The following is a 60,948-nucleotide window of genomic DNA, read 5'->3' on the forward strand; positions in this document are numbered from 1 at the left end:
AGTTTTGAAAATCACCTAAATATGATCCTACCAAAAACGCTTTTTTAGCCTTTTTTTTTTTACAATGTAAGTCTATGGGAGGACTGTTCAAACCATGCCCACTTTGAACTCTAACTACTCTTTCATACTTTAAGATAGAAACTCCATTCAAACTTTAAACGGGTCACTACTTTTAGTACTTTATTACTCTTATTCAGCTTTTTGATACCTTTTGTACTTTTTGAGAAATCGCAGTTTAAGTTTTATACTTTTTTCAACCTTTATAATGGGATCCTATGGAGCCAGCCTACAGTGTGTGATGTCATAACACACTCTAGCAGACTGTACAGGCTGTACTTTTTACTAGATTCACACATTTTAAAACTGTGACAGTTCACACCACCTTAATACTACATACACATATTACACATCAAACCCTTCTAATAATTCCACATTTCAGGGGTTTGTGGGGATGAGAAATCCAATTTTGAGCTTATTTTGTAATTAACCTTAATCCTACCGACTGGGGTACCCGCAGACCCCAGAGGTATACTTTTTGTCATATCTCACAAGTGTTTTTATTCTATCATTCCAATTTTTCATGCCTTTGTCAATCAATTTGTTCCTAATGACTTCATATCATTGTTTTCTGTTTCTGTTTTAATTAGTGCTTTTTAAAAAATACCAGTCAAAAGCACCCAATTCCGCCTATGCAGTTTTAATAGCCCTAACCCTAACCCTCGACTGACATAATAAATGAGCAGCACAAGTACATCTGTATCATTGCTTTTCACGATGATGTTTTGATATCTGTCAGAGAGGTGAATTACATGCAGCACCATTCTGGTGTCAGCTTCCTCTTGTGTGCTGTACAACTCAGGCAAGCAGTGGACACCTGTGTGGTCAACCGTCCAGTAAAAGTAGGGTTTTGCTTGGTGTCAAACGGGCGTAAATGCAGTTTGACACCTAGCAAAACCACTTTTGACACTGAACAAGCATTGTAGGTAGAGGATTCTAACAGCACTTAGGTCAGCTCAAAATGCAATACTGACAGTAAGTAATGCTAGCATGGCAGCATGATCACATCATTTTTAGTATCCTATTCATATCCTAAATAATATTCTAGGTCAATATTAGATTAATGTAAATATGTTAATATTAAAAACTTAGGCCTATAGATTCAAAATGTTATTTTAGAATGTTGTGAGTGTGAACTGGTCAAGATGAGCTCTGATAGTAAGACTGCTGGTAGCTGAAGTTCTCCCTCAGTGTTATGAAGAGTTACAGAGTTTTACTTTGAATGTGTCCTAGGACACATCAATAAGTGATGTGTCCTGGGACACATACAAAAATGTATTATACTAGCAAAAGAAAAAAAAAGTAGTAGTTTAGAATCAAAAGTAGTTTCTTGTGTCTATAGAGGTTTATTAAAAAGGATTATTAAAAGTTTTTAACAGAAAAAATGTATCGATCAATTTGATATGTTCCATGTAGTATTATTAGATTAGGATTAGGATTAGAAGTGAGTATTTCTCAGAAAAAATGTTTGATATTTCCGCCTATAATAAGGCCTTATATAAAAGGCTGCTGATTCACAATAGAACCATATTTTGACATTCTGGTTGCTTTGGAGTGTAGGGACACTACCTGTAGACCAGCAGTGTAAATGTGATGTAAATACAACCAGTAGGTAGAAAATGACATGGGATTAATTTGGCACTCCCTCTTTCAGGGCAGGTGTTTTTTTTGCACTTTTTTGCCTATGTGGTGAATCACTTCATTGATGAATTTAATTACTTTTGCAGTAAAAAGAAAAATTATGACCATCCATTTCATGAAGGGGACATGTCAAAGTTATGAAAAAACAAGGTCATGTTTTGTTCTACCCCGGGTAGGGGTAGAACAAAAACTAAGGCCCTTTTTGAGGGTTTGTTCCTGCGCTATATGTAGTGTTAAAGTTGTGTGAACTGTCACAGTTTTAAAATGTGTGAATCTAGTAAAAAGTACAGCCTGTACAGTCTGCTAGAGTGTGTTATGACATCACACACTGTAGGCTGGCTCCATAGGATCCCATTATAAAGGTTGAAAAAAGTATAAAACTTAAACTGCGATTTCTCAAAAAGTACAAAAGGTATCAAAAAGCTGAATAAGAGTAATAAAGTACTAAAAGTGGTGACCCGTTTAAAGTTTGAATGGAGTTTCTAGCTTAAAGTATGAAAGTGTAGTTAGAGTTCAAAGTGGGCATGGTTTGAACAGTCCTCCCATAGACTTACATTGTAAAAAAAAGGCTAAAAAGGCGTTTTTGTAGGATTATATTTAGGTGATTTTCAAAACTTTCCCTTCATGCAATTCCTTAGGACTTTTTTTCTCTCATTCAGAACATATTAAGGACACAAAATCCATTGAGTTTGTTTTTGTTGCAATTTGTGAGAGGTTGACCCACATTTTTGGCTAAAATGCCTGGACTATATGACTTTACTGAAGCATGACATTGGGGGTAAACTGTGTTTAGTTGGGTTCACCCTCGCTAAATCCAAGTGATATAGCCTGAATCCTATTGTATATTCTGACAATACATCACAGTAGTTCCAGCTCACTCTCGGACCTTACTTTTCCAAACCACCAGGAAAACCAAGATGGGGATGAGGCTCACAGGGATGAGGGTGAGGATGACCACCACCCCGTGCGGGGCGTCCGACAGTAGCAGCTCTTCCTCAGAACAGTTTTGGAAGTACTGGGAGTGGATGTGCAGGAAGAAGTCTTGAACGTTGGGGTTTGGGTAATAGCACCCTACAATAAGAGATAGTGTCTCCATGCATATTGTCATGTCGTTGTATGGTCTGCAATAGATAATAAAAAAAAACTGTTAACTGTGAACAGACTTGGGCAAAGTAACAGTGTAACAGTTGCTATATATGCTTCAAATATTTTTGAAATTCAAAGGAGCGCTTGATTTACTGAATCTTGCAGCCAATCCTAGGAGCAACCGACATAAGCATGGTTAAAACCAAGAACAGCTTAAAATAATAAAATATTTAAGCTATAGTAAACTGGAAATAGTACATGTAAATATGTGTGTGTGTGTGTGTGTGTGTGTGTGTGTGTGAAATTCCATAAGTATTTGCTTTTGTCTTAACATTTCCACCTCCTTCAGAATGCCACTGGGAAGTATCTATCATCAAGAGTCTGCCAAGTAGATTGAGTGTCTTCCTCTCCCGCTGCCAACTAAATGCAGATTTAAGTGTGACCAGTGTCCTCTTCCGTAGACCCACCCTTCCATAATTACTGCTCTGTTTATGTTCAAAAAGGAAATAGTTTAACCGCTGCAGTCTCAGTCTTAGTTGAAGGCAGATACACGTTCAGTTTCATTTCAAAACAAGGTGAAAAATTACATCCTCTTACAAAATGATTGCTGACACACATCATTAGGATATATAATTTAAGCTATTACCTTTTCTTTAAAATATAAGCTTATTAATATCAAGCATCAGTTTTCCCTCAAAATGGATAGGCCTTATGTAGCATTTTGCAATGAAATCCTTAATGTGTTGCCTAAGCTTTAAAAGGCAAACAGCTTTAACAACAATTTAGAAGGGAATGTGGGGGATGTGGACCTCTTAGACCACTGGTATGAAGAGACACAGAGGTTCTGGCACGTTGTTATCCTAACTAAAGCAATAAATCAATAATGTATCAATAATGGCACCGCATGCATCGGCACAAGCAATTTTCCTTTCTCATTATTCTTTTCAGCACAGCATGGAGGATGTATAACAGCAGCTCTGATCAATATGGAGCTGAGCAAATTCTAAGATCTAACTTGAGAATTATTGATTTTTCATTCAGAACTTGAGCGGTCCTCGAGATAGATAGATTCAGCATGTAGCGGGCCTGTGTCTGCATCACTTCTGTAGGCAAACCTATTCTATATCTTTCTATGTATATCTATATCTACCAATGCACTTTGCTTTATCAAATTAGACTTCTCTGCATTCGTTTTTCAAGTGACACTAAGAAGCTAAATACATACTTATACATATCATACATATTATACATACATATCATTATACATATTATTACATATTATTCATATCATGATGCATTTTAATATCTCTAATCGCACTGTGTAATTTCTACTGAATTCTGTACAGACACAGTATGGCTCACCGGATGACGTAGTCCAGGTCACACCAGTTTTCCACGCTGATCGTCAGCATATCCTCGTGAAACTGCGCACCACAAGTGTTGTGACTGTGCACCACCAGCTCCTCCTCTAGGCAGTGCATGTGTGGATAGTTATGCTCCTGGTCCTGAAAACTCTCTGCAATGCAAGAAAAGACAAGTCAAACACTTCCTACATACACAAGGTGCTGTTTGGGGACACACAAATATCAAACAAGTACCAAGGTGGTCTCAATTAAATGTTACATTATGTTATGTTAATATGCTTTCCATTTCTCCTGATTTTCCTCCCCTAAATGTCTTCTTTCCTCAATCTTCAGTGTACATTTCTATGATAATCGATGGCAATGAATGGTACAATTTTGTCTTCTGTACAGGTGTTTTGTTTTGACATAGTTCTAAGTTTACCCCTCTTAATTTCATATAAAGTTCAGACTTCATTTAATACCACAGCTGCAAGATCACCAGATCGTGGCAATGCTTCAGCTATAATGAGTGACTACTCAAGCACAGGACATTTTGACTTATAGACCAGTGATAGGGAACAGGGATTTCCATATAGTTACTCAATTCAAACATGCAGATTAACAAGATTAAAAAGCATCTCACCATCATCCTCTGTGATTACAGTCTGGTTGCTGGTTGCTGGTTTCATGGCAGCTGCAAACATAAATTTTATCTGTTTAATTTGTGCAGGATTTGCCATGACTGGTGGGTGAATTGATTATCTCAAATCCACACAGTGATGTATTGCATACTGACACTGCCATCATGTCAAAGCCTCATACAGTAACTCCCACAGTAGTTGTCATGTTTTTATTTGAAGGTTTACATGCCCCTTTATTGGGTAAGAAAGGCTGATGACCATAGGATAGGGCCCATTAAAACCTACTGAAAACCTAGAGACTATTGCCAGAATTGTTTTGGTTTTAATTACTGAAAGGTTACAAGAAGTTGTTTAGAAGTAGTTACAAGAAGACTTTTTAAAGATACAAGGTTTTTGTACAATAACAGTGTTTCACTAATATACTTATGCTAATATACTACAAGGATTGAAAAAAAAAAAGTCTTACTGTCATTCTTGGATATCCTGAATGTTTGGTTGCCCAGATGCCCCAGTTTCCCTCCAGGTTTGCTCAACTCTTCATCTGTCAGGTTGCCTGTTTGCGACTCCACAACACCTGCCAGTACAGATGCATTGAAACCATGTTGTATAATTTAACATCTCAGAAACACTCTAAACAACTTTAAGAGTCTTTCACACCGGCCTGTTTGTTTGCTGCTACCTAAACTAAAATGTCCCCGGCCATTGTCCTTCCATCGCACCACAGCGACATCCTCAAATGGAGAAGACAATAGACACTGAGGGAATCATGTAACAAACTCTACAAAACTTCCACAGGAAATGCCAACAGAACCCAACACTACTACAACTCCTATCCCCCCAAAAAAGAAGAAAGAGTGTGTGTGAAATGAAGTGGTGTACATACCTAAGAGTAGAGCTGGAAAGAGCAGGTACAACACCATGGTGGATAGTGATGAGGCGAGCAGTCGTAACCTTCGAGGCCAGTCAGTGACCTGAGGTGTCAATGTGAAACTCTGTCTTCACAAAGTCTGAGAGCTGAGTGGATCACGGAACTAGTCCACCCCTGTTTTTCTTGGCACGGCTGACTGTGTGTGTGTGTGTGTGTGTGTGTATGTGTGTGTGTGCGTGCGTGCGCGTGTATGTATGCTCGGGTGATGTTGAAATCATGCTTGATAAAGAGATTGAGCTGTAGAAGAAGAGCGGTAGATGATGAGGTAGGGATAACTGATGCTACTCATGAATTAGTGTGTGTCAGAGTGAGAGAGGGTGGGAGAGGAAGAGATAAAGAGAGAGATGGAGAGACAAAGGGAAGGAGAGAGAGAGAGAGAGGGAAAGAGAGAGAGAGAGAGAGAGAGAGAGAGAGAGAGAGAGAGAGTTTGAGGGTTGGAGTACAGCTTGGTCTCTGTCTGCTAATTTGTTTTTTTTGTTTGTTTGTTTGTTTGTTTGTTCACCCGTACATTTGTTTATCACACATGACATCTCAGACACCGCTGATCGGATTTTGATGAAACTTGGGAGAATGATGCATCTCACTGCTGTGGTCCGGCATTTTTTTTAAATTGCAGTGATTTGTTAATTTGTTTGCCCTGTGTCGCCCAATATCTGAGACACCACTGATCACATCACACAAAACTGGGGGTTAGTTACATGCATACGGTTAGAGTTGTTCTTGATGGTTCTGAGTTGTCAATCCATTTCCAATCCATTTCCTACAGTAGTTCTAACACATAACACATAGGCAATTTCATTTTGTTAGCTAAGACAAACTACAACTCTGTTGGTTTATCAGTGAAAGGGATAGATCCATCTTTATGTAGTAAATAAGGGAAGTGCTGGTATGTCCTCACACTCTCCTGTGCCCCACTAAGATAAACATACTCCTCCATAATATTACAGTGATATCATATCTTTCTCTGTAGTGCTTAATTGGAATGGGAGTTCTGTGCGTGTGTGTGTATGTAAGTGTAGATGTGAGTGTGTATGTGTGTGTGTGTGTGTGTGTGTGTGTGTGTGTGTGTGTGCGTGTGCCTGGGCAGTCCTGATGTTACTGGTAATGTGGGCGTAGGGACAACACGGACCAGTTTCCTGCTCTCCCTCAGATAGCCTGTAAGAAAGCTCTTGAAGGATTTCCCCCTCCAGTTAGTGGCTGTGAAGGCAGCTGCCCGAACGGAGACAAGGCTACTGCTGGAATCAGGAAGCTGGGGCAGCACGCAAGATAGGCAGGGCAGCTAAAAGACACATAAACAAAACCCGAATTGCCTCATAGTAGGCTCAGACATATTTGCAATGGTGTGTATGGGATCAAAAACAATACATACATACACTACCAGTCAAAAGTTTGGACAAACCTGATTGAATGTATTATGTTTTTCATTATCTTAAAGCCATTTTGATCTAAATGCTTATGCTTAAATGCTTGAAATTTATTTTTTTGTTGTATGTATGTATGAATTTCTTTCCATAGCCTTTGCCTTTCCATCAAGGCAAACTTTAAAGAATCTAAAATATAAGATAGTTTTGATTGTTTAACACTTTTTTGTCACTGTATAATTCCATTTGTGTTATTTTGTAGGTTTGATGTCTTTACTATTATTCTAAAATGTGGAAACAGTAAAAATGTGGTGTGTCCAAACTTTTGACTGGTATTGTACACACATGCATGCACAATCGGCACAGACATACAGGAGTCACCTAACCACACAATAACTTCCCTGTACTTTACTAAAAAAATCTACATTTCTTTATACTTCCTTTATTTTAACCATTCAGGAAACGATAGGAAATAAACATGCATTCAAATTCGACATCAGTATGCATTTGCCCACACACACACACAAAATACTATGTAAAAAAAAAGCAAGTGAACTTCCTGTGCTTTGTGGCTTTTAATGTGCAGGATGTCACAGCTTTTTGATGGCTGCTATCTACACTTTAGTCTGCGGAGACAGGAAATGGTATTCTGGCATTCAGGGGGTTGCTGAATGTTGAAAGACATTATTTAGGAACCTCCTTGGGAAAAAATGTGAGTACTGGAAAGCCAGTCAAGGATGCATAGCAGCTAAATGGCATCGTAGCACAATGCCGTCTGCTTCCTCGGCTGATAGGTGTTTTTGTATGATGGAGGTAGATTGTTGGAGATTGTTGTGTTGTTTGGTGGTTAAAGTGTTGAGCTGGTGGATTTTTTAAGAAACTACCAAAATGCTAGGGTAACAAATAGCTCTTCCAGTAACCTACTGTCTTACTCAGTTGGTTAGTCACTAACTGAATCTGTCAAAGAGACATATAATTCTGTTTTCCGTTTTTACATGAGTGATATCTTGACATCCCATTATCAAAAGATTGTAATTGGAATTTTTTGTTCACTTGTGAAGACTGTAAATATTGTGTATTTCAAGATGGTTTGCAGCACTGGAGCTGTTTAAAAAGTTCAACACAGATTTATATGGTTCTTTGTCAGAAAGCTTCAATTAATAGGCTTTATTGCTGCTACAAAATTATGCTCTATAATGCATCTTCAGTACTTTATCAGCGTGTTTTATATGTAGCATAACATGTTATCTTACCCCCCGGTTTTCTGCGATTCTGTGATTTTTCTTTTGCAGAAAATGGGACCCATCAGTGAAAATATAGGCTGCACCACAGAAAAATAGCAAAGTCAAGGAATCAAGGAGAAAATCATCTGAAATACCTATCGCGACCTCTACATTTCACTTAAGGATGACTGAGTTATTATCCTGCTGGCTTCCAGCTTGCATTCCCTGTTTCACCACCCATGGAGCCACCAAACCAAAATTGGAGAAATTTCTACAGTATAGCACCACCCTTACTCAATACCATTCATAACAGGTACATTCACTTTTAAATGAAGCCAGCAGCCAGGTTTGCAGTTTAAGTGCTGTTACAAGCAGTTTTATTTACTAATTAAAACTGAAGGATAGATGACAGACAGAATGAGGCAGCACACTACAAACCACTCCACTGCAAAAGGATATATATGCTACACCAAGGAAGAAACCTCCCCCAGTGTGCCCACTGGCTACCACAAAGACCCTACAGAGAGTAGAGGGACCAGTGTTAGATGGCAAATATTAAAATTGCAGCTCTAACTATTAAGCTGTAGTAGATACTAATCAGCACTTGAAACTGCAATAAAAATGAATAATAATTGTATTGAAATACAAAGCATGACAGTAGACAGAAATTGCACATAACCGCTGGCCTATTAAAGATATATTTATCACATATATTTAGGTCCACACAGTGTTAGCAGTTCCTTATCTTAAAACAACACTAAACACAAGAAACAACAAATAACCAACCAGTGTTTCAGACTTTCAAGAGTACAAACATTTTCATAAACATTTACAAAGGGAATTCACAAACAGATTCCAAACCAGGGCCACTGTCAGCTGCTCCTGTTTAGGCATTTGAAACTGACTGGGGTTCACTATAGTGCATCATAGCTCCCCTACAAATATCAACAGTTATATAATAATAATAATAATAATAATAATAATAATAATAATAATGATAATAATAATAATAATAATAATAATAATAATGATAATAACTTTATTTGTATAGCACTTTTCTAAAAACAATGTTTACAAAGTGCTTTACATACAATAAAATCCAAAAGCAGCAATAAAAGAAAATAGGCATAAAAGGTAATATATGAGGTAAACAGGTACAACTAAAAACACACAAACAAACAGAGATACAATTAAAAACAGATCGAACTTTACATAAAAGTGTGTGCTGAAAAGAACTTATAAAAAATAGGAATAAAAGGTAATACAAGAGATAAACAGGTGCAACTAAAAATAAACAAACAAACAAACAGAGATACAATTAAAAACAGATGGAACTTTAAATAAAAGTCTGTGCCAAAACACAAGAAAGCAATAAAATGGACATACAGGTACAAGTAGGCTACACTACCGTTCAAGAGTCCGGAGCCACCAAGAACCCTCCATGCCCCCGAAAGAGACCGATACCCCAATCCACCAGGGCAGCACCAAACCGATCAGAAATACAGCTGAGACACCGAACGACTGCTCCACTCCCCAAACCCCCCGCCCATCAAAGAACCCCCCATGCACAGCAGCGACAGCCCCGAAGACCCCAGGCACTCCAGCTGCCAGGCCCCCCGCAGGACCCACCACCGGCGCAAACGGCCCACAGGGCATCCCCCACGGACCACACGATCAAGCCGCCCCCACAAAAGCCCGACAGGACCCAGACCGGGCGACCGCACCGGCCAACCAACCAGAGACAGTACCCGTCTCCACAAACCCGCCAGCCGATCACCACCCTGAGAGATGAAAGCCACCCCAAGCACGACACCGCCAAGAAACCGAAGACCGCCACACAAAGGCGCACACCCCAGCATGAAATTCCCAGCCTCCCGGCAAACCCACGCATGGAAACAGCCCCCATCCCCCAAAACAACAACCAACCGCAGAGTCAAGAGAGACGAGCCCCACCTCCAACAGACCGACCAGCGAAACCGCCCGATCCAAACCCCATCGAGTCCTGCGGGAAACAGCCCGAACGCAAGGCCCGCGAGAAATGCCCATAAGTCAATCGCACCCATGGCAAGCACCACAGGAAGCGTGCGGCGAAACCCCAGCCGAGAATCCCGAAAGCCTGACAGCCAGAACGCCCAAGGCCAGCAAAGACGTCACCGCCGCAGACGGAGGACTCCCGATGAACAGAGAGTCCGAAGAACAGAAAACAGCCACCCGAAGACAGAGGCAGCAGTTATTATTATATCCCCAAAATAACTTTCAGGGATATTATGGATTCACCCCAACCGCCGCCACATCCGCCACCGCATCCGCCGCAGATCCTTCATGTGAACGCGTTAACTTGAACAGTTTTTATAAGAATCTTTTCAAATTTGGTATGGACATTGATGACCCCCAGAGAAAGAACTCTATATATTTTGATGTGTTTATGATTATTATAACTATTATTAATTAACTGATTAAATTCATGTCCATGCTATTTGGACCCATATCTCACCAATGGTGCATTATATTGTATTGCAATTTGTCAAGAGAATTGTTCAGGCAATTATAGAGATTTGTATGAAGTTTGCACTTTCTGTGATTATTATTAATAAAATAGTTAAATTTGTTATTGAGTGTTAAAAAAATACTTTTTTAATTATTGGGGAGACAATCCCTAGAGGATTATATTAATTAATTATGGCGTGTTTAGGAATAATAATAATATAAAATAATAATAATATAATTAACTGGTTAACATTATTAATTTGTGATCTAAAAATAGTTACAGCATGAAAGGTTTCATATTATGAAGATTAGCCCAGAAGGAAAATTATATTATTTGGCAAAATAAAAATAGCTGGGACATACAACCATTATAATTGGGAAGATTAACCCTGGAGTCTTATGGTGTGATTATTGAATGGATTTTTATTACATTTGACTTAATGGGGCCTTCGAGGATTGGGGAATTTAGGGGGTATACCCTTGCTGTCAGCCCGACAGCGTCCTTGTTATCACCTTAATTAGTCACCTTAATTAAGAGTCTAACTTTATAAAACCCAATGGTGTACCTAATGGTCTTACCATACGTATACTCAGGGTACTGAGTACTCACTGTAATTTCTCATCGGTAGACCTAGAATCTGCTGGATCTCTTGTCCCACAATCTACATACTGTTATTGGTTTTGCACTGTTTGGGAAAGCAAGAGTTTATTTTATATTTAGCAAAAGTTATTTGATTTTTAAGCTTCGTTTTTAGTCATTTGAAAATTAAATAAATCTGCAGTACAGTATATTGCTTCAATCGTAATACCCTGCAAAACCTACCCTTTTGCTCTGGCTTTTAACTAGGTGTGCAATGTTTGTAATGTTTTAGCTCAGCTTGTTTTTTATTATTTGTATTATTTTATATTGTGTCTTATTTTATTCTTTTGTTTTACCTCTAACTGTTCTGTACATTGGTCTCTATTGCTGTGACCTATCCATTTCCTGTCTTATCTACTACACTGGTACGTGAGAATGTCTGCGCTCTTTTAGTCAAGTCCAAACAAACAAAGAATGTCCCAGGTGCGTCAATTCAAAAACTCAAAGCATGGAAGATCAAAAAGAATTTGCACACTATAAAGGTCAAAGACCAATCTGATCTACTACACTGCAATACTACAATAATGCATACTACAAAGCAATTTGAATTGCATTCACTTGTATGAAAAATGTGCTATAAATAAATATGCCATACTTTATCTATAACAGTAGTTCTAACTGGTTAAAATTAATTAAATTACCATTTAATTAAAAGGCTATATATAGATGGCTTTAGCAATTTTAACAATAACAAATCGATCAATAAAGAAATATTACATTTCCCCATATTTACAATTGTATCCTACGCATTTTGTATGTATGGAGTTCTCTCTTTTACTTAAGTTTTTACCTTTTTTATTTTTTCACATGCAGTTTAACATTAATTAAATAATAATAATAATAATAATAATAATAATAATAACAATTTTTTATCACTTTTCAAAACATTTTATGAAATGCAAGAAAAGGCAGAAAATCGTAAAGAGCAAAGTACAATTGAATAAATAAAATCAAGGTAAATAAATATTCAAACAAGAAAATGAAATAGGAAAAATACAAAACATAGGTGCTAGAACATAAAACAGAATACAAGATAAAACAATAAAATCAAGGAGGCAATTATAAAATTTGTAATTATGAAAAGGCCTGTTCATAGAAATGTTTTTTATGAAGAGATTTAAAAGATAAAACTGACTGCAATAACCTGGTCACCTTTTGTCTTTAGCAATTTATCAATTCTAAAACAAATTGCCAACCAGTAGGGAGAATTCTGAGAGAGAGTTGAAAGTGAGAGTTGCAGTAATGTAGACCAGAAGCGATGAAGGCATGGATAACCTCAAGGTCAGCAAAGATAAAAAAATATCTAATTATGGAAATATTTTCAATTGGAGGAAACAAGACTGAACCACCCTCTTAACTTTGAAACAGAGGTCAGAATCTAGCAGATCAACAGAAGATAACCCTGTAGCAACTTGATGGAAACTAGGTGGACCAAATAGTACGATCTCAGGTTTGTTTTCAGTTAACTGGAGGAAGTTCTGGGACATCCAGCACTTGATATAAGTGAGGCAAGCCGCTGCTGGAGTCACTAGGTTTGATCAAAACATAGATTTGGGTGTCATCTCCATAGCAATGGAAAGCAATGTTATGGGGGGAAGCATATAAAGCGAGAACAGGAAGGTGCCAATATTTGACCCCTGGGGGACACCACACAAAACATGAGCTGGGAATGATGAGGTATGCCCTATGACAACCAAGAAAGTCCTACTAGCCAAGTAAGATTGGAACTGTTTAAGAGCATCATCAGTGATACCAACCCAGTTTCCGAGGTGTTCAAGTAGAATACCATGGTCAACAGTGTCAAAAGCTTTGCTAAGATCTAAAAGAATTAAAATACAGGAGGTTATCAGAAACATTGATTAGGGCTGTTTCTGTGCTGTGGAGAGCTCTAAAACCTGACTGACATTTCTCACATATGTTTTTATTGTGCATAAAAGATATCAGCTGTGGGGCCACCTCCATTTCTAAAACCTTAAAGATAAAAAGGGTAATTTGGAAATAGGTTGATAGTTGATAATAATAGATTCCATAGTCAATATATTCAATAGTTTCTTTAAAATGTCTAAATGAATTTGAACTTTGTAAACTCTCCATTTATGTTCTGCCTTTCTGCATTCTCTACAAGTGGAAAGAATATGTTCATTTAGCCACAGCTGGGCTTTAGATTTGGTCTTCATGTAGTTTTAAAAGGAGCAGCAGAGTCAAGAATGGCAAGGCAGTTATTGTTAAAGTTGTTTAACAGCTCCTCAGTCTGGAGGAATTGGCAAATGAAGTAAGAAAGCATTTGTAATTGCTTTTATGGATAATTCCATATTCAGAAAATTCTATGCTAGCCATAGTTAAAACTTAGCAAATAAAACATGTATTGGACAGGGATCTCACATTCAACAGACCAACCTTAATAGATGTGTTAGAGGCAACAGGAAGAGTTACAGGAAAACACTGAATATTGATTAGATTGTTAGACAAGCAGTGACTGATCTGGGCGATGAGCTAGTTCTTTCAATTCTACAAAAGGAAATGAGTGGTTTAGTTGCACAGCAGACGCATTATGTGGGGAGAAAACAGAGATAAGGCTATTAGTATGCAGTGGTTAAACACCAAGCTTCATTAAAGTTTCTCGCCCGATGTTTGATTTCCTTTGCGTTTACGATGCATGCCATCCCGTATGCATCCTTCTGCCAAAGTTATCTATGAAACATAAACCAGTACTCATGTGAACCCACAGCGAGGCAGATGAACCGCTCTGAGCTGAACAAAATGCACTTCTTTCCAAAGTATTATGTAATTTCTCGAATTTATTGTGTGGCAGCTTCTCATTAGTGGGGGGGAGGGGGCAAACAATCACACTATAAAGCAAAGAATCTCTGTCTGTCCTTCGCATATCTCGAGAACCGTTCGTCCGATCTACTTCGCACTTGGCGGGTGTATTGCTGGGGACCCAAGGACGTGTAGTGTCAGATTTGGTGCAATTTGGACACGTGACACGTTCAATATTAATAAACTTTGAATAACCAAGCGAACAGCGCTCTGTGCAGCAGCGGGGCTCAAAGCAAGCGGCTGATAGCCTATGCCTATTTTGAACAGGCACTGCCCTAGTTTTAGTAAAACAAGAGAAATAAAGAGCAATCATGTCAGTGATTAAACCTGATTATTGCTTTGCCAGGTTGAAATATAGGTCACCTGTTTCACATGAACTTGCAATAACCACAGATACAAACAACAAGGAGGGTAGAAATCATAGGCTTAAATGAGAAAACCACATTGTAGATCGAGACCTGTCAACACCTCAGTTCAACTGTCAGCACGAAAGTTTTCCCATCAGCAAAAACAATTGAGCCCATCATACATTTGTCTCATGGTCTGGTGCCAAAATCTAAAGCCTCTTGTGGTTGCTGCAGTGATCAGAGGGCATGGCTGCAGTATGACAGGGTTATTTAGCCATTTGAGTATATTCAAACCCACCCTCCCATCTATCCACACACACACACACACACACATACACAGTCCATGTATAGCTGTAAGCATCATATGCTATGGGATTTGACTGATGGGTGTAACCCATCACAAACAGCCATATAACCTCAAAAGAAGTCAGACAGAGGTTGTGAACTGGTCATGATTCCAGCCACCAGTCACACCCAGGTGAATACATCTGAAATTATTTTGATTTAACCTTTGTCTGCCCTTTGAACCCACAACTTGATGCAGTGGGCATGTACTGTGTGCATTTCACTGAATTTAGGCTCTACTCCTCAAGAAAAATCAATGTGAATTTAAATAATGCCAAAATTATATTACGGCAATCAAGTTTGGGTTAGTTGCATTTAAAACAACGTTGAAACACTGGCTTTGTAAAACAAATCTAACTTACAAAAAAATGTGAGAAATTGAATAAAACTGGAATAATCTTTGCTGGTACATTGCTTTGAGGTAGTTCCCCATTCACAGCATTAGTAGTCATAAATATTCAAATCACATTTCGGATTTCACAGATACGACTTTAAAAGGTCTCTCAAGGTAATCACAATAATTAAGTTACTCTATTCTTTTTAGTTATTTTTTAGGAGAGAGTGTAGTTATTTTTAATTAGGAGACCTCGTGTGCAATTCGATGTTAGGCTCCTGACCTGGCAGTATACTGTATGGTTTCAGACAGATGACTTAACATTTTGCATGTCTTCTTTACCAAAAATCTGTAGCCCACATGATCAGATTAAATATGACGGTACTGCAAAAACAACGAGACAATTTCATGCTGACGTGTTCAAATGACTCCTGATGAGACAAACAACTGATAAAAGGGTATGGCAAGGTCAACAAAACACAGCACTGGTGTCATAGGCTGGAGGTGGTTAAGGTTTTGCCCACATTTTAAGAGTGGCAGCTTCTCAAATCTACCAGAGACACAGACAAAGACCTTGGGAAATGCTTGTCACTCCAAACAGCACAGGTAAAGACACTTAAGAAAATTTGTGTGGTTATGAATTAGTGTACAGATGAAGTCTGATATGATTGAAAGTTTCTGATGCGTCAAATACTGTTTACACACAGCCTACAGTACTGTGTTTTTTCTAACTCTATAAATTTTAAATATGGCCTTTTAGAAATGTCTATAAAGTACAAGAACGTTAAGCAATTGGAATTGAAGACTTTTTGTATATTTCTATCTTAAAAAAACATGCATATGAAAAGTTAAAAAATGTATCATAACATTTATGAATGTATCATCACTAATTTTATGATTTTCAGTCTTTATTTATTGCAGGTTTTATTATATTAAGAATCTTGTCATCCCTTTACAAATGCAGCGGCTTGTCAATACAGGACTTTTTGCTATCATTTCATGAATCAAAACTGTCTGGCAGTGTGGCTGTGGTTCATCACAAATCATAACCCACCCATGCCAATAATACAATTTCATTGGTTTCACATTGCTTCAGCTTTGACTAAGTGTACATTTAACTGCACACAAAATATTAGTGCTTTCCCCATTACTGTATAGGCAGTAAAAAAAAATGTACATTCACCCTTCATCAAATTTAGTCTCATGAGTCATTATTTGCAGTGGACATCTATTGCAGCCTCCAAAATTTCAAGTAAATTACTGTGAATCAGTAAAAAGTTTTGTTGTCTAAAAGAATTAAGCATTAGGTTTGAAATAATCCTTGTTAACAAAATGCACAGCGGGGGAAAACTCAAGCTTTGAGACACTCAACAATGACTGCATAAAATGTTGTGATGAAGTTGTTAGAGAAATCAAACCAAAACAATATTGCCTATAGCCTCAGCAGTTACAGTCAGGGTGAAAGATGAAATGAAAAAAGACGATGTGAGACACATGTTGAGACAGATCAAACGTGTCAAGTATGGCTGAAAGTTCTTTGGCATTTTTGTCAATGACATTATCTATGTGTACATTAAAATCACCCGTAATGACTACACAGTCAAATTCAGTGCAGATAATTGAAAGCATCTCAGTAAAATCATCAAGGAAATGTGGGGAGTATTTTGGTGGCCTGTATATAACTAAATATAGAATACATGGAGAGAATTTCATTTCCATTTTAAACGACACATATTCAAAGGATGAGAATTCTCCAAATGATAACTTCTTACAAAGGAACCTATCCCTAAAAAAGGCACAAACCTTTTTTAGGTTTGTGCCTTTATTATAAAGGCTGTTAGCACGCGACACTGACTGATCTGTAGACCTTCAGACGACCCACGATTTCCCCTGTGCCAACGGCCTGATGCCAGTGTCACGCAACCTGGTGTGTTATGACTGAAATATCTGCTGCTTACTCAAACTGTACAACATAGCTGGGTGGGTTGATCAGAGTGTCTCACTTTCAAGTCAATTGTGTAGGAATTATTATTTCCCCATATAATGACGTTATGTTATGTACTGCAGTCTGCTCTAAACTATGGATTTGGTCGAGTTATCAATACTGAGGCCATGTCTATGGGAAAGCTGCAAGTTTATGGATAATAATTAATACTCACACCAGACAAGTTGGACAAACTGTCGCACCATTTCACAACAGACCAAACAGACCGAATGAATCTAAACCACGTATTCGCATAATATGCATTATAAGTCTGTCTGTCAAAACAGCTAACACATGCTGCAGAAAGGTCTTGAATATCATCAACCCAAATGTGCTCTAGTCTTGGCTGTTGCACAAACAGACAACTGTATCAACACCACAAAATGTAATTGAAAAGCTACTTTTACCAATACAAAGGATCTGATGTGACGATTCCTTGGTCTGCAATCTAGGCTAAGTATTTCCTGAGGATTTTAGTTTTAGTTTTTAGCCACATTCCAATCACATCGCACTACACCTACACTCAGGCTTACTCTTTGCACATAATAGAAAAATTTAACCAGCATTAATCAACTAATGGCACAGCTGAACCTGCTGGCTTGAAGCAGCCACCTGCTCAGCAGATCAGAAACCTCACCTGACCAACAATCAGAGGCTGATTGGACAGCTGACCCATTTTGCTTAAAATGTATTCCTTAACAGTTAAAAAGGGTATTGTATCAGAAAACAATATACTTAACAATGTAAAAAGAAATACAGCAGGTCTTGTGGGCGGTGTATGAGTAAATGCTATAGAATTGGCTATTTGACCAGACAACAGTTTAAAGACACAAAATGTAAAAAAAAAAAAAAAAAAAAAATGTTTTCACATATATAAAGCCTATAGTACTCCACGGCTAAGATATGCATTTTCAATGGAGTTCTGCACTGAGAGAATTTATTTGAACTCGTGTTTATCTATGGCCATTAATTGTCTTTTTTTCTAATTCTATACATTTTCAAAGTGACCTTTTAGAAATAACTATTATGAATAATAATGTTACGTAATCAGAATTGAAGATTTATTGTATATCTATATCTTAAAAAAACATTATGCACATGAAAAGTAAAAAAAAATTAACTATTTGCCAAAATGAAAGCTTTTGTACTCAGAATCAACACACAAATGGAACCATTTCAAATGCATATGCAATTCCAAAATTAAGTATTTCTTAATTTATCATTTTAAAATTGATGAATGTATCGTCATCATTAATTTCATAATTTTCAATCTTTTATATTGCAGGGTGTATTAATACTCTAAATTGTAAGAATCTTGTCTTATTGTCATCCCGCAAATACAGCGGCTTGTCAATACAGGACTGTTCTCAGTTCATGAATCAAAACGGTCTGGCAGTGTGGCTGTGGTTCATCACAAATCATAACCCACCCATGACTTATATTTATGTTTGTTGAGAGGAGACATCCCTTCAGCTGCCTCAGTGATGTACCTAAAATTCACATTGCTTCAGCTTTGACTAAGACTACATTTAACAGCACACAAAATATTAATGCTTTCCCCATTACTGTAGGCATGCAGTAAAAAATACACATTCACACTAAATCAAATTTTGTCTCATGAGTCATTATTTGCAGTGGACATCTATTGCAGCCTCCAACATTTCAAGTATAGGCTATCACTACTGTGAATCAGTAAAATATTTTAATCATATGTTTTTGTTCAAAAGAATTCAACTTTGAAATAATCCTTGTTAAAAGAAAATACCCGCCGGGGGAAAACTCAAGCTTTCAGACACACAACAATGCTCTGCTCACTAGACTGTATAAAATGTTTTCCTGTTTACAGTAACTCTCCTTACCTTTCAAGGAAGCCAAACAACTCCAGTCTCCACTAGCAAATAGCTTTGAGTTAGAATAAAGTTATTAGAGAAATCAAACCAAAACAATTTAGTATTGCCTATAACCTCAGCAGTTACAGTGTCAGGGTGAAAGATGAAATGAAAAAAGGTGACAGTGGAAACTTATTATAAAGGCTGTTAGCACGCGACACTGACTGATCTGTAGACCTTCAGACTACCCACGATTTCCCCTGTGCCAACGGCCTGATGCCAGTGTCACGCAACCTGGTGTGTTATGACTGAAATATCTGCTGCTTGCTCAAACTGTACAACATAGCTGGGAGGGTGGATCAGAGCATCTCACTTTCAAGTCGATTGTATAGGAATTCCTCATATAATAATGTTATGTGCCATGCAACCTGGTGTGTTATGACTGAAATATCTGCTGCTTACTCAAACTGTACAACATAGCTGTGAGGGTTGATCAAAGTGTCTCACTTTCAAGTCCTTGATGCTCGTCTACAAAGCAGCAACCAAAATGGCTCCTACCTACCTGTATCCCTCATTCAGGTCTACGCTCCCTCTAGCCCACTAGGCTCTGCCAAGGAATGGCGCCTGGTGCTGCCACCACAACAAGGCACTAGTCTTCTGTGGTTCCTTGGTGGTGGAACAAGTAACCAAACTCCATTCAATCCGCAGAGTCCCTCTCAATCTTTAAGAAAAGGCTAAAGACCCAGCTCTTTAGTGCATACCTTCTCACCTGATGGACTGTGTAACCAAAAAAAAAAAAACTCTTTATCTGCATCTATACACTCTATGCACTCTATGCATTGCCTCTATGCATTGCTTCATAGCACCTATGTCCTGTTGGACCAGAGCTTAGCTTTATGGCACTTACTCTCGTTGATCTCTCCTGACTAGAACCTTGCTTGTGTTGTATTAAAATCTCATGTGTACGCCCATTTGGGTAAAAGCGTCTGCCAAATGGGAAATTGTAAATTGTAAATTGTAAGTCGATTGTGTACGAATTAATATTTCCCCATATAATGATGTCATGTTATGTACTCTACAGTAATCTGCTCTAAACTATGGATGTGGAGTTGGACAAACTGTCACACCATTTCACAACAGACCAAACAGACTTACTCTCTGCACATAATAGAAGGTTTTCAATCATCGCTGTCATCAGTCTCAGCATTAATAGACTAATGGCACAGCTGAAACTGCTGGCTTGACACAGCCACCTGCTCAGCAGATCAGAAACCTCTCCCAACCAACAATCAGAGGCTAATTGGACAGCTAACCCTCCTGGCTTGAAGTGGCCTACTGCTCCTCTGTACCTTCAGATAACATCACCTTATGTGGGCTGCTGCTCTGAAACACAAAAGATAGGGAGTTAAATGCAAAACACTACTGAATGATTCTCCAGTAAGTAATCAGCATGTATGAGACACATTTGTAACATAGCAAACAAGTTTTTTTTTTCGTTTTTTTTTTTTTTTACTTTACTACTTAGAAACTTTGAATTATCAACAAATTTGTGGTGACAATAACATTGACCTGACTTGTATATGACAAGAGTGCTATTTTTTATGGATTAATTGCAGCTTCCTATAACAAAATCTATCTCTATGGTACAAATAAACCTGATTAGTCTTTATTTATTTGCCTCCAGCTATGGATGACGACTACTATTATGCGACAACAGACGATGACTACTTTGACAACCCCACTTTTAATATGGGTATCCTCGATGGTAACGGCTCATTTCCTGAGATGTGTGAACCTGATGAGCAGGAGCCGACCATCCAAATGTTCCAGACCTGTGTCTTCTGCCTGATCTTCCCCCTGGGCATATTGGGAAACTCCCTAGTGATCGCCACCTTCGCTCTCTACCGACGCCTCCAGCTTCGTTCCATGACCGACGTCTTCCTCTTCCACCTGGCGCTGGCTGACCTCCTGCTCCTCCTCACGCTCCCGCTGCAGGCCGTCGACACTTACCTGGGGTGGATCTTCTCCAGTCCCCTCTGCAAGGCTACGCGCGCCTGCTACGCCATCAACACGTACAGCGGGCTGCTGCTGCTAGCTTGCATTAGTGTTGACCGCTACATGGTGGTGGCACGGGCCCAAGAGGTGCTCAGGTTGCGTAGCCAGATACTAACAGGAGGCAAGGTAGCCGCTGTAGGTGTGTGGGTGGTCGCGTTGCTCCTCAGTGTGCCTGAGATCCTGTTCTCTGGGGTGTCAGGTTCAGGTCCAGAAGCATACTGCGGGATGCAAAGGAGTGGAAAAGTCAAAATGGTCACCAACGGAGCCATCATCGCTGTCTTCTGCCTGTCCTTCTTTGTCATGGTGATATGCTACTCTTTGATTGCTCAGGTGCTGTGGGAGGGGCAGGGACAGGGGCGAGGCAAGGGGTGGTATCGGCAGCGTACCTTGAAGTTGATGGTGGTGCTGGTGTTGGTGTTTGTGGTCTTCCAGCTGCCTTACACCGTGGTGCTGTCACGCAAACTGGCGGGGCAGTTCTGCGCCCTCCTGTTAGAGTACATCACCTGCACCTTGGCGTACACCCGCTGTTGCCTCAACCCCATCCTCTACGCCCTAGTTGGTGTGCGCTTCCGGAACGATGTGTTGAGGCTCTTCCATGATGCAGGCTGCATGCGTGGGTTCAAGTCTGAGAGCTGCGTCTCCATGTCGCTCTCCTCCCCGGCTGCCACCACGCTGTCAGCTTTCTCTCCCACTTCCCCTGACCGCAGTCACTCCAGCATGGAGACGGCACCTGCCACCAAATTTCAGTTTCCAGCAGTCTAATAATATTTCATGGAGTGGACTTGAAATTTGTTAAAGAACCCATAAACTTTTTTGGAATTGCAAAGCTATGCAGTTAATCATGATTCACCAAAAATATGCTTATGTGTATTATAAACTAAATTTGAACCTAAAATACCCAACAAAATATATTTTTGTCATATATACATATATACATATATTTTTCCTGTAAATGTTCTCAACATGCACTCAGGGGTGTAGCATTATGGCTTGACATAATGGCTTACTGTGCTGAAGTGCTGAGCTTGGTGTTCATTTCCAGGTTGACATGTATATATGTTTTTTGGGTAACCCTTTATTTGGATCCAATGTTGATACTCGACTAACTATCAGGTGAAAAAAGTAGATGTTTATTTGCCTATTTGTTGCATCTCTACAGACTATGCAACCCAAAACTTTACCATAGCCTAACCCTAACCCTAACCCTAACTTGACCCTAATTCTAACCCTACCTCCAGCCCAAAGATTAACCCTAACCCAGACTTTAATATCTACAGTATTGACTACTTTCCACACTATTGTAAGTATGACTTCAAACTCAGTAGATTTTTAGCGACACATTATAGTCACTTGATAGTAAATTCAGTATCAGCATTGGACTATCCAAATAAAGTGCAACCTTTTTGTTGTACCACAGATTAGCATGCCACCAATTCCAAAAAAGTCAACAAACGTTTGATTACAATAATATTTCTTCTTCAACTTCTTTTCTCTTTGGTCTTTATTGCAATCTGCTCAAATACTGTGTGATCAGATGCTGATGTGAACAATTGACATGCATTCTATTGTTCAATTGTTTGTGATAATAATAATAATCTAATAATAATCTGTGTGATTTATCTATATTTACTATTTACTTTTTTATCAGAATCACATGTCATGAACTAACCTCTGATTTCAATTTAATGGGATCTTTAAAGATACTGTACTGGGGTGGGGGGGGTGGGGGGGGCATACAATACATGGCTTGAAATGATACTGTAACAAAATGTTCTTAACAATAAAATGATTAAAATAGGCCTATATGAGCTGTTTGATAGTGTAACATTAATGTACGGTAATTTTGTTTTATGAATTTTAAACATAATGTATATACTGCATCATGTATATTGCAAAATGACACCTTTATTTCAAAATGTTCCAATCCATTTTTTTAGATTGTCATATCCTTCCTGTCTGCATTTGATATTGGTTTATTTTTTTGTTTTGATGTATATCTTTCTCCACTCACTTGTATAAATAAACTTTGATGCAAATAATTCATCAAGACTCCTCTGTCCGCCAGCCACAAAGAAAGCAACATAAAATACATTAGGATACTACATACAAGCAGATATTTTTCCAATGCCTCAACAAAAAATGATTTTATTTTACCTCTGTGTGAGACTTTGTGATAATACCCTTGAGGTTTCAAGTAGTGGTGACTGAAACTCATTTCAAACACACTGAGTCAATTTGGCCTTCAGCAACCTGTGAAAGCTGCTACTGAGTGGAGAAAGGAAGGTGGTTTTTACTACAACTTCTAGGTAGCAGGTAAGTGTGTTTCCACTGCCAAGATATGCTCACAGGCCAATATGCCCATGCAGTGTGTGGTGCACAGGGGTGCCATTAGTAGTCTAGCATATCTATTGATTAATTATATTAATTCTAAGTCGTCACAAACATTCATTCTGGTTAGATCATTTCACCACTTCAGCTAGTTTGCTTTGCAGCTGGCAATTTTTTGTAACAATTGCCTTTCAAATTAAATATTCCATTAATTATTTCTATAACTTTGTATATGACGTGTTGATTCCAAATGACTGTTGCAAACACACACACACACACACACATACACACACACACGAACCCCTGCAAACATCAAACATCATCATCTTGCCTACAGAAACACACATACAGACTCTAGTATCATAAGTATGTGACAAAATAAGTCCATATCCTATAATGGATGTTGCTTTTTGTTCAGTTTGTGTTTCCGTATGTTGTTATTAAATTTGTCATTGCTATACAGTATGTTTGCATATATTTATGGATGTATTTATTTTTCTAAGTATATAATCAGAAATAACTGTCTCTGGCACGAGTTGTGAGACTGCTTATGCTTCTCTGTGCATTGGTGAGTCTCATATCTCACAATGTGAACAAACCAATGCACAGGGGCGTCACTTCAGTGAACCCTCAGGTACGGCAAAGCCCCTGTCTGTCATATCGATATGAATCGATATGATTTGCCACCAAAAAATTGTAACCCGATTAATCTATTAAATGTCCGGCAACAAGTGGAGCAGTGACTGATATTAGCCAATTGGTCAATATGATAAATTATTACTAGACGTAGGTCACCAATTTTGTCAGATGCTTTATTTTTTTATTTTTTTTATTTTTTTATTATTATTATTATTTTTATTTATTTTTTTCGCTTAGGCTGGGGTATTGCAAGTGTCACCTTGTCATACCCATTTTACACCCATGACAATGCAAAATATTATTTACATGCTCAGTTGCACAAAATATTGTGGATTTCTTGGTGTTTTGTTAGAGATGGTATATGACCTGATTTATTACATTTTTCACAGTGTAAAACATGGACAAAATAAAAGTAAAATTCTTTAACCGAAAATTTTCAGTAGCAACAACATTCTAGAATTCTGTTGGAGTCTAAAGTGTTAAATGTATGTTTATAATAATTATGGTTTACTCTACTTAACCTTCCTATTATGTTAAACTTAGCAGACATCTTTTATGTTTGGGGTCAAATTGACCCACAAAAAATGATTGTATTTGAAAGTGTTACCCAAGTTTATGCTTCAGAATATCTGCAAGTAACACATAGAAGTTAGTCAATAATGAATAAAACACCAATAAAAAGTAAATTAGTCACCAAAATAGTCTTTCAAACAGCTGTGACACGACCTCATTGGCAGAAAATCTTCAGGTGAGATGAAAGTCTATAAAAACTCAATAGAACTGTGTGTCTTATGTTAGGGCTCTAAAGCATGGGGAACTTTTTTAATTATCTAAAAATTGCATGGGAAAGTTCCATGAGTCAAAACAAAGAGAAAGAAAATATGTGTAAAACTTTTATATTTTCTCTGGTTTTATAAGGCTATTGTGTTAGGGGTCAAAATGACCCCAAACTTTTATGTTTACCAATTTCCCCCATGAAATAAGGAAAAGTCATCAAGTATCAAGCTGAAAAAATAATGCTAATCGTGTTTTTAGATACGTTAAATGTTGAATGCGGTCAAATTTACCCCAAATATAATAGGAGGGTTAAAAAAAAGCATGTCTATCAAACACTTTTAAACACATTTGATAAAATGTGTGAATCTGGTACTGAAACTTGTGTGAGTGGGATGCAGCCTACAGTAGAGACGAGAATGACTCAGGAAACCTGCTTGTCTTTTTGGAGACAAGTGGGTTTACTTGTCAGCAGCCTCTTGTGAACTGAAAATAGCATGAAGTTGGAACTGTCATCAGCGATCACTGGCAGTGGTATTCTGGTGAGTTTTACCTTTATGATCATACTATATGAAGATAATATAGGGGATTTGTAAGTAATGCTTGTAGTGCAACACTCACATTGAGATGTACAATAAATATGAGTTAAGACAGTTCTAAACAACTTATTTTGAGTTTACAAGTGTTCAAAAAGTTGGCTACCCAAGACTAGCCTGACTAAGGTCAGGTAAAAGCTCTGTAGTTGTACTGTGATGTTTTGAGCACTAGATGTCACCCTGATGCAGAGGCACTGTAGACATTTACTGGTGTTTATTAGTCTGACCCGTAGCCCAGTCTGTGATGACACTGTTCCTAGAAATTAATAACAGTAGCTTTGAACAATAGTGAATTTGAACTGCAAATTAACCAAACAACTCCAACTTTGTGCTTATTATCAGATCTGTTGTTTTTCAACTTTGTATTTAATGCATTCTTCACATAAATTATACATATATGCATATAGTATACATACAGTATATATACACATAAAAGCAACAGACCACATTAACTCTGTCACACACATACCACCACACATGCATGCAGCCCCCCCCCCCCCATAAATAAATAAATAAATAAATATCACCACAAGTCTGCCTTAAAAAAAAGAATAAAATAAAGATAAAAATAAAAGTATGTAATAAAAAGGTAATACAAAATAAAATAAGATAACTTGACCTGCACTTGACCAGTTTCAAATTATACATTCCCATGTAACAGAATGGGTTTGAACTAGGATTCCCTGTGGGTTAAATGACATGCAGTCAGCTAAAGGGGAATCCATCATGGTCAAAAAAGATATTTCATCATGCGAGACTTCAGGCAAGGTCACTGCTACACTCACACCTCTATGACCTGAATACCTGATGTCAGCCCCAAACTGGACACCTGTGAATCAGACATGTTTCAGAAAACAGGGGAAGTTATAGTACGTCCCATGTGGAAACCATACATCTGCCAGTATGCTGCATGGGAACCTTTCCTTTCTAAAGTAGTTCACAAGGTTTGCACCCATTGCACAATACAGAATTAGTTGTCAAATTTAACTAAATTCACTGTACAGCCAGTAAACAAAGTTCCAGGCTGTCCAAAGTTTCTTCACTAATTGTATTACTGAGCATGTGCTTTATGTCATCTCTGTGTGCTGCTGACCAGGTGTGGCCAGACCTAGAGGTATCAGTGTGACACTCATTATTTATTCACAGCTGCTTCCAGGTAATACACCTTCCAGTAACACTCCAGTCACTCTGTAGCCTGTAACTTCTTCTGTAGCCTAGCCAGTAACTTGCTACTAGCACTAGCCTTTGCCCCTCTCTGAGCCAACAGTTATGTCATCTCCCCCATCTCACAACTTATGATTCTGATTAAGTGCATGATCCTGTTTTGCAGCCAGTCTGCATTAGCTCTCCACATTACAACCTTGGTTTGTTAGGACTTGGGGTATGATGAGGATTTTTTGGTGACGCAATAAGCTAGTGTGAATGAGGCTTTGATCACGGGGAGATCTGGTTTTGTGAGCTGCCAAAGTCTGGCTGTTTGCTACCTCTGGCGGGGCAAAGCTGCAGAATGTGCAAGCAAACCTTGTAACTCCAATTTGGTGCTGTTCATTTATTTAGCAAGTTTCATGAGCTAAAGGTCCAGGAAATGTAGTAAAAAATGATTGTTGTACTTTGAAATTATTTTTAAAATGATAATAGACATGTAGGGTTTTCATTTGACAGCAGGGTTTTTCATTTTTTACACATTCATATTCTATCAAGAATTCGTTTTGGGACTTTTACACTCCTGAACGAGCATCTGAACATGGCTTAATGTGTGTGGGAAATTCCATTTAGACTGTAGTAGACATTTATCAGTTTTTAATTTATTTTCAGTTCTCCACATATCCAATAGCTCACTGTAGATTACTGGGAAAGGATGCTTTCTAATGATATTTTACATAATCCCCTACTCTCTTGCCTCCCCTCCTCCCTCTGTGCGAACAAACCCACCACATTCTCTCCATCAGGTGTCGTCTGCACATGGAGGCATTAGGACCCAGAGAGCACAGATCTGTCTCTGCTCTCCCTAGCTGGGAGAACTAATGCTGCTGCTGCCTCCTCTCCCTCTCTGTCCCTGTTTCGGATAGACAGAGTAGTTGCTTGCTGGATCTCTGCCTCCCCCTCTTTTCCTCTCTTCCTCTGGATATGGAGATCAAAGGCCCAGTGACTCCCAGCACCCAGCATAGATTCCAGCGGATGGAGGATTTCCATAGATTACTTGCAAGCCCAACTAAATCTCTACCACTGCAGCTGCTGGAGTAGGCAGGACTCCCCCAAACAAGAGTTTTCTCCTCACCTGTGCAGAGGGAACACAGACCTGCTACCTTTCATTGTTTATCTTCATTTTTTCTCTCTTCTGCGACCTCGTCTAGTGCGGCAGCTAGGCTCAAAAACTCTGTCTCCTCCCTCTTTCTCTTTCACTCCGTTCAGCTGTCACTCCCTCTGTCACTCTGCCTCTCAGGATTTCCCCTTCCCTCCCTCCCTCCCTCCCTCTCTCTCTCTAGGGTTTCACACCGCATCGGGAACTAAAAAAGGTCTGGCCCTTATTCAGTCACAGGGGTGAGTTTCATCCCACTGCTTTCTCTTGGTTTGAGAAGATGGAGGAGTGATAAATAGAAGGATGCTACTTCAGCCTGAATCGTTACTGTGGGGTCATGGAAATAGCTAAAGGTCACAGGTCAGCACCACACAGACCCTTGACTTTAAGTTTTCGGAACTAGACGCACTTCTCTGGATTATTGAGCTGCTTGAAGGATCCTAGCACTGTCTTTACCTGAGGCTGAAGTTAGAGTGCAGGGTTTTTGTGTGTGTATGAGTGTGTGTATGTGTGTGTGGATCTGTCGGATATACAGTCATGGGGAATGCAGCAGGAAGCATGGAGGTGCCTCTGGGCAAGGAGGGAAAGACGGTGTCGGCCCCTCCAGGCTCCACAGGCCCTCAGAAACAATCCACGGGGCCGAAACTCCCCATGCCACCTGAAGAGGAACTGGAGGAGCGCTTCAATGCAGTGCTGGTGAGTTGGATGTCAATGCACACACTCCATAGCAGAATGTGGAGCAGGTCAGGGCACATGTTCACTTTCACACACACTCACACACACAGAAGAGACCACAAACCAAACAATACAAAGACACAAAGAATCCAGAATATGTTGGAAATGTGCACGTCCTCAGGACAAGCTTATCACAGCACCAGGTACACAATGTCACTGTGGAAAGATACATAAGAGGTCCTTTATACTAAGGCTTACTGCAGCATTAGGCTCACTCTATGGTCTGTTGGAGGAAGAATAAAAGGGGGAAGGCAGCTCTGTTTACAATGCGATAAAACGTGCCGGCTCACACCTATACATTACTACAGAAAGTTAGAGACCCCAGGGTGTTGCTGACAAATCTTCTCTGGATAAATGTCACAAAAGCTTGCCAGCTTTTGTTTAGGAAGGGGAATCTGCTCAAATTTTCTGTGATAAAAATTATAAGAGCATATGAGTCTAGTTGAATAGTTTTCCTCACTGCCTGACTTTCCCTGCTAGTCAGTGACAAAGCCACAATGACAGAATCGATGGCAAGTCCTTCGATGACAAGCATTCCTTGACTCTAACTTGATTTCCTCTTCATTACCTCCTTCACTGGGCCATTTAGTTGTCTTCTGTTTACAACAACATGGTCAGTGACTGCGGAACTCGTGCTTGTGTGTTGACAGCACAAAAAAAAAGACAAAACACAATTGAGCAACATATTTGAGTCTGACAATGCAGCTATGTTCAATATGTGGCCAGGCGACTTGCTATATGATTAACTGCATTCCTTTTTTTATTCTTTTCTCGGCCTTATCGCTTGAATCTCCAAGGTGCGTGGTGGCGGATGATAAGCCTGTTTGTAGATGTGTGACACATCCTTGTGACATCATGTTGTGCTAACCTGTGATTTGAGGGCAGGAGAGAAACACAAATAAGCCAGGCGCAGACTCCATCTTGTCAGCGAATAACCTTACAGCAACACTGTGTTCCTTTTCGTATACCCTCCTAAAGGGGAATACCAATCAATTTAAGAACTGATAAATGCTCCTCCAGTGCACTAAGGCAGTTCAATCAATGTGTTTGAGCATAAACAACTCTCTACTAAAGGCAAAACCAAGAGTCCTATTACCTCCACCAAGGAGGTTATGTTTTCGCCTGTTGGTTAGTCTGTCAGCAGGATATCTCCAAAACCTATAAACACATTTCCAATTTGGTGGACAGATAGGCCTTGGGCCAAGGAACAATTGAGTAGATTTTGGTGGTGATCCAAATTTCTGCCATTAGACAATTAGCGTTTTGTTTTTTTTAGGCATAACCATGAAACTATGAAACCATGAAACAGAGATAGAGACTTGATTCCAAATCCTAAAGTTATATTCAAATCAATTCAACTTAAACTTATGTGTTTGGGTTTAACAGAAAGTCGGAGAATCGTTCAGCGTTGGCGGAGGTTTGTGCTCTCTGATTGCCTTCTAGTTGGCAATGTTTTACAGCCTGGAGCCGAACATGCTGATCAAGAATGAGAGATTGACTTTTTGGACTCATTTGATGTGTGTCTGAACCTATGGTCTGAACTTTTATCTCCAAGTTAGCCTTATATAACTTCTGTTCATTCTGTAACAGAATATGTAGCCCTTGCTCCAGAAAATCTTCCTGGATACTTTCAGTCAAATTTCCCCTTTTTCCGCCCAGTCACTCTGTATGGAGCTGTACATTGGTATTATATCACACATGGTGGGGACAGGTTAAACTTTCCCCCCTTGTATTTAGAAATGAGAGAAATCACCATGTTCACTAAAAACTGTCATCAGGAGTGTTTGAACAGGTTTGAATGTAGGTTTGAAGCTGTCAATCTGTGTCTTCTTCTTGAGAGATTTTTTAAGAGATTGGATTGCTAATGAGCATTCATTTGCATGAATTTGCCATCTGGAGTTTAAACATGCTGAAATACCCTCCAAACATAGTACAAAATGGGCTTTTACGTTTTGATTCAGAGTTTGAGGTCTTTGCTTTGTGTTTCAAGATGTTTCTGGGGTAGTTTTAAAATGCAACCTGTTTCTTAACATAATTTACGTTTTCTTTTATATTTTTATATTTTGCATTTATATTTATATTGTGTTTATATATCTGTTTATATTTTGTAAATCTATGTTAATCTGGTAATACACAGAACAAACCATTTTTAAGTGTCTCATTCCCTAATTTAAATTATATATCTGCAGATCTAATGCAGATAATATATTATAGTTCTATCAGTTCCCTTATGAGAGTAACTGTATTGTAAATTGGGTGCTTTTTAAATCATGGGGTAACATGTTTGCATAAGATCGCTCTCTAGGACTTTACTTACGGTGCATGTCCATGTTGTGCACATACTGAATTGAATCTGCGTGGGAGAGGAAGTATGAGTGTGTGTGTGTGTGTGTGTGTGGGTGGATGGGTGGGTGTTTACAAATCACACTGGGATGTGGTGGGATCAGGGGCTGACCACTGTAATTAATTACTGTAACGTTTCAATGGCATACATCCACTGCCAACTGCCTGCTAAAGGTGCGTTGTGTGTGTGTGTGTGTGTGTACCTGACCTGCACTCGTGCGTTCGTGTGTATGTTTACTACATGCAGTAGGTGCAAGTGTGTATGTGCAAATGATACATGTCATTCAGCATCAGTAAAAGTGAGTCACAGTCATTAGTTATTGCATTGTAAACATTGCGACTCCCCTCCCTGTGCTGAATACACTCTCTTGTGTTAACAGCACTTTTTTTTTTGCTACATCACCACTGTATCACACCAAATATAGATCATCTCTGCCACTCCCAGCCCCCCTCCTCACCCAAAGCCCCCCCCCCACACACACACACACCCCACCCTCCTCCTCTCCACATCTTCTGCTGAGTGTGCATAGCAAATCTCCTGTGTGCTAAGTGGAGATGCTACTCCGCCTGCATACAAACCAGCTGGCTGCAGGCAACCTGGCTGTGTGGTACATATGAAGACATTAGGTGATGCACCAGTGATGCTGCAGAAGTCTCATGGTGTCGAGGGTTCTGCAGAGGCACAAAGGGGCAAGAGGGCGAGGCCAGTTCAATGGTGTGAGTGAAGGGTTTTATGGAGAGACTTCCTTCAGAGGTGTGGCGGTGCCTTTTGAAGGTGCTTTACTCATATTATGATGTTTATGTCTGTTGATATCTGAAAAATCAATATCTAAACTAGAAAAATCAGCCTGGTATGTCACGCTGATAATGGAGTTGCTCGAAAGCACGGCTTAGCTCTTGAATCACTTCCCTTATCCAAATTTGTGTTGAGCATTTTGCCTGTGTGCTTTACATAACACTTTGCATATTTCCTCAACAGGGAATGCGGTGGTGGGTGGAATTGTAAATGTACATCTGTTGATTTGTGTATTGTATATACAGAGACCGACAAGTAGAGAGAAAGACAAAGGGAGAGTGTATTTTTAACACTTGTGAGCTCTTGTGCACTCACGGCAAGTTAACTCATTGTAGGGTGGCCCATTATAAATTGTTTCTCCTTTGGTTTCTGAAATGTTCACGGAATGTGCAAAATATTAAGATCAGCATCTATTTACATGAGATTTACTATCCAGGTGAAAGCTGACTCTTCTTGACTTACTTGACTTACCACCCCACTTTGCACCTGGCATTAACATTCATCTCACATTTGGATTGTTTCTAGATATGATTTAGCTGAATTACATTTACACAAGACATTAAAATGCGTCTTCTGTGAAATTGGATTCCTCATTCCCTTGCCAAAATAGAGATTGCTACACCTATCGCTTCCTCTCATAATATTTACATCCTTTGAATCAAACAGTATGCACCTTGTCTCATTTGTTCGCAGGGATCCTGACAATGTGATTTTGACAAGTATATTAGGAGAATTCAGCAAAAGTGGGATGTCATACTGAGTAGGACACCTGAGGCTTTTCAGGCATATTGAACTAATAATCTGATCTTCTTCTCTAAATATAAATTTGATCTTCTTTCAACCAGTGGTTGTTGTTACTTACTAACTAAAATAAATATTTTGGTCATGAAATGTAATTAATTACATTACATGCATTTCATTAGATTATATGCAATATAATACAGTGAGATTACATGTAATACAATGGCAGCCTGGTGTGAGAGGGGGAAAGCAGGGAAAGAAGAGAGAAAGCTGATCTGGTAATAATTACGGTGCACCGCTTCATCTGTCTGACTTTGCCAAACGCTGAATGAAAGTTGGCTTTGGGCACACTGCTCACAAATGGATTTGTCAGGCTTCTTGAACATAATAACAACGTGGATCCTTGCTTTTGGGTTAGTCAGCATCTTGAGGAATTCAGAAATGCAGCATGTATTTGGCTAGTATTTTGGATAGAGGGTAATCAATGTTGCAGAATTCAGAAATGCAAAAAAGGGCCCATTAAACTGAATTCACCCTATGGTACTATGCCTGTTACCAGACTGATCTGTGTGTGCTTCCTGGTTGGAAGCGTGTGCAAACATTTATTACCGTTTCTGTAGTTGCTATATGTGGATTGGAGATTACATTTACACTTTGCTGTTAATGTTGTTGATAATGTGTTTTTTCTAACCCTGACCCTGTCTAATTACAATCTGGTCACCCAGGATGCATTTTAATGCCAGGTGAAAAGGGGGTAATTGATTTCATTTTTAATCGACATAGGTGAAATGGAGGGAACAAATTAAAGAAGGATTTTTAAGCCTAGAAACTATTGAGGGAAGTATTGTGCAAGTGTCATTTAGAGGGTGCCAATCTGAGTGTGCCAAGAACTGCAACATGCTTTCACACTCAGCAGTTGTCAGTGTGTATAAAAATGGTCCACAAAGGACATCCAGCCATCAGCAAGCCAGTGATCAAAAAAGGCCGACATGAATTTGTACAAATCAGCACACAGGACTGCAGATAGTCAGCGATAGTTCATCGCAATTTTGGTGCTGAAAGACCCAAAAAAGAATGAACAACATGTTGTATCTTGACATGAATGGGGCAGAAGTTGACATCCTTAATGAGTTTCACTTTTTTGAGCAAACCAGGTGTGCTTAGTGGTAGCTGAGCCATTCTAATGTTATAATTTACAGCAGAATTGGCCAAAATGCATAAGAAGGTCCAAACCAAAGGCCACATCAGCTGGATTGGGGAGTTAGAAAACATCCATGATGCTGAAGATAGTGACCTGCTCACACAAGTGCTTCACCTATCCATATTGTTCGCTCATGTTAGCAGTCAGTTACTTTGCTAACATTTTATTTATCTCCAAATCATCAAGGTGTAATTCTTATTAAGTGACAGTATTTACAGGGTTGATCTTCAGTATTAGCAATATCTCAACATCATGTTGCATAGTCTCAGGAGCGCTTCTTTGACAGTCAAAATGTTTACTCTCTGTGCATATGTATGGCCATCTGTACACTTCTTAAGGTGAAGCAATGCACATTTGCACATAATGTATATGTATATTGCTGTAAATTTACATATCTACTTCTTCAATTTCCACATTTCCCTCTCATTGTTCATTGTTGGATCCTGCTCATATAAATGATATTTTGCATAATGGTTCCACTAGTAAATACCGTATACATGCTGGTATTTTTATGTTTCCTGATAAGAGCCAAAAAAGAACCATCACCAAACCTTGTTGTTAATGACCCATCAAATTGTTTGAAAGGACCACACAAAAATTCACTTTAGTAAATAATTTTCAAGGCAAGGTCTCTGCTTTGCACAGTAATTGTTGTGTTTCTTATTGGAATTAATGTTGTTGTGCCAAACAAAACTAAAATATTAGGCAGCTCTGTTCACATCCTTTTCATACCAGCTTTTGATTTGCAATTAGTGTTGAAAAATGTAAAACTATCTCAAACCACTGAGTGAATTCTCATTTGTTTTTAATCAAAAGGTCGATCTCAGACAACCAATGCAGAGTTGTGACAACCTGAAAAACTGAAAAACGCATTTCACTTTTGTACTCTGAAGGTCTAAGCACTCCGATGGTCTGTGTATGTTAAACTTTGTGGTTGCCTGATCTATGTGTTTTCTGTATTGTGTGTGTGTGTGTGTGTCTGTGTGTGTTCATGTATGTGTGTCTGTGTGCCTAGCGTGCGTGCATGCATGTCCAAAAGAGAGAGATTAAATCGATAGAATCTAATTAGGGATTAGTGCTGTATTCCATCACAGCGCTCTTAAAGCGATGCTGCAGGTGTGGCGGAGAGAGAGAGAGGCCCAGTCACCTCTGTGGTAACTTTCTCTTGTGACGTTGGTGCACGACATTTGATGCTAATCAGTATTCTGTCAAGGTCAACCCCCATTTCTGAGAATTGCTCTCAACAATAAAATGAAAAATATATATATATACGTAGGCCGGCAACATTTGCTGTTGATTTTGTGTGTACCTCTATAAGTACACCAGATTAAACCAGGGTTTATTCCTGATTTGCACTGTCCAAAGGTGATCCAGCCAGCCGACTCTAACCAGTGCTTATTGATCAATCAGCTTCATTTATCAAGGCTGATTTATCAGAGCCACAACCAGCTGGACAGCAGCATTGATTTAGTATGCTATTTCTGCCCTTGTTTTTCAGCGGGGCACAAATAATGTTACAGTTGCTCCTGAACATGAAAAAGGAATTTAAACCAAGCAGATATGAGGGCCGAAGGCAGCAATATATTAGTTTGGGAAGGTCTGAGACAATGTTCGCCCCTCTAGCAATGCATTCCAAATGTGTTAGTATTTAGATGGTTGCAGTGTGGGCCAGTTTGTCAATTTAGTTTCACCTCAGGAAATAATAAAATACAGTAACTTTGGTATGAGTAGCATAATAAAGCTGTCAGCATAAAATGCTAACATGACGTCACATATCTCCAACAATTTGTATTATGGCTAATCTATTTTGCTACTTTTAAAATAAAAAAAAACCCATTAATTAACTAACTAATAATAAACGAATAGACTTTCTAATTATGTCATACAATACAACAACAAGACTCAAGTTCACAAATTGGTTAAATTATGCAACTGGGGCTTATCGCTGAGCTCGGAGGCCTGAGGTGAAGCACGTAGCAAATCACTGCTAAGTAACCACTGCTGGACATTCCTCAGCAGACTCAGTAGGTGTTGATGACTCCACACTGTAACTGACCTTGTGATGCATGCTGGGCACGCTCAACCGGGATGACTATAGGCTACTGAGTTTCAGTAACTAAGACAAAAGCAGGAGGTGTGGGGGCGGACAAGAGGGCAGAGGAGTAAAGGAGATAAGATAAGGGGAGGATGAATATGAGGAAGAGGAGAGGAGGAGGAGGAGGAGGATTGGGCGAAGTGGGGAGTTAGCTGTGTATTGTCCTTGAGTGGGAGTCTCTTGTCGACTAGCCCAGTTTCATGGGGCGGCGAGGATGTGTATGGTTATAATTAGTACAGCTGATGTGTATGTGTGTGTATGTGTGTTTTTCTGTGGGTGCTGGAATCCGTAGGCCCTACTGTTATAATATAGGACACCGCCAGCGCATTAATGGGTGTGAAATATGGTGTTTGTGTATGTGTGTGTGTATGTGTGTGCGCACCAAACGTTCAGCATGGCTGTTTCCTTGATCAGCAGACAGGGGCGGCGTACCACAAACTTGCACTGTCATCCGATCTCTCTCGCTCCCAAACTTTTGCTGTTGTCTTTCACCATGTTCTGGCATATTTCAAAAACCTTCATCACCGCTGGCATTGAATCATTTCATAAACTTTGTGCAGACTATCAAGGACATCACGTAAACAGCATTTCCTATCTGCTATGTGTTATTGTACACATGACCATACTCGTCATTGACCACATCAGCTGAATCATGCAAAGAGCTGACACTCACGGTTTGAAGCGTTTTGAATCAGCATTTTGCTCTTTTTCTTTTCTTTTTAAGGTGTAGGACTCCTTGTGCTATTCAGCAAATTATTGCATTACATATCTAGTGATTTAGAGTTAAAAGCATAAAACACACATTGTATTTACATTTGAATATGCTACGCAGTTGAACCAGTTTTCCACTGTGGTGCCCTGAAAGACAAAGCTATGCATATCTCTTCATGCAACTACTGTGGCGGCACAATGGATTCATTTTGCACTGTCTCATCTTGTTAGACTGCTTTAGATGTTACAGGCTTAGTGTTAACATAATTGTGGTTTGCTGGTTGGCAGGTTTAGCCTTATAAATCAACATGGGTATCCGTGTGAATGCAATGTCACAGTCAGGTGTTTGAAGTCTGTCATTGGTGTTTGAAGTAGTTTACAGATTTATTGTTAACTGTAAGGATTTTTTTTTAATGGTGAAGCAATAAAGCAATAAAAAAACTTCGACCTAAAACAGAAAACCTGTAAGTAGTTTATTAATTTGTTAGTAAGTAGTACCTTATTAGTCCATAAGGTGTTTCAAAACACTTGATTAGCATTTAATACAGTAGACAGCTGATATGCGAGCCTAATGATTCACACCCTGGTGTCTCATTGGCAACAAACACCTTTGTGTGTTGTGACGACAGCCTGAGGTGCAACAGTAACGCATGAGGCAGCGATAACGACCAGCACTGCTACCAGAAAGCACCGACACTGACCTCTGAGTCACAGGGCGATTGTATACACTACTGTCCTCTCTGAGCGACAAGTAATGAAATCATTTATAGTGGAGCCATGCATTATTGAGGAAAGCTCCATAGTAACAAAGTATCCAGGAGCATTGAAGGGGTCTGGTGTGTTTGTTGTCTTATTGTTGTTCCCTGGACTGTCTGGGTAGTCGGGGGTTTCAGGTGAAGCATGGCAACAAAGCATAAGCAGAGCTTGTAAATTGAGGTTATAGGTTGTGTCTATTCATCGTTACAGATATAATAATAATAATAATGATCAAAATAATAACCATTATTCATAAAACACTTACAGAATCAAAGTGTTACAAAGTGCATAACAAGCTAAATAATAATGTAAACAATAAAAGATGCTATGTTGCCCAGCCAATATACTAGAATACTAACAAATCCAAGCTGCGCAAGAAGCTTTTGTTTACTATAAAATTAAGGAGGCTTGCCCTTAGTAATTGCACACCAAAGGATGAACAATTATGTGACAGCTGAATCATTCATATGTCAACAATTATTTTCACTGAAAAATGCAGCAGGTTGTCATTTTTACATATCGAGGACTGTCAAAATTTGACATTTTCCAAAAGAGAGATTCTGCCTTTTTTAATACCAAAAACCTGGAATCGTGATGTTGTTTTCTAAGAAATATCAATCTCTTTTTCTCTTCCCCTCTCTCTCTCTCTCATCTTCCAGAACACCATGAATCTTCCTCCAGACAAGGTGAAGATCCTTAGTCAGTATGACAACGAGAAGAAGTGGGATCTGATCTGTGACCAGGTGGGTCAGCTTCTCCTCTAACCTTTCTAGATTATGATAATGTTTTCCGCCAGCGCTGCCCATGCGTCCTACGGCCTGTCATCATGATTTTCTCTCTGGTTAGTTTGAATTTGTTTTGTGGGTCATCCCACTCCCCCTGCAAACACACACACACACACACACACACACACACACACACACACACATTCACACACACATGGGGAAGCTCATCAATATTGTACATTGCTATGGCAACAGTGGGGAGGCCCATACCTTCCTGTGTCTTGGTGGGAGAGTGACAGAGGACACCTGTCACTGTCATGGGCTCTATGAACCCTACCGTATATTTACTGTGTGTGGCTGGTTGTCATAACATTGATGAATATCATACAGAAGTTACTATTCAAGTTGAGCCTGAAATACAGACCAGATGATCCTTGAACTTTGAGAGAATTTTGAGAGAAAAATAAGTGCATTTCCATCAGCTGGGGAGAAGTGAATATATAGGCTTCTTAACATACAGTAGAGCCGAGCTTTGTCCGTAATCACATCCACGAGATAAACAGTCTTTCAAGAGCTGATTAGTATTGGGCAAAATGTTGTTGCTTTTTCATGTCAGTTCATGCCATAATCTACGCTGTCCAACCACAAATACAAAGAAATGCACTTTGCAAAAAGAAATGCACTTTGCAAAATTCGAATGCACAAGCTAATGGTCACACAACCATGGTGGGCATCGCATGCATGGGAACAGTTCTACTTTTCTACCTCAAGTGAGTGTGAAAACCTTTTTGCAATATTCATTCATTCATCCATTCAGCTTTATGTATCTGATAGATCATAATTTGTACAAAAATAGAAACTCAGCTATTGCATCCTTGCCTGAACCTACACAAAGAGGATTCTTGTGTCAGATGGAAACTCTGGGAACTCTTTAAACTCTTACTTTTTAAAAGGTACCCTGAAGGCACCCTAATTATTTTTAGGTAGAACCATATCCAGACTATCAGGAGACATCCCTTGGTATACCAAAATTTAAGTGACCCACAAACCCTCTGACCTACTCTGTTCCACGTCAAGTAATGAAAAATATAGAAAAAAGGACTAATTTATGTAAGCTGTAACCATTTTCTGTCACTGGCCCAGTGTTTTTTTTCCCTTGACAGATTTCATAAGTTTTAGACTGATAAAATACTTTATAATATAATTACTCAGTGCAACTTGTCCAGCTTGCTGCAGATGAATATTATAGAAAACGGTCTGATTGCTTAATTAACTGACACCACTGGAACTGGTATGCTTCAAATGTGTGTGGATATAAGTACAGCATACTGTAAAATAGTCTCTCTGGAAGCTTGTTAAGATCAATTCCATTTGCATAAGAGACGCTGTGTAATCATACTGCCTGTGTGAAACCCCAGCTGAGCTCTGCCCTCTGGTCCCCCTTCCCCCTCACTGCACTCATGCAATCAAACATAATTAGAGGTCTCTGTGTGTGTGTATCTGTGTGTGTGTGTGTGTGTGTGTGTATCTGTGTGTGTGTGTGTGTGTATCTGTGTGTGTGTGTGTGCGCGTGTGCATGTACACTTCTGTCTGCAGGAGCGGTTCCAAGTGAAGAATCCCCCATCTGCTTACTTGGAGAAGCTGAAGAGTTATCTCGACCATGGAGGGGTCAGTCGGAAGGTACAGTACAGTCCGGCAAACTGACATTCCACATCTCCACTTGAAATTGAGTTTGTGTTGAACCAACGGTGCCTCTTACTAGCATATATTGCTGAAAAATGTAATTGAGTTTAAATTTTATAGATATTTGGGCCAGAAAATTAGACTGAGCAGCAGACCATATGACCAAAATGTTGCCCGCTTCTTGGTGGAACATCCTTTTTTTTTTTACATATCTGTCCCTTGGAGCAAAGCATCCAAACATTCATAAATTGGCAATCCGAACACTCTAGTACCAGTCTGGTCCGTTTCCAAATTCAGACTAAAATCCCATCCAGTCACCCCCTGGTATCACTCCAGTGTTCAAATGTTTACAATGGCAGCTAACTGGTAGCACATTGACAGCAAAGCTTGGTAGCAAACTAGCTGCTTCAGACAATGAAAACAAAACACTCCCCACTGTTTTATAATTTACATCCTGGCCAGAGGGTTTGCCAATATGAGACTTTTGTATTTCCCCTCCCTTCATCATGTGTGTCATCTAAGCCATTTATGAGTGCCTCTGATTTAAATCTGAGGATCAGATGGCATTTATGAATGGTGTGTATTACACTGTGGGATAGTCACGGAGGGCACTGATATAATTAAGGAGGCTGACATGCTTTATGAAGACAGTCCTTTGATTCACTGCACAGAAGCTTCTCCTTTTAATGTGATTGCTTATTAAGTCCGTGCTGCGCATCATTACACTGCCGTAACAAATAAATGTCGTGACATTTTTTAAATTTTCTAAATCATTAAGCATTTCTCTAGCTCATGACTACTTTGCTTGTGTTCTGCCAGTTTAAGAGGCGTGTCCAGGAGTCCACTCAGGTCCTGAGAGAGCTGGAGATCTCCCTGAGGACCAATCACATTGGGTGAGACTTGCTCTAATACCATTTGAGAAAAAATGCTTTGACTAGTTCAAATGCCAGTTCAATGAAAGAAACCATTTATATCGGACAAATGATAAGTGTAATATACTGAGGCAATGAACTCTGGCATTAAGCTTAAAATAAAACATTTTCATACTATGCCAGCTGTGTGTACACTGTACACTGCTGTATGATGTGCCATGTATCCACTGTTCAAAAATGAAAATGTGCTCAATTTTTAGGTAGATTTTAATGAATTGTCACATTGTCACATGTAACGGCAGGTGACTACACGTCAAAAAACAAAGCTTTTCTCCTGTGAATTGAAATTTTGAAGAACAAACTGTCACATATGATGTTGAAAACAACATGTGAAAAAAAATGTTACCTGTGGAAACCAACATATGTCCAAAAAGCACATGTGCTTTGAATTCACATATGTATTTTCACGTAAATTCACATACAAAGATATGTACAGAAACATAAAGAGAATAGTTACTTCTAATGGATGACATTGCAGGTCAGTCCAGGTATTGTTATGTCTGGATTTTTTTGACATAATGTGCCGGCACAACCAAACAGCATTTTCGATGATAGGGGCGCTTTGTTTGTAAATGTGGACAATTTGAAATCTATTTTAAAACAAATCTATTTTCCACTTGCTTTTCTTCCCAGCTGGGCTCAGGAGTTCCTAAATGAGGAGAACCAAGGTTTGAATGTTCTTGTGGATTATCTGTCCTTCGCCCATTGTGCCGTCATGTAGGTACCAGCTTGAAATACTGTTATATTTCCTTCTCTATCTAATAGCCAAGGTCTAGCTTTTCATACTACTTTCAGTCACTGTAAAGTAAACTAGCTCAAGTGGACTCATGAAAATGGAAATTCATGAAAGTTCACCGCAGGCTGCATTTGTAGGAGAGTAAATACAGATGTTTCCCACCTCCACTGTGACTCACCAGGTATGACATGGACAGTTTCGACAACGGCACTTTGCCCACAGACAAAGGCAAAACTATGGAGAAGTCAGTGGAAGATCTGAGCAAAAGTGCCAGCAACTCACCTACTCATAGTGCCTCGAAGGCTGGCAAGGCCTTCACAGTCAGGTGAGAAACCATGGAGTGATGCTAGTGATGAGATGGGTGAAACCAGTGGGTGGGTGAAGTCTGGTGGGTTTCATGTGAATGTGGAGCTGATGTCCCAGGTGACAATGGCTGTTTGTATGCACATATGGATTGGTCTGATGTGCAGGTACATGCATACATGTACACACAGTATGAATGTAGGACATGGACACATTCTGTCTTGCACTCTTGCACTCACACACACATGCACACATGCATGCACACACACAAGTACACTCTGTCACACAAACACACACACACACACACACACACACACACAAACACTGTCTCTGACAAGCCCCTCTTGATTCCCCTCAGGAGATGACACAAATGTAGAGTGTGGATGTTTGTATTTGACGTCCCAGTACTGTTGGATCAATACAGCCAGGAGGCATACTGTCACACACACACACACACACACACACACACACACACACTCACACAGTAGAAGCTCATATTACACACATACACATAAATATAGACACTTTGACACAGATAAGAGGAGTTTGCCTCCAAGACAGACATATTGTCATATGCCAGTATTTATTTATTATCCATTTTTAATTCTTATCAATCCTCATTGTTGATTTATTGTTATTGTATCAAGTCACTGTCATCTTGTCCTTTAAATTTTGATGACTGAACAGTCAGAGTAGGAAGTTTTGTTTGTCATGTACACAACTGTGTAATTTATAGCAATAGTGCCAATCATAAACAATGCAGTAGCTCCAGTGTATAACATGAAGTGATATTTCATGGCATTGGAAGATAACACTAAAATAGCAAGACATTCAACAAGTACAGTTTCTGTACAGTCCCATGGTGCATTTGTGGTGATGACAGTTGGATCTAATAAATAAGCAGGTTATTTGAATATTTAGGGTCAAACCTCATTCACAACCCAATGTATGGCTATAAAAACGATTTGGTTTTTTTTCTATTTCTTTCAAGTTGACTTAATAGAAATACAAGGTTTTCACCTGACAGCAGTCAGTCAATTTTATAAGGTGTGACAGGACTGTTACAGTTCTCAAGCCACATTGAGCACATACCATGAAATGAAGACCGACACTACAATGTATGGGAGGTTTATTTTCTGTGTAGTTGTCATACTGATAATGAACATGTAACACGCACCTGCGCATGCACACACACACACACGCACACACACACACACACAAGCACACACATCGTCCTAGACATCTTGTGTTTCTCATCTGAAGCCACTGCATTCTTGTCATGCCAAATACGTCTATGTGCGTATGTGTGTGGGGGCCAAGCTCTTGTTCAGTAATGTGATCTCAAATGCCCACAGACTCTATGTGTGTTTAAGCGTGAGTTTGCAAGTGTGAATGTGAGAAATGTCTGAGCGGACCGAATCGACAGACATTCCAACCTGTCAGGCGACAACTGGGGGAGTCCAGTTGCTGACGCTGTCATTGATGGTGTGTAATAATTTCTCATTCATTGTCCTCCTCGCCACCTACGGCCTCCATTGATTTACACTGATCTGGTCTACATTGGTCAACTGTCTTTCTTTCATTTTCTTGCTTTGTTCCTCAGTTGTCTCCCTCTTCTCTCTTGCTCTCTCATTAAAATTTCCTGTCTTTTCAAATAAGCCATTTCATAAGCAGTATCATTTTTTTCTCATATTGTGGGCTGGGAGTTGGCAAATGATATATTGATTATATACAGTACCATACTATCCAAACACGTACAATCATCTCAATCACCACTGTGCTGCAGAGAGGCTGATTGAAAAAGACCCTATGATGTGTAATGTGTAATAAGCGGTTATTACACATCGCAGAGCTAAGGTGGTGTAGTGAGGACATGGCAGTAACAGCAACATCTCTCACCTGGCAGATTCAACTCTCTCCACAACAGGAAAGCCCTGAGGAACTCGCGCGTCGTGAGCCAGAAAGACGACGTTCACCTCTGCATCATGTGTTTACGTGCCATCATGAACTATCAGGTATCGGGTCAAGTTTTTTTGCACGTCTGCCGATGCACAGCACAGTCCATCATCCTTTATCCGTTTTTTTAATCGCTTGTACATTACCTACAATTTATTTGTCACATTTTACAGGTATCAAACACCTGACAAGGTGTTTTTAAAGTGTTGACATCATTTATTATTACCTTTACATCAATTTTGATATTACTAGTCAACATAAGTCCATTATTTAAAGGACTACACCAACTTCTTTGGGAGTTTGGCTCATTGATCACCTTGTCCAATCAGATGAGAGGATTGGCACCAAAGTCATCTCTGTGTCTCCAGTAGATAGCTCTGTCTGATGATGCGCATGCTAAGACTTTAGCATACAGCATGTTAAGTAATCATAAGTGAATTATCCAAAGTGTGAAAGTAGACATTTTAGTTTAGTTGGTACTGGTTTTTATTCTATGGCCTGTAGATTCATAATTTCTGAAAACAAAATATCAGTCTACATCATTAGTCTAGCCTAGGTGCTACAACTTCTCATTCTTCTCACTTTTAAGATAATGCTAATCACAGATAATTACTTAACATACGGTAAGCTAAAGTGTCATCATACACAACAGACAGAGGTATCTACCGGACTCACAGAGATGTTTATGGTGCCAATCCTCTCATCACATATTCAGTAAGTGACCAATGGGACAAACTCCAAAAAAGCTGGTGTAGTCCTTTCAGAGCTTGTGCTTTAGTACAGAACATTATAATGAAAATGATGTCCCTTAGCTCTCTGTGAGGAGAAAGGGCGGCTGAGCTGGTAGCTTAGCTGGATGCTTTGCTGTCATCCTGTCTTGTGCCTCACTTTAAGCTTAAAGAGCACGGTCTATCCAGAGGCAGCAGGATGGATCACTGTCAATAGGCAAAGAGTGAACCAGCATGACAAGTGATTGACAGCTGTCTGTCTGTGTGTGTGTGTGTGTGTGTGTGTGTGTGTGTGTTTGAACTGTGTGTTGTCAGTCTGGCTTCAACCTGGTGATGAACCACCCTTGCTGTGTCAACGAAATCACACTCAGCCTCAACGACAGAAATCCTAGGTAAGGTGTGTGTTGAAGGGGTTATGGTACGGTGTGTGTGTGTGTGTGTGTGTGTGTGTTGGTGTGTGTTTGGAGGGTGGGCGGTGGAGGCCAGGGCGTAGGACAGCCACAAGACCACCACAATTATATTACATTCATCAATAACTGATTTGCAGTTTCTAGTGTGAGTGTGTGTGTGTTTGAGAGTGTATGTTTTCAAGGCTTAGCTCCTGTGTATTGGTTTAACCTTAATGTATGTGAGGACCCTCAGCACACTGGGTGTCCCTTGTCATCATGTATAAAACCTACTTCTCGCCCCTCAGGACTAAGGCCCTGGTGCTGGAGCTGCTGGCCGCTGTGTGTCTGGTGAGAGGAGGCCATGACATCATCCTGTCCGCCTTTGACAACTTCAAAGAGGTCAGACGGGTCTCCAAGACCACAGACAGCCTTTTAAACTACATTCAGTCATCTGAATCTGAATCCATTTTGTGTGTAGCTCAGAAGTGGCAGCATCACTTGTGTGATGAGATCAGTCCAGTGCTTGTCGTGCTTGTTTAATTACTCAAAAAGTATTGATTGATTGAAGTATTGATTGATCAGGATCTTTATTTCCAATCTTGGGCTTCACTGAAAATACACACTGTTTTCGAAATAATTTGATCCTACTTTATCTCACAATGTATGAGAGCCTTTTGTGCTTTAAGAATTCACATACATGTCCCATCATCCTCAAAATTCACTGTTTCCACTTTATGCTTCTCTTGATTTCCTGTATGACCTACATTTCAAGTATTAGCAGAGACAACCCAACCCATATTCAAGATGCTATTTCAAAGTGATCTTATGCTTAAAATAGGGTAGTTATAACACCAGCATACCAGTCAGTCCTTCAACATACTGAAAAGCAGGTTAGGGGGACCCCCATACCCACTCGCCCCTCGCCAGCTGTCCCACCCAGTTGTTCCACAGGCAGACTAAATAGAGTGAGGAGGCATAAATATGTGCAACACTTGTTGAGTTGCCTCTGACCTCTCCTTGGCCTTCTCTCATCTTTGCCTGAGAAAGCAGCAACTGTTGCCAACAGATAGCCTCCTGTGGCTAGAACAACACAGAATGACAGAATGGAGCGTAGTACTGAACTAGGATATAGCCTATTATTGGTAACAGTCAAGGATGTTAGTGTCCTACCCTGCAACAGGCCGTACAGCAAGATTTGGTAATGTTAGCTGGCTGTGAGCAGGGCATTACATTAACTTTTTTGGTCAATCAGCCTCTGTAGTTTGTTGTGCCAAAGTAGCACTTTGAATGGAAAAGACTGATTGAAGGCCAGGTGGCTACCTGCCAAAGTGGCTGGTAGAATCGACTAACTAACAAACATAGCCAAAACCCTCAACTGTGAGCCCTGATCTGTGGTCAGTTTTACATGTTCAAAATCATTTCAATTTTGGCACCATTTTAGATCTAGTTGAGCTCTTTAGACTATGTTTATCAAATTTTGGCACATTTTAGTCACTGTTATCCTTAGGGTTAGTTTAGTTTTAGTCAGCAAAATCTCTGGTGATTGCAGTCTATTTGTTACATCTATATTATCTATTTTTTTTGGCTTTTGTCTTCTTTCTCTCTTGTAACAGTTACATTGGCTGAAACAGGCCCACTTAAAGTTTCCAAATAGTTTTTAGAATATGTGCTTGAGGACTTCGGACATTCACTGTTAGTGTGAGCAGGGGTTGGGAGAAAGGAGACAAGGGAGATGGTGGGAGGAGAATATACATTCATGTTCTCTCTCTCTCTCTCTCTCTCTCTCTCTCTCTCTCTCTCTAAAAGCATAAACACAACTAAATATAAATATTGTGTGTGATAAACTTGGTAAACCATACTTAGCAGAAAACTGGCAACTGAATATATTTACTTCTTCAACTTCTTTAAAGGGCCTGTAACATGACGCTCTTACAGATAGGTATCATCAGTAATAATGTATACGTTTTGAAAGATTTACATTTATGAGGGAGTACCCATTATGACACGTAATTGACATGTGACAAGTAATTATTATGGATCATTGCATGAATAAAACCATCTAAATCTTCTACTCCCTCTATTTAAAAAATGTGTTTCACTGCCAGTTAGATTCTGTTTATTTGTGAGGTTAACTTCCACCCCTTAAATCCCATTCACTACAAACAAAATATAATTATTTAGCTAATCATTAAAACACATTATAGACTACTGTATATGTTTACTGAATGAATTAACAGATTGACAGAACCTGTCAATTTGTATCTGGCAACATCAGCCCTCGCCTGGCCAACTAGCACGGCATCAGTTACCACACTGGCAACTCGAGTAGCACACTGAGTGGCACTTGTTGTGGTATAGCGGCAGCGCCAATGTGTGTGGGTGAGAGACAGAGGGAGAGATGGAGAGAGATAGAAAGCGATGGAGCGCACATGCTAGAGGAGTAAAGTAGAGGCAGACGGGCGCAGTGCCAGCGGCTGCTCATGTGTCCCTCGGTAGCAGAACGTGGGCATTGTTTTGGGTGGTGCAGGCTGTCAGGTTGGCAGGCTGCATTATTTAGTGGACATGAGTGGGCAAAGGGGGGAGGCAGAGTATAAGACACCGGCAAACACGGACGCACTGCTGCTAATGGATGAGGCAGGGAATGTGTCGTGTTGTGTTGTTAGTGAAGGAATTAAAATTAAGAGTTTAATCACATTTTTCTCTTTCTTTCTCAAACACACTTGCAGGCACCCAGCCACACACACACATACGCACACACACACACACACACACACACACACACACACACACACACACACACACACACACACACACACATTGAATAACACTGAAGCCCTATTTATGTAATGGTTTGCCTGTGGAATGAAGAGTACACTGGGCAATGTGCAACACCGCAATTATCCTACACAATCCACAACCTAGCACTAGCTTACAGTGCCATTATTGCAACAGTTTGTCCCTGAACTGTGTTGAACTTGAAGCCAAATTCACAGCTACAGCTTCCCCAGTTACATAAAGGCCAATTCATCCTAATCTCTGTCAATACAAAACCCTTCTTTAATTGGATTGCGTGCATGCTGGGATACAGATAATTGACATGCGGCATGTCTTGTATCCACAAGCATACAAACACAACCCTAATCATTTTTACCAATTATTTTGCTCTACTTAGCCAAATTGACATTGTACGCTGAAAAAGTGATGGCAGTACTCCAAAAGTAGTGCACATACTTTACTGAAATCTCTCCTTAGTAAGAGAGAGAGAGAGAGAATACATTTCTGTATATGTCTCAAGTTTAGTGTGTGCACACTGCCCCCATGTGTGTATATATGGTGCAGGCATAATGCAGTTCTTGTTCACATGAAACAACAGGAGCCTAATCTGCCATTGATTCTACCCCCCTTTTATTTATTTTTTCAGGTGTGTGGAGAGAAAAGTCGATTTGAGAAGCTCATGGAGTATTTCAGCAATGAAGATAGCAACATCGACTTCATGGTAAACCTGTGCTTAGTATCAGAACTCTGCAAGTGCTTTAGATATGCAAATTACTGTGGCCAGGCACATGCACAGATAGGGTCCAAAGGGGGCTTGAGCAAATGGGCGCTCCTACATTGTCTCCATTTCCATATTTTTGTTGAACATCTTATTCATCTAAATCAATGACCATGAATAAATAAGGGGACACAAACCCTTCCCTTAACAACACAGGGTGGTTTTGCTTGAGCCCTTGTTCCTTAAAATGTCTGTGCATGATAGCCATCAGGGATGTGAAACTCTCCTTAGACAATTTGATAAGAATACTGATACATAATTAGCAATTCCAGGAAAGATATCTGTATCAGCGATTCGGTACGACTGCATTCATTTTTAATTTGATCTGATATGATGCAATACTATACGATTCAGTGCCATGAAGAGAAGAGTTTACTTATAATAATTGTGAATCAGGTTGGGATACCAGATAACCAACTTGATACCGATCCTGGTAATCTGACACTGGTAATACTGATACTAGTAATCAACAAAACAAATCCTATGTTAATCAACATTATCGAGCTGAAACACAGAAATTAAAATATTAGCATGACAAACGCATTTGCATTACTGTATATTTAAGCAAGACAACTGTATAAAATAACCGAAATTTCTGATCAGTTTCACATTTTACTGTGACACAGTGTACCTTTGTTTGAAATTTCTCTGGAAGTTGACAACATAAACAACTTTTTCAGTGTTTCCTATATTTCAGCAAATGGAAAAACAAAGGATAAGGGCAATTAGTAATATGAATATAGCACTGATGCACAGCTACTGTACTATTGCATGTAAAATTGAGTGAAATACTTACAGTACAATCTCTACCCACCAGGTGGCCTGTATGCAGTTCATCAACATTGTGGTTCACTCAGTGGAAAACATGAACTTCAGAGTCCACCTCCAGTACGAATTCACTCGCCATGGCCTGGATGACTACCTTGAGGCAAGCTCTCAGATACTCTGAAATTATGACCTTTGACCCTGTAGCCTGACCTTGAGACATTATTTATTGGGAGAAAAAGTTTAAGGTTAAGTTGAAAAATAACAAATGGTATATGATGGTATCTCATCTCAAAAGCGCTCTGCAGCTTATCATCACTCAAAATTAAAACACAAAAAATGCACCTTTCCAAGATGACCACAAATACTAAAACGGTGTCTTCCTTCATTTCTTGTTATATTAAAATGTGTTGTCATTTGAAGAGGAGGATTATTCTGTGATCTCCTCTGTCCCTGTGCAGAGGTTAAAGTTCACAGAGAGTGACCGACTGCTGGTGCAGATCCAGGCCTATCTGGACAATGTGTTTGATGTCGGGGCGCTGCTGGAGGATGCAGAGACCAAGAACGCTCTACTGGAACACATGGAGGAATTGCAAGAACACAATACACAGGTGAAGTCACACACATATGCACACAAATACATATGTAGCTTGTAAGCACTCACTCACACAGGAAGACAATTAAGATAATCACAACATACACATGAATTATGTGTGTGTGTGTGTGTGTGTGTGTGTGTGTGTGTGTGTGTGTGTGTGTGTCACAGCTAAACACTAGGCTTCAGGAGAGTGAGAGGGAGGCCATGGAGAAAGTCTCAGATTTGGAGAAGAAGCTCATTCAGACCACCAAAGAGGTGGAGCTCCTAAAGGTGGAGTACACCATTTTCCTCCTTTCGTTTTATGTTCTTAAGCATCATAAAATTGACAGTATTTATGCTACACCAGTTTTCCTGTATACTTCTCAAATGTACATACTGGTTCTGTAATATAATCTAATATAATTAAACTAAACTTAAATTAAATTAAAATATGATATGCTCATATTTTGCTCATACACACAGAATTGTCTTACATTATAATGTTTCCTAAATGTTTCTGTATCATAGGAGAGTCTACGTGAATCTTGTTCCCAAGTGACCATGCTACAGCAACGGGAACGAGAGAGAGAGATAGAACGAGAGAGGGAGAGAGAGAGAGAGCGGGACCGGGATCGATCAGCCCAGGCCCTGAGGGAGCTGGAGGTCAAAGTTCAGGCTCTGGTGGACCAGGGGCTCGTCCGGATGGAGCGCTCCTCCTCTGGACACCTGGACGTTCAGGTGGTCCCTGTCGTCCAGCATGTGCCACAGACAGGTCAGCCCTACTAGCTATGTGAATGTCTTCTGAAATAATAGCCATTACAGAAGTATTGTATCTAGAATCTAGAGTCTAGAATTAGTCAATTCAGAATAAGAGGAATACAGTAAGTCGTGTTCAAGGTATGAATCTAACTTTCATTAACTGGCCACAGTGGCTAGTGGATTCAGAATGCCATTAGTTAATTTGTGTGCACCTAACTTACATTGAGCACAGATTTATTTCATGCCTTTGTGGCTTGTTGGCCTGACAAACCTGTGAAAATGTACCTGCATTTGACTGGTGTTTAGTGCTAATATCAAGTTCTGCATGTGTTACACTTTCACCAATTCTCTATCTAACAGCTAGAAACAACTATATTGTTTCTCTCTTGTCTGGACACAGCTGAAGTGGATGGACCTGAAGCCCCTCCCACCTCCACAGAGTCGCTGCCTTCCCTTCCAGCAGCTCCCGAACAGTCGGCGGCTGGACAAGCTCCTCCTCCTCCCCCGCCCCCTCCTCCTCCTCCACCTCCACCTCCCCCAGGTTCAACTGGACCTCCTCCTCCTCCTGCACCACCCTTGGCACCTGGGGGAGCCCCTCCACCACCCCCACCGCCTTCAGGAGGTGGTGTACCCCTGCCGATTGGGGGTGTGAATGATGGACGCTCAGGTGAGCTTGCAAAGAAGGCGGAGCAGGAATACTCAAGTGGTTACATTTTAGAAGCACTTTGGTTAATCTTACTTGACCTAAACTCTGAAACTGTCACATTATTCTTGGTAACAACTTAAAGGAAAAATCATTTTCATTCATAATTTTGGTGTTTGGTGTTGTGTTTTTCTTATTCGTGCTGAAAACTGGCCAAACACAGATGATATGACATCACGTTGAGACATATCCAATGCAGTTGCAATAGAATTCGATAGCAGAAATATTTTCATCTATACAAACAGCAAACATCAGGTTGTGGTGTCAGTCCCTCAGAATCTAAAAGCAAAGACTTCTTTCTCTAGCTATCATTTTGCACCAACATCCAACAATCATACAGAGAGAAATTCACTATAGAAGAGGCAGAGACACCAATTTCTCCAATGACAGTAGCTTCAATAGACCATAATGCAATGCAGCCACAAGCCACGACTCTCACTTTCCCTTGACTGGAAAAACTCTCACTCTCTTGCTCTTACCATCACTGTTGATATTGCCAACCCTGTTGCTCTCTCCACCTACACATATAACATATAACAGCCGAATGCATCAAGTTCATGCCCATTCTCTGGGGGTTATTGAATGTCATTCTGGAGAAAGTTGAAAATCACTAACTGAAGAAGTTCCTGAAGTAGATGTGGCATGTTGAGTAAAGGTGGGCACAACAAAAAGTAAAATACAACGCTTCATCACAAAATATATAACAGTGTATCCGAGAGTGGATTTTTCCGTTAATCCTCTGAGGCAGTTGTCCCAATATGTCTATGACTTGACACAGTAATAAAGAGTAACATAAACACTGAAGAGCAAAGCTTTGGTTCTCTGGTGTCATCAGCAAGCACCCAAAATGCTTCAGCGTATTCTTACAGTGAACTGTCTCCTCTCCTTTCCTCTAGGCTGCACAATAAAAAAGCCTATTCAGACCAAGTACCGCATGCCTTTGTTCAACTGGCAGGCCCTCAAATCCAACCAGGTGTCAGGGACGATCTTCAACGAGCTGGACGATGACCACGTGTTAAGGGTTAGACCACATAGTCCTTCTCTAGTTGTTTCTCTTCTTTGTGAGCCCTCTCTTTTTTGTTGCTGCCTCTAGATGTCTCTCTCTCCACTATGTAAACCCTGCTCATCAAGGTATCTGCTGTACATGTCTCTCTTCTTCTTGACCTTTTTATGTTTCCTTTTTTCCTTTTTTCCTGAGTAATAGAAATTTTTACACCTTCTATTAAATGGGATTCCATATATTTTAATTTCTCTTGTTGCTATTCATATAATTATTTGGGGAATTTGTCATTGCAGTCGGTAACACCAAAACATTTATGACATCCTATATACTTCAGTCTCAATTTCGATGTCATTACTACATAGTATATCTCAGTGTTTCTTCATTGTTCCTCTCTTATTAGGAGCTAAACATGGATGCCTTCGAGGAGCAGTTCAAGACCAAGGCCCAGACGGCTCCTGTAGACCTGGGTACCCTCAAGATGAAAGTGGCCCACAAGATCCCCAGTAGAGTGTCCCTGATGGAGCCAAATAGGGCCAAAAACCTGGCCATCACCCTACGCAAGGGAGGAATGGCCGCATCTGATATTTGCTCCACCATAGAGACGTATGTACCTGTTGTCCATGTTTGTTTTTGTATGGCTTTTGTCAGGGGGCCCAAGATTCCTAGCGTCACCCCTGGCTGTAAGCATAATGTACTGTAATGGATGATATTTGTAGTTCAAATGAGTGTTTAAGAGAGCTCACTCAACTATTTTCCTCTGTATATTATTCTGATTATATTACACAGGAAAAAGACCTTCATTTTATATCCTCGCCCTCACCGCAGGTACAACCAGAAAGCTCTGAGCCTGGACTTCCTGGAGCTCCTGGAGCGTTTCATCCCCACAGAATATGAACTGAAGCTCATCCACAACTACGAGTGTGAGGGCAGGCCCCTGGACGAGCTCAGCGAGGAGGACCGCTTCATGGTGCGCTTCGGCAAGATCCCACGGCTGACCCAGCGCATCAGCACGCTCACCTTCATGGGCAATTTCCCAGAGAGCATCCAGCTAATACAGCCTGTGAGTTCACAGGGGGTTACGGTGGGATTATATAAATATAATTGTGCTTGGGTAATTTTTTTGGCTTTCTGGTTTCTGTGTGAGTAAAATAGTTCTACAGATAATATTTTGTGATAGATTAGGGAGCATCTAGTCCCTATTTTAGAGAATTTAACTGCCTCTATTTTGGCATTGATGGAAACTACTCCAGTTATTATTAAAGAAGCAAGGCTAAATGTAAATTAAGCATCAGGCTATTGTAATCTGCCTACACTGTACAGATTGGATTTGGATAGTGTATATTTGTCTGAAAAACAAATTGTCATCTCAACAATGTTCCTGACAGCAACTCAATGCCATCATTGCTGCCTCAATGTCAATCAAATCTTCCAGCAAGCTGAAGAAGATCCTTGAGGTAAGTGAAGTTCATTTTCATATGTTGGATGGTATAACATCGGATAATTACTGTGCATTGCAATGTTGTGCAGTTATGAGTGCCATGGTATGATTTGCATGATTTGTCTCCTTTGCACTATATGTGATGTGTTGTACCATTCAATATGTCTTTGTACTGTGTGGGTTATGGAAAGAGATTAATGAAATGAAATGAAAAAAAAATGTATTAAATTTCAAGAGATTACATTTACATTTTAATCGTGCCTTATAAATTACATTTTGGAATTTATTTATTCAAAGAAAATACTATATTTTATTTACTTAAACACTTGAGCATGACAATTTAACATTTATTGCAATTCAAATACATTTTGCCCTGTCATGAATCTCTTTCCATAGTGGGTCAGTTACGTCTTATATGTTGTAATTTCATGGCACCACGATACAAAATGCTCCATGTTATGTACTTGACAATACAGATTTTCTGACACTGACTGATTCTGATGTTGTGCAGATCGTCTTAGCATTCGGAAACTACATGAACAGCAGCAAGCGAGGGGCAGCGTATGGCTTCCGCCTGCAGAGTTTAGACTTGGTAAGTAAAACTTGAGTAAAACGGGTATTTGACCCTGAAAGGTATCAAATCAGTGTCTTATCAGTGTCTGTTTAATAAGACTACAACCACTGATGGCTTTTAGACTACAACACACATGGTGTCACTTAGAATTCACAATTTGTGTACAGCCTACAATAATCAATAATCTAATTTTTGACCCGTGGGTTTTTAATGATTGTTCTTCTCTGCTCACTGTCCCAAGCTGTTGGACACCAAATCTACAGACCGCAGACAGACCTTGCTGCACTTCATTGTCGACATCATCCAGCAGAAATACCCGGAGCTCCAGTTCTTCTACACAGAACTGCACTTCATGGACAAGGCTGCTCTGGGTACGCGAGCAGTATGCATCAGCTGAGCTCACATATTGATATCACCTAATAGAGCGGTCTATTTAAGCTGTCAGACTCACTTGCTTATTCTCTGCTGCTGCTCAGCCTGCTGCCGCATATGAATCTCTAAACCTCCACCACCCCAGCACCCACCTGTAGGCTCTGTCTGTTTACAGTCTCCCATGGGAGTCACATTGATTTCTCCCTGCTCTCACTTGGCTGGCTCTAAATTATGCTTCACAAGGAGCGACTCGAAACAGCCTTGACACCAAAATAAAATCTGTATTTACCTTTATTCTCAATAACTTTTTTCATATTCAGTATGACAGTTGTCTGACTGGTGGTTTTGGTAATTGACATACCAGCTATGAGTGTTACAAAATTTGAAAGATTTCTGTGATAACATAAAATTCTGTCTTCAATAGTGATGATTTAGTCCTCAATAATTGTCTACACTTCATGTTGTAATATTCCCAACTAACAATTGTGACTATAAAACCACTGTAGCTATTGTTTTTGCAATACAGCACAATGTTATGATGTCACATAATGCCACGATAAATATTAGTATTATTATTATTGGCTGGGATTCTGAGCCATATATAAACCTTATCTTTCTGCTGTTCACAGTCAACACAATCTCTGTTTCCATGATGACATTCAGAATATTCTGTTTATTCATGTCTGGAGATCATGACCAGGATATTAAGATGCATTAAAAACAGCTCATCCTGAATAAGACCTTAACTGAGATGTGAGCTAATATCCAGAGTACTGTGTGCATGTAAATGTCCTCTTTACAAGGTGAATTAAGGTGATATTGCACTGCACAACATGTTTTTCCATAAAGCTGGTTGCCACACTGCAGGGTGCAAGTCAGAAGATATTTTTAAAACTTTGTTGAATCAGGTGTTTCTGATTCTCCCCTGTTTGATCTGGTTCTCTCTCTTTTGATAATGTGTTCCTTTACATCCTGGAGAGGATTTTTAATAAGCTTTTCATGTCCTATGGTTACAATTTATTAATTGAAATTATAGTTCAGGCAAAACTATACGTAACAATATGTGAATCCTTCAGAGAATGTACCATAAATCCATTTTACATTAACAGATGAGTGCTGTCTAAGGATTGTAAATTGGACTGCTGTTTACATTTGTAGTTAAAGACACTAGAGGTTATGTGCTTTTAGGAAATGTATGAAATTAACACTCCACATGATATGGATTGACTGAATTGACTTGAATTGAATGTGGATTGACGTTATTCATCACTCAGCTGTAATGTTGGATGTTGTGACAAAACGAGTAGGAACGGTGTTTCCTAGTCTTGTTTCATGTCATCCCGTCTCAACATATTTCCTCTCAGTCCTCACAGTATACCACCTAATTTAACATAAATGCCTTAAAAATAATCTTAAGAAAGGGATTGGTGGAAATTTAGTGCTACCTCAGCATTTTTGAAATGCCAATAAACTCTTTCTCACACTCATGTTTTTGTCTCTTCTGTGTGTAGTTTCTCTGGACAGCATCCTGCAGGATGTGCGAGCTCTGCAGAGGGGCATGGAGGGGACCAGGAAGGAGTTCACCATAGAAGAAGAAAACCCTGTGCTGCAGACGTTTCTCAGCAGCAACAATGAGCTGTTGGACTCTGTAGTGGCCGATGGCAAGACTGCCCAGGTCAACTTATTTGCCTTTAATTCCATGAGAAAACTGTACTGAATCCATGTAAATTTTTCTGTATAATGCACTAGAGCATTATGCCCTCGCTACGGCTTTTTTGTCATCTTTAGTCATTACCATAACTTGTTTATGACTTATAAAGACACAGACAATAAACTTTGCCAAGTTGTTTGGGTGTTTGGGTGAAAGTAAAGATTGTTTTCTACATCTGTCTTACAGGATGCGTATGACTCAGCGGTGGAATACTTTGGAGAAAACCCAAAAACCACTCCACCCTCCATGTTCTTCCCCATCTTTGTCAGGTTCATCAAGGCATACAAGGTCAGATAATATTGATTTTACCGAATCCTCAATGGATTGACTGTAGGTAGTTGATTTACTGATAATACACAAAATACACAGATATTACTGTATGCTTACTAAAGCTCTTTACTTCCCCAACACAACACAGTCTATCAATCCACAACTATAGTGGGGTTAACTTCATGGTTATATTTTAACCTTCAGATGTAAATGGATTCTAATGACATGCCATTATAGTATTCAGTGCATGACATTAAAATGCTTGTTCTTCTCTGTGGCAGCAAGCCGAGCAGGAGAATAAGCAGAGGAAAAAACAAGATGTCCTGAACAGTGAAGCTCCTTCAACTCCTCCAAAGCCTGACGTAATGGGAAATAAGGTAGCCCCTTTGTTTCCTCTCAAATATAATATTGGGTACTTACTTACGTACTTAGGGCTTTGTATTTTTTGCAGAACATAGGCCACTGATAAATTGCTTCCTATTGCTTCTTGCTTTTCATCAATGTTTCTGGAATCACTGGGAGAGTTTGGGAGAGTCATGTTAGTCAACTTCTTTCTCTTCTTCCGCCTCTCTTGACAGGGACGTAGGGGTGGACCTTGAGAGGTGTAATGTGGGGTAGCAGTAGCCTAAAATATAGAGAAGTCGGACCAGCAAATAAGGTGTAAACAAGCCTGGGAGGGAAGTTTATTAGGCAAAGGTGGAGGTAGTGAGGGGAGGAAGCGGAGGGTAGTAGAGGGCGTCGGTGCTCCAGGGTCTGGTGAGGTGAAGTTCAAAGGGAGGGCAGAGGGAGTGTGTCCGGCAGTCGGGGTTCAAAAGCATTTTATCTAATCTGAATCCAGCCTCAAATCTGCTTATCGAATGTGAATCCTTTTGAATCCCTTATTGAATCGTTTTAGGTAATCTGTTGGGGGGGACATTTGGGGAGATTTGGGGCCATTTGTTCGTTGATTTTGGTGAAGTGCACCCACACTTTTGAGCATCTCATCTGCCATGTTCAGTCGGTCCAGTAAACAAACTGCGGAGTTAGTGCGTGCTTGTATTACATCATCAGCTGCAGACGGCAGTTATAGAAGAAAGAGGAGAAAAAAATTTTTTATAAGGAGCTTAACAAATCCGGATATTTTACCAACTTGGAACCGGTTCTAAAATGGAACCAGCTAATTGAACCCAACCCTAGTAGAGAGCTTCAGTACAAGGACTGGGGACACACTGACCTGCCTCTGTGGTTGAGGCTGCCTCTCTTAAGAGGCTGCTGACCAGCTAGGACTGATATCAAGTGCAACGGTTGACTAGCAACAGCTGTAGGCAATGTTCTCCCTCTGTATTTTGGCTTTGTGGTGCTGCAGGGCGACGCTGGAGGTCTGCATGCCACCGGGCCATGGGCTAGAAAAGCAAAGGTCCCTGGTTCCTGAGTCCCACAAAGGACCGTGCTTTCCCCCCAGGCCATACTGATTTATTTAGACATTTCTGAGAAGCTTCTCTGACCTTTTGATGTTTCAGGTTCCTGTGATGTCCAAGCTGCCCCAGATGGATCTGATAGCGGAGCTGAAGAGGAGACAGGTGACGCCTCTGGTCAGGGAGGGCAAGGACGGGGCCATCGAGGACATCATCACAGGTGGGACACACTGGGACAGGGGAGAGGGAGGACTTATATCTCATATATCTTTATTAACTGTATTGTGAAGAAACTGAAGAATACTGTTGCAGCTATTGTAACTGTAAAGAGTAGAATACTTTTTTCATGGCTATCCTGCTGTGCTTTATGTGAAGATGGTGGCAGATAAAAATTTTTATATGAAAAATCGATGACCACATTCTAGGTGGGCGCTGAATGAGTGGCATTGAAAAGGGTTCAAAGGTTCAAGCCCCCATTTGCACTTTATCAACACATATGCCTATTTCTCCCCTTCATATCTTATCTCTTACCTACATCATTCAAGACATCAGTCTCTTCAGCAGTCTGACTGAATCCCTTTACTCTTTTTTTTTTTCAAACCACAGTTAATCTCTTATGCCTACATTACTAAATATTTCATCCTGTTTCCTCTTTTGCTCTGTTAAATTTTTTCTCAGTTTATAATCCTTTCATTTTCTGCCTTATGGCATATCCCACTTTTATTTGTCCTTGCTTTACTCTCACTTGTTTGTCTGTCCTTCTTCTCTTTCTCTCCACCTCTCTCTCTCACTCTCTCTCTCTCTCTCTCCCTCTCTCTCTCTCGCTCTCCTGGTCCTCTCTGGTGTCTTCAGCTCTTAAGTCTGTGCCCTTCACGGCTCGCTCTGGCAAGCGCTCCTCTCGCCTCCTCTGCGACTCTGTCTTCAGTGACGACAGTCCTTCCTAGATCCCTTGGTACTGTGTGCTTCTCTGTTTCTTTCTCTCGCTCTATTGCTCACTCTGCCACTGCCGACTGCGGTGTTACCTACGTTAGAGAGTAGTCTCAATGCGGGAATGGTGGGTTGCTGAACAGCACCCATCCCCGCTTTATGCATATATGTAAATGAAATATTTACATCTTTAACTCTTATGGGAGAGCTCATATCGGCGCTGCTCAAAAGATTGTAGGAGCAGATTGTATTCATAAAAGTCACTGGCAGGATTAGAGTGATGTTATGGGCTGAGACGGTCACAGTAATGTTTTCTTACTCATAAACATGATATACTGAGTCAATTTTACCAATTGAATTTTTGCAGCAGTGCCACTCCCTTTTGATGATTTGCATGTTCTGTAAGCACTTCATTAAAGCACCAAAAATACCACCTGCTCTAGTCAGACAGTATATTTTCAAATAACTGTTATATGTGAAAACGTTTGTGAAAACGTATGTGTTAAAAGTTTAAATATTGAGAATCACACTGTGTCATAGGATGTCATCATTTTCTTTGGAAACGTGACAGTGGTTGATAAATTTGGCATACACACTGAATTTGCAATGAATTTTGACTGTCTCTCCTAATATGTGGCTTATTGAACTTACACACAGGCCTGGATAATGAGCTGTTAAATATGTGACACTTAATTAACATGTTAATTTTCATTGGCTGTCACCTGAGCTATCACTGAGAATAAGGCAGCAGTAATATGGCAATCACAGCCCCGGTATTTTATACACCACAATGCTGTTACCATTGAGTTTTATGAATGAGGACCTACAGTATGACTTGACTAAGATCAGCCAGCAACAGCAGATTAGTACAACTATATTGTAATTTTAAGCTCCAGAGTAAAGTGAGTAAAGTCATGTACAGTTCCTCTGCCAGGTGGCTTGACAGTGTTTTTGTCCCTTGTCCCATACCGTAGACTTGAGGAACCAGCCTTACAGACGGACAGACGGCAGCAGGCGCAGTGCCAAGTGGAAACCAGGACAACAGCTCCATGTGTCCTCAGACATCTCCCTCTAAAACACTACAGGCTGGACTCAACGCTTGATTTACACAAGCACAAGAGACGGGACGTTTAACTCATTGTGGCACGGATCTTATTTTCTCACACCTCTTTATGCAGAAATGATACAGGGTGTTTCCCTGTTTGGACACTAATGAAAAGATCAGATCTGCACCAGAAAGGGTTAAAAATCACATCTTCTGTTGCTTTGTAAATGCAGCCTGATACACATGACGCACACAAACACACAAAGCACTGAAATACTTTGATCATGCAGTTCCCCTTAGCTTAACAAATCCAAACTCAACGTGATTTGTCATACAGCAAACTTCCCTATAGCTTTTACACATTACACTGTGACGTATCCTTAAATAGGCTTGTGTATTTCTTGTTCAGACCCACAACAATCATAATTACAGCAAATTAATACACTATTTCTATAAAACATACTGTACAGCACATCCACTATTTCTATAAATGTGCCTTTCTGAGTACTGAGTGTAAACTTTGCCATTGGTTGATTTTAGTAATGTATGTATGTGATTTGAATGAGAAAATGATCTAGGCTTTACTTGATGCTAATGACACTGGATGTCCTATGAGCTAGTTAAGATAATTATATGGGAGGTTGAGCTGCTCACCTGGTGCATCACAAAAGAGAGTGAAAACAAATGATCTACAAGAGTAGCTCAGACAGCAATAAAATGGCTGATGATTCTGGCCTCAGTTAAAAGGCTTTCAACAACTATGTAATAGGCCACTCATAAATCATTTTGATAGTTTTCTTAAAAATGTCCAAAACATGTTTTATTTATTGGTTATATTTTAAATGGAATATTAACTGCTATAATCCATCTTTCTGTCCAGCTGTAAGTCTCGGAAGATTAGAATTGCTCAAGATTTGTAATATATTTAAATTATTTTTAATATTGAAGTGTATGAATTAATAACTCTTTCTTTGCTTCTGTTTTTGGCGTTTGAACAAATAAAAATTTTATACTGTTCTTGCTATAGCGTATTTTGTAAGTTTGGGAAGGGAGGTCTTAAATCTGAAATATAGATTGTCATGGATTTCATTTTGTCCCACAGCACCTGTAAATCTATGCTGAGGGCTCACACGCCCTATAAGTGGAATATATCAGCACCCTCCATTTATCACCAGAGACTTGTCAATAAAGAAATTATTAGGCTAAAAACAGCCCATATGCCTATTTTGTTTCTCATCATTCAATTGTAAGAAATGCACATTGTAAAATA

General features: G+C 39.8%; 3 protein-coding genes across 3 annotated transcripts; 2 read left to right on the forward strand and 1 right to left on the reverse strand.

Annotated features, from left to right (window-relative positions):
• Positions 1–2,398: 2,398 nt before the first annotated feature.
• Positions 2,399–5,857, reverse strand: LOC139666512 (receptor activity-modifying protein 3). Its single transcript, XM_071545769.1, has 5 exons — positions 5,652–5,857; positions 5,235–5,342; positions 4,771–4,821; positions 4,147–4,300; positions 2,399–2,819 (listed from the first exon to the last, which is right to left on the reverse strand). Exons 1-5 carry the CDS (start codon positions 5,686–5,688, stop codon positions 2,573–2,575), a joined length of 597 nt encoding a protein of 198 aa, XP_071401870.1. The 5' UTR covers positions 5,689–5,857; the 3' UTR covers positions 2,399–2,572.
• A 9,962-nt stretch (positions 5,858–15,819) lies between these two features.
• Positions 15,820–22,764, forward strand: ccr10 (chemokine (C-C motif) receptor 10). The gene is made up of 2 exons (XM_071545768.1): positions 15,820–15,859; positions 20,751–22,764. The coding sequence occupies exons 1-2, from the start codon at positions 15,835–15,837 to the stop codon at positions 21,881–21,883; spliced, it is 1,158 nt and encodes a 385-aa protein (XP_071401869.1). The 5' UTR covers positions 15,820–15,834; the 3' UTR covers positions 21,884–22,764.
• Positions 22,765–27,571: 4,807 nt separating this feature from the next.
• fmnl1b (formin-like 1b) lies at positions 27,572–60,672 on the forward strand. Its single transcript, XM_071545725.1, has 26 exons — positions 27,572–28,453; positions 37,795–37,878; positions 39,457–39,540; positions 40,363–40,436; positions 41,109–41,192; positions 41,393–41,536; positions 43,421–43,529; positions 44,514–44,590; positions 44,893–44,986; positions 48,009–48,083; positions 48,958–49,068; positions 49,367–49,516; positions 49,672–49,773; positions 50,011–50,254; positions 50,642–50,908; positions 51,841–51,965; positions 52,348–52,550; positions 52,773–53,007; positions 53,333–53,401; positions 53,897–53,977; positions 54,201–54,330; positions 55,843–56,006; positions 56,229–56,330; positions 56,594–56,689; positions 57,812–57,926; positions 59,608–60,672. Exons 1-26 carry the CDS (start codon positions 28,295–28,297, stop codon positions 59,706–59,708), a joined length of 3,279 nt encoding a protein of 1,092 aa, XP_071401826.1. The 5' UTR covers positions 27,572–28,294; the 3' UTR covers positions 59,709–60,672.
• The last annotated feature ends 276 nt before the right edge of the window (positions 60,673–60,948 follow it).

This window comes from Centroberyx affinis, unplaced genomic scaffold, assembly GCF_046629955.1.
Source record: "Centroberyx affinis isolate AG114_WGS23_722 - 3 ecotype Tasmania unplaced genomic scaffold, CSIRO-AGI_Caff_v1 ptg005038l_1, whole genome shotgun sequence".
Lineage (NCBI taxonomy): Eukaryota > Metazoa > Chordata > Actinopteri > Beryciformes > Berycidae > Centroberyx > Centroberyx affinis.

What these genes read in the sequence shown, in the direction of transcription:
- fmnl1b (XM_071545725.1), top strand. Translation starts at nt 28,295, where the DNA reads ATGGGGAATGCAGCAGGAAGCATGGAGGTGCCTCTGGGCAAGGAGGGA. An exon ending in CCTTTGACAACTTCAAAGAG is followed by an intron (nt 44,987 to 48,008) that starts GTCAGACGGGTC and finishes TTATTTTTTCAG; the next exon opens with GTGTGTGGAGAGAAAAGTCG. An exon ending in AGCTGAAGAAGATCCTTGAG is followed by an intron (nt 53,402 to 53,896) that starts GTAAGTGAAGTT and finishes GATGTTGTGCAG; the next exon opens with ATCGTCTTAGCATTCGGAAA.
- LOC139666512 (XM_071545769.1), bottom strand. Translation starts at nt 5,688, where the DNA reads ATGGTGTTGTACCTGCTCTTTCCAGCTCTACTCTTAG. An exon ending in CTTTCCAGCTCTACTCTTAG is followed by an intron (nt 5,343 to 5,651) that starts GTATGTACACCA and finishes CTGTACTGGCAG; the next exon opens with GTGTTGTGGAGTCGCAAACA. An exon ending in CAGGATATCCAAGAATGACA is followed by an intron (nt 4,822 to 5,234) that starts GTAAGACTTTTT and finishes TTATGTTTGCAG; the next exon opens with CTGCCATGAAACCAGCAACC.
- ccr10 (XM_071545768.1), top strand. Translation starts at nt 15,835, where the DNA reads ATGCTTGTCACTCCAAACAGCACAG. An exon ending in TGTCACTCCAAACAGCACAG is followed by an intron (nt 15,860 to 20,750) that starts GTAAAGACACTT and finishes ATTTGCCTCCAG; the next exon opens with CTATGGATGACGACTACTAT.